Genomic DNA, 72,089 nt, shown 5'->3' with positions numbered 1-72,089 from the left:
AATATTGAGCTTATTTATTGATCTTTGTATTTTAATTATTTTAGTATTTTTTTAATTTGAGACATCTGATTTGTTTTGTTTGGTCTTCATAATGTTCCTGCAAGTTCTTATGTTTAAACTCAATTTTTACAGAAAGTGTACAAAATCTTAGCATAACTAGAACCTGTAAATTAAGATCTTTGCTTCTTTTAATTTACATCATGCCTTAGCGGGACTTAATTTCCTAATATTTAGTGCTTTTCAAATAATTTTGGGCATTAAATCTTTAATAATTATTTGATAAACTCCTAAAAATAATATTGAGCACATGGGTGTGGAGAGTCAAGAAATCCAGCAGATAGGAACCTGGGTCAATGTGTATTGTTGCCATTGGAACCAACATGTCAAGGACCAATGCCTAATAACCTCTGGAAATCAGCAAAGTTTTTTTCTTGCCCAAGTACAAGTGTTTACAAATGATTGAGCAGTATGTGCAAAAATTTAGCAATCATATCTTCATCCTTCAGGCTACAATTTTTAGCCTGAGACAGACCACCTAGAAATCTAGCTTACTCCTTTCTTTTGTGCATAAGAGTGCTGAGGTTTTGGGGAAACTGTGCAATACTCCAACAGAGCAAACATAGCCTCTCCATCCCGAGCTTTTCTATATATGTGTCTGTCAGTCTTGCAGTATCATTCGCCTTTCTTCATTTCCTTGTTCCCCCTAGTCAGATTAAGGGGGCAAGCTGTACAGAATGGGGCGCAAAGATCATTCTCATTATGAGACATGCCTACTTATAAATCTTATATTACAAATGAAATCACATGGTCGAGATTCTACTCTTTTTTAAGTGTTGAGATTTTCCAATTAGTAATGAACTGAATGATATTTCATCTTCTGGACATTTGGTCTATTTTGTCTTTAGTCTTAGTATAATAGATTAGTCCATAGTCATGGATTTAAGTCGTAAACCTCAGCATTTTGTTGTGGGTCACCAACGTGGCAAATCTCTAGTACAAAATCTAAACTTAGAAAACAGAATTTACTGAAAATCTCAGCCCGCTTTCTCCTCTAGCCATTACTTTTGTTGTTGTTGTGCTGAGCCTTTAAGTATAAAAATCAGCTCACAATCTGTATGCAAATGCTGTAGGTTCTTTCTTCATGTCTTTTGTTTTTATGTGATTTACCCTTCATGATATAGTCCCACATAAATATAAGAATACAAGTTCTAGTTTCATCACAGAAAGACTGTCAGTTTTTTCTGTAGCTTGTCCCTGGATTTGAGTTTCATCAAAAGTAGTAGTGTAGTTCAACGAAAAGATTAATTATATTCTCAAATGAAAGTTTGTTACTTGCAGGAAGAGTTAATAGTGTTGTAATATATTTTGTTAAGTTGATGATAGAATGCAATGTGAGTAGTCTCATGGTCTCACAATAAAAATAAGCTTTTCACTCACCAGGAGGTAGAGCTGAAGAAACAAGAGACAAGGACATCCTTAGCACTACAGTAAATATTAGAAAAGCCTTACTGGCTCTCAGGGAACTCCTGAAAACACCCGCACACATAGACTGCTGCTGAGACATGAAAAGAATCCACCACATTGGCATGCTTCTAAGAGTGATGCTTGAAGACCAACCACAGAAAAGTCCCCAGAAATGGTTCAGAATAAGCTCACTCACTGCTACTGTTGGGGTGACAACTCTGTGTGGCGGCTTCCAAATGCCTTCCATGTGCATGAGGCTTGTATGTGGAAAACTGTGATGATGCTGGACCCCAGTAGTGTAAGCAGCGGCTAATAAGGGATTTTGTGCCCTTCTTTAATAAAAACTTCTAAAAAGTAAAGTTAGAAAAATGTTGGCAGTCTAAACATACAAAGGAAGAAGTTTGTTTAGAATATTTTCATAAAGTGTGTTTTAAACCAATTATTATTTTAAGAATCAAAATTTGAAAATAAGCTAAAAGTTAACATGAGATAATGTCAATATGCATTTAAATAGAATGAGAATCAGTTCAATCTAAAGAAAAAGTATTGCCTTATTGTACAGAAGCCTGGACATAGACCTCAAAGCTAGAGAATTTCCTTAGTCTGCACAAAGACCCAGCGTTCAATCCATAGCACTGCAAATATAGAGACAGAGACCCACATTGGAGCACTGAACTGAGCTCCCAAGGTCCAAATGAGGAGCAGAAGGAGAGAGAATAAGAACAAGAAAGTCAGGACAGCTAGGGGTGCGCCCACCTACTGAGATGGTGGGGCAGATCTAATGAGAACTCACCAGAGCCAGCTAGACTGGGACCGATGGAGCATTTGATCAAACCGGACTCTCTGAACGTGGCTGACCTGGAGGGCTGACTGAGAAGCCAAGGACAATGGCACTGGGTTTTGATTCTACTGCATGTACTGGCTTTGTGAGAACCTAGTCTATTTGGATGCTCACTTCCCTAGAACTGGATGGAAGAGGGGAGGACCTTGGACTTCTCACAGGGCAGGGTACCCTGACTGCTCTTTGGACTGGAGAGGGGGAGGGGGAGTAAGGGAAGGGGGAGGGAAATGGGAGGAGGGGAGGAGGTGAAAATTTTTAATAATAAAAAAAGAAAAAAAGATTAAAAAATATAAAAACTAAAATAATGCTTAAATAGATTTGGTGTCCAGTGTTTCTGATATGTACAAAAAGTTTTGACCTTTGTATTCACTCATACTCACTCACTTAATGGAGAAAATTCCAGCACTGTAAGACCAATTCATCATAATAATTTGTACTATCGTGCACTTTTGAGCTTTTAATTATACATTTAAAGTACTTTTTTGGTTTAAACGTATTTAGATAGGACACACATACGAATAATTGAATCTGGTTTCCTAAAGTTTTCAATACAGTAAAATGTACAGTTCTCTTCCCAGGAGAAAGAATTAGGCTTACCCTATAACTTCACTATATTGAAGGCTAATTTCTTCTATTAGTGTAAGAGCACCCAGGATGCTCACACAATGTTAGACACAGTTGCCTAACATTGCTTCTCTTAGCGCAGATGCCTGTCTTTAAGCATGAATGACCTTATTTATGCTTCTTGGGTTTTATGTGCCTATTTAGTCTATTATCCTTCTCTTAGTAACTATTCAAGTATTATACAGAGTATAATAAAATAAATTAGATGATAAAATTCAGCTTAACAAATATTAATATTCAGAATTAGTTCCTGAATGACAAGTATAATTTTAAGCTTGGCAATTTATATTTGTGTTCACGTCTTAAAGGGCTGCCAAAGTCTGTCTTTCATCATGGAAAATTACCTACGAAATTACTGACAACATAGAGAAAGTTGATAAATAACTTGCTAACTCACGAAAATCTGATTGGAAGTTTTCCCTTTTATGTCAGTGGTTGTTTTAGTTCATCATGACAATTCCATCAACACAGTGATGACGGCTGTGTAAGCTGCGATTCCCAAGGCCCCGCTCCTCTCAGTTGTCTTCATTGATCTTCACATTCCTTCATCAGCTGGACACTTTGTGCTTGTCATTTTATGTTCTTCCTGATAAACATGTACATAAAAATTTATCTAAAAGGCAAAACACAGCAACATAGTGTGAACATGTGGCTAGAATTGTACTGAATGTTTCAAGCATTTTGGAAATGACGAATCTTGAGTTTTCACCATGGATATGAGAGGAGTTTTGGTTCTTGTGAAAGCAACAATGTCAGTTCGTAGATGCACTTGGTCTAGAGAGTCCAAACAGGAAGAAACAATAGGACGGAACAGTCTGGACTACATGTCAGCTAAAATGAGCTCTGAGCAGACAATGATACCTTGTCTCCCCAAAACTAGAATTTAAAAAACCTGAAATCAATCATGCAATGGTAAACTAAGTTACTACAAGGAAAATTTAAGTTTTTCCTACATCAAGGGCTTCTATAATTCAGAAAGATAACCTTATTTTTCATAATGTTTTATTGTTTGTAGAGAAGCAAAGGATGAATCTTATAAAACAATATCTTCCAGACAGTCATAATTCTGAGTCTCACTCTAGAAATACTTAGTATGTAATTTTATAGCATAATTTAAGCAGAATCTTATAGCCATGATTACGTGTATATTCATCCGAGGAACTCGGTATGGGTTGTATTGTATTTGAGATAAAGATTTAACATTGATAACAACATATTACTTATGATTGCAAAATTTAAGAGCTTTCTTCAAGAATATAGTACTTAGAATTAACACCCTTTTAAACGATACCATGAAACATCCTTAAAAATATAAATTTACAGCTAGCCCTGTTGCCCTGCTGAGCAGTTCTTCCCAGAGAGGTGAGTGGGTGCTAGCCTGGGCAGCCTGCCTGCCTCTCCGGGAAGGGAGGACAGCCCTTCCCCCCTCAGCTTCTGCGGCAGGGTCTTCGGTGTTCCAAGGGACCCCTCCCCTCCCCCCACTGCTGCGGGCCCTTTGTCGCCTGAGTCCTGGGAAGACCAGCTAGCCCTGTTGCCCTGCTGAGCAGTTCTTCCCAGAGAGGGCTGAGGAGCTCTATCCAGAGAGTGCTGTGAAGTCCTACCCAGAGAGTGCTGAGGAGTTCTATACAGAAAGTGCTGAGGAGTTTCATCCAGAGTGGGGGAGATGGGCAGGCGCCAATGCAAGAATTCCTCCAACAACCTGAAAGGCAACATGACATCGCCAGAATCCAGAGAGCTCGAAACTAGAAGAATTGAACACCCTACTCCAGAAGAAATAGAAGAAATCGACTCTAAGCGCTTCTTTATGAAAATAATAGAGGAACTTAAACAGGAGGTGAAAATCTGCCGTAAAGAAATGGAAGATAAGTATAACAAAAAAATTGAGGAAATGAGTAAAGAAATGGAAGAGAAATATACCAAAAAGTTTGAAGAAATGAGTAAATCCGTAAATGAAATTCTGGGAAACCAAGAAAAAACAATCAAACAGGTAATAGAAACAGTTCAAGATTTGAAAACTGAAATGGAGTCAATGAAGAAATCACAAACCGAGGGCTGGCTGGCTATGGAAAATCTGGGTAAACGAACAGAGACTTCAGAAACAAGCTTAACCAATAGAATACAAGAGATAGAAGAGAGAATCTCAGACTCTGAGGACACCATAGAGAAATTAAACACTCTGTCCAAAGAAAACAGCAAATCCAACAAATTCTCATCACAAAACATTCAGGAACTGTGGGACACAATAAAAAAACCAAATCTAAGAATAATAGGAGTAGAAGAAGGAGAAGAATTGCATTTCAAAGATCCAGAAAATATACTCAACAAAATTATAGAAGAAAACTTTCCCATCCTAAAGAACGATATTCCTATGAAGGTTCAAGAAGCATACAGAACACCGAATAGACTGGATCAGAAAAAAAATCCCCTCGTCATATAATAATCAAAACACAAAGCATTCAGACTAAAGAAAGGATATTGAGAGCTGCAAAGGAAAAAGGTCAAGTAACTTATAAAGGTAAACCTATCAGACTTACACCAGACTTCTCGATGGAAACCATGAAAGCCAGAAGGTCCTGGATAGAGGTACTGCAGAAACTAAGAGACAATGGATGCAAACCCAGACTACTTTACCCAGCCAAGCTATTGTTCACTATCAACGGAGAACACAAAATATTCCAGGATAAAAACAAATTTAAACAATACGTAGCTACTAATCCAGCCTTACAGAGAATACTAGAAGGAAAATCACAACCCAAGGAATCCAACATTCCCAACACTGCCTACATTAACTCAGACATCTAGCGACCCTTCACAAGCACAACTCAAAGAACGAAAACACATACACGCTACTACCCAAAAAAATGACCGGAGTCATCGATCACTGGTCATTAATATCACTTAATATCAATGGTCTCAACTCACCTATAAAGAGGCACAGACTTAGAGATTGGATACGAAAACAGGATCCAACATTCTGCTGTCTACAAGAAACACACCTCAACCACAAAGACAGACACCTACTCAGAGTAAAGGGTTGGGAAAAGGTTTTCCAAGCAAATGGACCTAAGAAACAAGCGGGTGTGGCCATTCTAATATCTAACAAAATCGACTTCAAACTAAAATCAATCAGAAGAGATGGAGATGGACATTTCATACTCATAACAGGAACAATTCATCAGGAAGAAGTCTCAATCTTGAATATCTATGCCCCTAATATAAAGGCACCCACATATGTAAAAGAAACTCTTCTAGAACTCAAGGCAGTCATCAAACCACACACACTAATAGTAGGAGACTTCAACACTCCTCTCTCACCAATTGACAGGTCAAACAGACAGAAACCTAACAGAGAAATAAGAGATTTACTGGAGGTACTGAATCAAATGGACTTAACAGACATCTATAGAACTCTCCACCCAAATAGGAAAGAGTATACCTTCTTCTCTGCAGCTCATGGAACCTTCTCGAAAATTGACCACATACTTGGTAACAAAGCAAACTTCCACATATACAAAAAAATATTAGTGACCACCTGTGTCTTGTCAGATCACCATGGATTAAAATTAGAATTCAACAACAATGGTACCCCCAGGAAGCCATCAAACTCATGGAAGTTGAACAGTCAACTACTGAATCACCCCTGGGTCAAGGAAGAAATAAAGAAAGAAATTAAAGTCTTCCTTGAATATAATGAAAACAAAGACACAACGTATTCAAACCTGTGGGACACAATGAAAGCAGTGCTAAGAGGAAAGTTCATAGCACTAAGTGCCCACCTAAAGAAAACAGAGAAAGCACACATTGGAGACTTAACAACACACTTGAAAGCTCTAGAAAAAAAAGAAGCTGATTTACCCAGGAGGAGTAGAAGACTGGAAATAATCAAACTGAGGGCTGAAATCAACAAAATAGAAACACAGAAAACAATTCAAAGAATCAATGAAGCAAAAAGCTGGTTCTTGGAGAAAATTAACAAGATTGACAAACCCCTATCCAAACTAATCAAACGGCAGAGAGAGAACTTGCAAATTAATAGGATCAGAAATGAAAAGGGGGACATAACCACAGACACAGAGGAAATTCAGAGAATCATTAGATCTTACTACGAAAGTTTATATGCCACAAAGTTGGAAAATGTAAAAGAAATGGACATTTTTTTAGATAAGTACCATATACCAAAGTTGAACCAAGACCAGGTGAACAATCTAAATAGACCTGTTAGTCGTGAAGAACTAGAAGCTGTTATCAAAAATCTTCCTACCAAAAAAAGCCCAGGACCAGATGGTTTCAATGCAGAATTCTACCAGAACTTCCAGGAAGAGCTAATACCTATACTCCTTAATGTATTCCACAATATAGAAAAAGAAAAGTCACTGCCAAACTCCTTTTATGAAGCTACAGTTACCCTAATACCAAAACCACACAAAGACACAACCAAGAAAGAGAATTACAGGCCAATCTCACTCATGAACATCGATGCGAAAATTCTCAATAAAATACTGGCAAACCGAATCCAAGAACACATTAGAAAAATTATCCATTATGATCAAGTAGGCTTCATCCCAGAGATGCAGGGATGGTTCAACATACGTAAATCTATCAATGTAATCCATCATATAAATAAACTGAAAGAAAAAAATCATATGATCATTTCATTGGATGCTGAAAAAGCGTTTGACAAAATTCAACACCCATTTATGATAAAGGTGTTGGAGAGACTGGGGATACAAGGATCATACCTAAATATAATAAAAGCAATATACAGCAAGCCAACAGCTAACATCAAATTGAATGGAGAGAAACTCAAAGCCTTTCCACTAAAATCAGGAACACGGCAAGGCTGTCCACTCTCTCCATACCTCTTCAATATAGTGCTTGAAGTTCTAGCAATAGCAATAAGACAACATAAGGGGATCAAGGGGATTCGAATTGGAAAGGATGAAGTTAAACTTTCGTTATTTGCTGACGATATGATAGTGTACATAAGCGACCCCAAAAACTCTACCAAAGAACTCCTACAGCTGATAAACACCTTTAGTAACGTGGCAGGATACAAGATCAACTCCAAAAAATCAGTGGCACTCCTATACACAAAGGATAAAGAAATGGAGAGGGAAATCAGAGAAACATCACCTTTCACGATAGCCACAAACACCATAAAATATCTTGGGGTTACTCTAACCAAGGATATGAAAGACCTATTTGACAAGAACTTTAAGCCTTTGAAAAGAGAAATTGAGGAGGATACCAGAAAATGGAAAGACCTCCCCTGCTCTTGGATTGGGAGAATCAACATAGTAAAAATGGCAATTCTACCAAAAGCAATCTATAGATTCAATGCAATCCCCATCAAAATCCCATCAAACTTCTTCACAGACCTTGAGAGAGCAATAATCAAGTTTATATGGCAAAACAAAAAACCCAGGATAGCCAAAACAATCTTATACAATAAAGGAACTTCTGGAGGCATTACTATCCCTGACTTCAAACTCTATTACAGAGCTACAGTATTGAAAACAGCTTGGTATTGGCATAAGAACAGAGAAGTCGACCTATGGAATCGAATAGAAGACCCAGATACTAACCCTCAAACCTATGAACACCTAATTTTTGACAAGGGAGCTAAAGGTATACAATGGAAGAAGGAAAGCGTCTTCAACAAATGGTGCTGGCATAACTGGATGTCAACCTGTAGAAGAATGAAAATAGATCCATATCTATCACCATGCACAAAACTCAAGTCCAAATGGATTAAAGACATCAACATCAATCTGTCCACTTTGAACCTGATAGAAGAGAAAGTGGGAAGTAGTCTACAAGATATAGGCACAGGAGTCCACTTCCTAAGTAGGACCCCAGTAGCACAGACAATAAGAGAAACAATGAATAAATGGGACCTGCTGAAACTGAGAAGCTTCTGTAAAGCAAAGGACACTGTCAGTAAGACAAAAAGGCTGCCTTCTGACTGGGAGAAGATCTTCACCAACCCCTTATCAGACAAAGGTCTGATCTCCAGAATATACAAAGAACTCAAGAAACTAGACACTAAAACTCTAATTAACCCAATTAAAAAATGGGGTACTGATCTGAACAGAGAATTCACAACAGATGAACTTCGAATGGCCAGAAGACACTTAAGGTCATGCTCAACCTCCTTAGCGATCAGGGAAATGCAAATCAAAACCACTTTGAGATACCATCTTACACCTGTCAGAATAGCTAAAGTTAAAAACACCAATGATAGCCTATGCTGGAGAGGATGTGGAATGAGGGGAACACTCATCCATTGTTGGTGGGAATGCAAACTTGTGCAGCCACTTTGGAAATCAGTGTGGCGGTTTCTCAGGAAACTGGGAGTCAACCTCCCTCAGGACCCAGCAATTCCTCTCTTGGGAATATACCCTAGAGATGCCCAAACATACTACAAAAGCATTTGTTCAACTATGTTCATAGCAGCACTATTTGTAATAGCCAGAACCTGGAAACAGCCTAGGTGCCCCTCAATAGAAGAATGGTTAAAAAAGGTGTGGAACATATACACATTAGAGTTTTACTCAGCGGTAAAAAATAATGACATCTTGAATTTTGCATGCAAATGGATGGACATAGAAAACGCTTTACTGAGTGAGGTAAGCCAGACCCAAAAAGAGGGACACGGTATGTATTCACTCATAAGTGGATTCTAACCATAGTTAAAGGTCTTTGAGCCTATTATTCGTGATCCTAGAGAAGCTAAATAAGAAGACGAACCTGATGAAGATTTTTTAGCTATCCGCCAGGAGGTAGGAAATAGTCAAGAGTCCCAGGTAACCTTGGGTGCATGGGGGGGGTGGGAGGGTTGTTGGAAGGGGAGAGGGTTAGAGAGAAGGGAGTAGGGGAGGAATGGAGAAAGCTCTGTTGACCGGGATGGGGGGAAGGGATGAAGGATGAATGTGGGATCAGGGAGGAATATATTTCAACTAAGGGAGTCATATTAGAGTTTACAGGAAACTTGATTATATATGGGATCCCAGGTCCAAGGAGAGATCCCCAGATTGTTCTCTGGACAGAGGAGGGGGTGCCTGAACCGGCCTTGGCCCGTGACCATACTGATGAATATTTTGCTTATCACCATAGATCCCTCATCTGGCGTTGGATGACGATACAGATGGAGGCCCGCGTTGGAGCACGGAACTGAGCCCCCCAAGATCCAAATGGAAGGAAGAAAATGACGAAGGACTGCGAGGGATACTATCACCCACTGATACAAGGGGTCGGATCTAATGAGAGTTTACCAAGGCCAGATGGACCGTGACTGAACGAGCATGTGATCCAACCAGATTCTCTGAATGTGGCCGGATTTTCTGAATGTAGCTGGCCTGCAGTCTTACTGAGAAGCCATTGACAATGACACTGGGACTGGTTTCCTCTGCATATACTGGATTTTTGGGATCCAATCTGTTTGGATGCTCACCTTCCTGGTCCTGGAGGGAGGGGGGAGGAACTTGGACTTCCCACAGGGCAGGAGACCCTGACTGCCCTTGGGGACAAAGAGGGAGGAGAAGAGGGAGGGGGGGAGTGGGAGGGCGTTGGGAGGAGGGGCGTAAATGGAAACTCTTTATAATTTAATAAAATTACTTTCAAAAAAAATAAATAAATAAATTTACTTATTAGATAATAATCTTTCTGTGGTAGAGTTTTAAAAAAAATGTATTTTGTGTATGAATCAAGCTAGACTTCATTCAAATGAATAAATAATTGTACAGAGAGTAAAATAAAGTAAGTGAAACTCAGCCAAAAAAAATGGTAGCAAATATTTGCCAATTATAAATCACATAAGAATTTATATCCAAAATATATGAAGAAATTTCCCAGCTTTGAAATTAAAATTGTCTTATTAAGGGTGCATAAAGAATATGGGTTCACAATGATTTTATTTGAAAAATTAACAAATGACCTAAACACACATGGCAAAGACACGTAAAATCATGGGTAATTATTAAATGAGAATTAAGATTATGGGAAAGTGCTTTATACATACTAAAATGGATGGGTTTTTACTTTATGCAGAGAAGAGGAGGTGAGATGTGTGAGCAAGCAAGCTGATGCCGGTCTCAGCTCCTCCGATCCACCTGAGCGTTGAAAGACAGACCAAGTCCATGAAGTTGTCCTCCAACCTCCACACCCGTGACACAGCACAGGAGAACACGTACTCTCTAACACAAACAACAGTAATAAGTAAAATTATTTTTAAAACTGAGACAATAACCAATGATGAAAAAGACATGAAACACTTCGAAGCTTCAGGTGTTACTGGTCATGACAGAACGTGATGTTGCTCAGAAAGCAGTTTCGCGATGCTTCACGTGCTGACCACACGTACACCACATGACTACCAATTCCATAGCTAGGTCTGTACCTGAAAGAAATGGAAACAAATGTCTCTGTGAAAATCTACACATGAACGTTCAGGCCACCATTGTTTACAACAGTCTGGAGCGAGGATAAACATCGTGTGGCATATTTATACAACTGAATATTCAATAACAATGCACAGTCATATCTACACGATACGTAAATCATGTAAAATTTCTCCTAAAGAACTGAAGACATTCATATTTAAAAACACATATGTGTTTTTCATTTCTTGTGAAATAATTCAAATCGCCAAATCTAGGATTTAATATTTGCCAAGAGGTGGAGTGCAAGGAAAGGTAAACAGGAAAAGAAGAACAAGAATTGAGAGCTGGTCCTACTGTGGGTGCTCCATCCAGAGCCGGTCCTACTGTGGGTGCTCCAGCCATGCTGATAGAAGCTTCTATGTGTGGGATTAGTTGTGTTCCTCTGTGAAGATAAAATAAAGCCAGAACTGTACTCTCTCGAAGAGGAAATGTGATGATTCCTGAAGTCTGCATTATTACAACTGTGAAAAAGAAAAAAAGAAAATCAGATCTTCCTTCTTCCTTAGTCTGTAAGACACTTGGCAAGAATAAAGCTAAAGCTTCTTTGTTTTGATATTGGTGAAATAACTCATTAGTAAAATACTATTTTAACTCTAATGGAACAGAAATCTCAGACAAGTCCCTATCAAACTTGATTAACCTTCCCATTTACTCTGTTTCCTTTTTATGTTTATATTACTTTAAGTTGATTATATTCATAAGTTTGGGATGTCTTTTGCATTTAGTCTTTGTTTTATTTTTTATAGAATAACTAGTGGCGCAAGTCTTTAATCCTAGCACTCGGGAGACAGAGGCAGGCGGATCATAGTGAGTTCAAGGCCAGCCTGGTCTAAAACAAAAACAACAACAACAAATAAGAGTAACTAGACTTTGTGACCAATCCACAGTAATTTTTAAGAACAAATCATTATTACTATTTGTTTATAAAGAAATTTAATAATGGATTTTGCAATGAAACTTTCTGCTCATAAAATATAGAATACAGAAATGTTTTGAAAATAAAACAAGAATTGGAAGCAGTTCTTTACACTAACAAGCTTAGCAAGAAGGTAAATTGTGAGTAGAAGGAAGCTTTTCCATCATGTTTTCTCAACCACACCTTGATTGACAGTAATGTGTCAGGCAAGATGGTCTGATGTGGCCTTTTCTGTGTGGTCTTCTTATATGCAAAGTCATAAATTGTTCACAAGCACTTAGACACTTTTATAAATGATTAGTGCTATGTTTTAGCATCTTTTTCAGCATTAAATCATAAATATAAATATTTTCATAACATAATAACTAGAATATTTATGGATACTCTTGATTTTTTTCTTCTTTGAAAGAGACAGTAGAAGATCTAATGGTGAAATATATACAGGGAAAAGGTCTAGAAAGATGGCTCAACAGAAAAAATTGCACTGCCGAGCCAGACAAGCTCCATGCAGTTTCCAAAACCCAGCTTTGGGAGTGAGAGAACCAACTTCTACAAGTTTTCTTTGGACCGGACACACATATGCATGGGCACACATATGCATGTGCACACATATACACATGTGTGTGCACAAACACACAAAGAAGCACACATGAATGAACTCAAACACATGCATACATTGATTAAAGTATATAAGCTAAAATACTCTTTAAAGAATTTGTAAAAGTTGTGCTTATGAACTTTTTCAATATAGCTTTAAAAAATAAGAACCAAGTCATCATAGTTCAGATAAATTTAGACAAGATTACAAAAGCTTTTTAAGATAATAAAATATCATATATGTATATATGAAGAATTAAATTTTCCATGAATATAAATGTTAAAATATAAAAGATTTATTACTGTGGATGGAAATCCACATACTAATCTTGCAATTTAAACACTAATAATATATTTTCAATCATTTTAAAAAGACATTTAAAAGAAAACTGCAGTTTCTTCAGTTAATCTGACAGAAAGCTTTCATTTAGTTACTTTTTCTTCAGTGTCCCAAGTCTTACAATATCATCAATAATTCATATTTCATTTATTGGTGATCACCTTTCCGCAGTCATATAGGCCTGGAAATAATAGACTTTAATTCTCAATGTTATCAGATATTTCTATGTACCAGAGCAGCAGTGGTTTCCAACTTTGAACTTAGATGCTGTAACATCTATCTATCTATCTATCTATCTATCTATCTATCTATCTATCTATCTATCTATCTATCTTTAATTTTAGATATTTTTACTGCTACATTTTGAGAATATTATATTACGTGTTTGAATATTAATTATTTTCTATGAAAATCATACTACTTACTGTTTAATATTCATGTCATTTTGTCTCTGGGGACAATTTTACAACCCACTCTGCAGTTTTTCTGTAGGCTCCTGCTAAACGACACCCATAGAGACAAAGTTGAAAAATTCATGCCATACTCTTGGTAATCTTATACTGCATCCCTTAAAGCAATCCTGACTCACTGGAGACTATCATAATTTGATAATTACTTGTACTAACTTTCACACACTTATGTGTAAAAATAATAGCCTGTCAAACTTTTGCTTGAATCTAAAATAGTTCCAAAGACTCATGTTTTAATACCTTGGACCCACACCAGTGGACTCTATTGTGCTATGCTGACCATTTAATGAGGGGAACAATTTTAGTGTTCAAGTCATTTGACCATGCCCAAGTATGATGACATTCTTTTGAGATCTTTCGCAGTGTTGCTTTTTCACCTCAATGAGGATAAGAGTTTTGTTCCACCACATTCTGCAATTGGTTTTGGCTAGCTCTTCCCAGGCTCAAAGAAAAGAGATCAGTTAGTCCTGACCTATAACGTCAATGTCTGGCTCCACTCGTGAGGGACGGGGCCTTCCCCCATTGATTAGTAAGCAAAACAGAAGAGAAGAATGTGTACACAGACTTGCCTATGGGAAAATCTAATGGGGACATTTTCTCAATGGAGATCCCTCTTTCCAGATGACCTAAATTTCTGACACTTGTACAAATACTAATCAGTACAGGTACTCAGGCTGATTTATAACAGTACTTTCTAGTTTCATCTTCTTAAAATGTTCATGGTAGGATAAAGGATGGTTGTGAATCATTCTTCTTAATGCTCCTTTTGTTTGAATTTTCATTGTCATCTACTATGCATGAAGTACTGGTGACATAGTCTTGAAACTTGTTCTTTCAATGTGCTCAAAGTGTTCAAGAACTTTCTTACTCTACCCTTTCTTCACCTTTTCCAGCAGCAATGAATCTGAGATTCACTGAACACACATACTGCTGCAAAAAACGAGAGAAGAGCTGCATGATTTGATGTTGTTCTTACAGTAGCCTTTGTATCGTTACAAGCACAAAAATTTCAACCATTGCTGACCAGACTGCTATGAGAATCTGGGTTCAAAATTCAACTTTTTAAATAAGTAGAATTAAAAATCACATTTTAACCTAGATTAAAAAATCTGTTTGAAAATTTCATACATTCCTATGTACTTTAATGAAATTTACTACCCATTCACCTCCTTCCAATTCATCTTTTATCTCTACCAACACTATTCTCTCTCAAATTCATGTGTTTACTATTTAAGACCCATGAAACCATAGTGCTGGCAGAATGTAAATGAGAGTAAGATTATCAGCTGGAGCATGGGTAGCTTCTAAGAGGCCAAAGAAAATTGATTCCTTCACTTTCTTTCCCAGTATCCATTCACTGCCAACAAATCATCAGTTTAGAAGTGGGACTTCCTGACCCCTGACCCTCACCCCTTCAGGGATTTTAGCTGGTTTGATCTCTCTTAGGTCTTGTATATGCAGTCATAGATGCTGTGAGTTAACTTGTGCATGTTGCTAAATTTTTTTCCCTTGGTGAGAGATGTAAATAATATTTATCCATTTCTAAGGTCCTTCAGATAATACAAGGTTCCTTTCCACTAGAGTTCACCTGGGGGTTTCAATGAGTTCATGAGGCTTACTTACAGAATAATAGGTGGAGGATTATTGGAAGAGGCATAGGTGACTTTAAAATAGTCACACTGGAAAGTTAGCATCCAGTAGGATTCTGGCTGCCTTCTCCACAGCTTTGTAGATGGAGCCCTCTCGATTCATTCTTTCACACTTCTATACTCTAGGCCCTCCCCAAGACTACATGTAGTTAGAGTACAATAGCAAACAACGGGTTGTGATGATTGCTTGATAGATGAAGGGTGCATGAGTCTTTCCCTCTTCTTCCAAGAGACAAAGTCAGCAATCAACAGCCCAGCTTTGATGTTTGGAAAGCAGGCCAAGCTGGACTAGATGGTGGCAGTTGGACTGGGAGGATGGTCCCTTATTGTAATGCAATTGCTGTAATTGTTCTTCTGTAATCTTTCACTATGGCCAGATCTTATACCCATTCCATCCTCTTTCCACTGTAATTCTTAAGCCCTGGGAAAAGGGTATATGATATAGGTGCACTATTTAGGGCTAAGCACTTGGCAGTGTCTTATTCTCTTCATGATGACCAGTGTGAGTCTCAGTGTTAGTCCTCATCTACTACACAGAGGAATTTTCTTTAATGAACTTTGAGAGATACATTGATCTAAGTATAATAATTCATTAGGAGTAGTACAGCTGGATAATTTGGTAGATCTCTCTATGACCATTTTTTGTGGAACTCTACCCTCATTTCAATAGTGACTTCACTAGTTTACAGTCACACTAACACTGAATAATTATTCAATTTTCCTCATCCATGCCAGCATTTGTTATTATATTTTATCCTAGTCATTTTGACTGAGATAGCATGAAACTTCAAAGTCGCTATAATTTGCATTGCCCTCATGTCTAAGGTTATTGGACATTTGAAAAATATTTCTCAATTATTTGTATTTCACTTTTGTAGAACTTTCTATTTGATCCAAATCTCTTTTTTTTCCCTCTGTGTAGCAGCACTGACTGTTCTTGAACTCATTTGTAGAGCAGTCAAACCTTGAACTCACAGAGATCCACTAGCCTCTTCCTCTTGAGTGCTGTGATTAAAGTCATATACCACGACTACCTGAGTCAATCCTTATTTTTGTTGGGAGTATTTGTTTTCTTGGTTCGGTTTTGTGTGTGTTTGTGTATATTCTACACAGAAAGCTCTGTCATTTGTAAAGACAGTTAAAAGAAAACTCCCACCATATTCTCCTTCATTTGATTCACGATGCCCTTTGTTGTAAAGAAGCTTCTCAGTTTACAAAGTTCTACTTGTCAGTTGTCTTTAATTCGAATTAAAATTCAGAATAGAGTTTATTGTGCCTATATTATCAAAGATATTCCCTAATTTTTCTCATAACTCATAGGGGCTATCAGGTCTTATGGCAGATCCTTGATCCGTTGAGAGCTGAGTTTTGTGCAGGAAAAGAGATAAAGGTTCAGTTTCATTCTTCTACACACAGCTAGTTAGAGGTTTCTTCAGAACTGTAACTCTATTAAGTTACATTTTATATCTTGCATTGTTTTGTTTCTTTCAATTGTTTGTGTTCTGTGGTTTTTATTCTGGCATTTTTTATATCCTCTTTTGGTTCTTTGAACATATTTATAATTGCTATGTGGAGTTCGTTGTCCTGAACATCACCTAGGTTGCTTTTCTCACAATCATCCCTATGAGGGTACTCGTTTGTGAAGATGGCCCATTGTCTTCATTATTCATGATTGTTTCTGTATGAGACCTAGGCATGTGCTGTTGGGTTGTGAGTAGGTGTAAGAGTCTGCGTTTCTCAATGGATACCCACGCCCGACCCAGGCTGCACGCTTCCTGAACTCGGGCCCATGAGAAGGGACGATTGTCCTGAGGGTTGAAAAAGAGACACAGACAAAAAAGAGACCTGGCTCATCTACAAGAGTAAATGGCCACTTTATTAAACTCAAGACAGGTATTTATATCAGTGGGCAAGAAGTATCGAAAATGCAAGGCCTCCTCCCATCCAGAAGCAGGGGAAGAAGATTAAAGCTTCCCGGCCCCTCGGGCAGGGTCAGCTAGGGGAGGCAGGCTATCGGCCCACTGCTAAGACTTTGAATACAAGTGGAACCACCATAACAAAGAGAACCAGGTTCTTGCTAAGTTATCCCCTCAAGCCAGAGCTAGTGCAGTCTCCAGGAAGTCGAAGGTCACACGGCCCTGCGAATCTCCAGGAGAGAAGGGAAGAAACTTTGGTAGCCACAAGTAGGTAGTTTCTGTCATTGATATCTATCCTACCTTTGTTCAGTGGGTACTTGGAGCTCTCTGCTCTTAAACTTGTCAGGTTTTGGGTCAGGTCAACATAGCTTGGTATTCAGTTCTGGGCCAAGTCAGTGTTGATAACACAGTGAGTTTGAGAAGAGAAGTGGTCCCGACTCTCTTAGTTATGGCTAGGTACATTTCTGAGCACAAAAATAGTCTTTCTATAAAGTTAGCAGGGTGTCACTATACATTCTTAGAAACTGGGAAATCTCACAATCTTCTGTGCCAGGGGTGGAATTTGCTGAGAAAGGTACACAGCGTTCTGAGGGAGGTCCTTAGGTGGCAGGGCTGTGGTTTAAGTAGGCTATAAAATTACTTGTTAAAGGAGTACTGGAAATTCTGTTCAGCAAGTGTAAAGCTCTGGATTCAATCTCTAATATTTTAAGAAAGGTAATTTAAAAGGAAATATTTTATTATTTAATTCCAAAATAAGTTTTAAAATATTTGTTTATTTGTTGACCAAAATTAAGATATGCAAGTTTTATAAGAATCAATATATTTGTTTATTTGTTGACCAAAATTAAGATATATAAATTTTTTAAGAATCAATATATTCAATCAATTCATTTGCATATTTATTTTTATATAATCTGGGGTCACTTTTGTTTAATTTCCAATATTGTTTCAAAATATATTATTTAAAGAATGGACTATAGCAATGTCTCAACAAAATTTCTGTAACTTGACAAAAACAAATACAGAAGCTATTTTAAAATATCAACGTCTATATGCAAATCATTACTTAATGCTATAAACTATACTTATAAAAAAGTGGTTCCGATCATTTCTATTGTAAAGAGGCCCTATGAAAATTATAAAACCAGTTGTGTCTTTTTCATTTTAGATCATTTTTCTAAACCAATGCATGTTTTAAATTATTTGATGATTTCCAAATTTGACATGAGGTAAGTCAAATATGCATATATTTTCTATATATAATATATAGTAATGCATATAATATATCATATATAATTCAAACTCATAATAAGCTAGTTTATATAAAATGGGTATATATTTGTATATTTACATAACTATATATTTGTGAGTTTATGTACAAAATATGTATAATTTTATGCATGAATATATACATTATATGTATATATACATATAATTTAAAAAATACACCCTAGTCTATATGGATGCACAGCTTTCTAGACCTGAATGAAGCTCGGAGGGCCTTGGACTTCCCACTGGGCAGGATTCCCAACTCTCTCTCAAGCAGGACCAGAGAGGAAGGAGGGGGTGTGGGGGAGCGGGAGGGGATTGGGAAGAGAGAAGGAACTGTAAATAATTGAATAGGAAAATAAAAATTAAAAAAGGAAATATCAACAAATAGAATGAATATAAATGCTTTCAAAGAGTAAAAAAATACATACACAAATTTCATGTACATATGTACATACATATTTACAAAATATGATACTTATACATATAATTGTATGTTATTTGTACTATAGTATATAGCCAAGCTAGAGTATTAAAATTTTGCTGCTGAAGACAAATAAATATAAAACCATTATTGAAATAATGGACTGAAAAATGCATATCATTCTAGGAACTAATGTAAGATTTTAAAAAGCATGATCTCTTCTTTGATGATGGCTCTCTAACATCACTACAGGTCAAACACAATCATAGATGAGATGAAACAATTTGACAATTAAATCATAAACATGACACAATATCAAAGAAATTAAACAGAATTTGAAAGCATCATTTAAAGATAACTTAAATGTACTATTTTAAATCTATGTCCTATACACACAAAAGCAAGAACTACAGTATGAATAAAAGGTATCAGCAGGGTCCCAAAGCAAAAGACACAGAATGTACTACAGCATTCACAGACAACACCAAACAAAGCGTAGTCCATCAGTTTTGATGAGATGATGAAATGAGAGAAAATTGACAAAACCGCTCAGGACTTCATCAGTTAAATGTTTGGCTTTTAGCAAATTTCAACTTTAACATCCACTTATCTCTGAAAATGTTGCAATTTAGAAAAAAAAAAAATAGAAGCAATTTCCTGAAGGAACATTGTTCCTTGACCGAAACACAGAATCACCAGGCTTTTACTTCAGGACACATTTTAAACGCTGATGAAGTCTAGCAAACATACGGCTTTTGTTCAGCTCTGAATAGGTTCTATTCTTCATAATAGAAAACAAAACTTAGATAAACTAAAACACATGGGCTGAGGCAGGAGAACAGACTGGAGAACGAGGTTCTGAAAAAAGGGGCACTTAAAAACTTATAAATTAGCATATGAATAAAAGACGCTGGCAAAATGGAAGGGTGGGAACAAACTACCAGAAACCAACTGAAGCAGGCTGCTGTTATTGGCAGATGCAGTTGCATCCCCCAGGGTCACAAGGAAGCTCATGGCTGGTTTGACATAGTACTAATGTCTGCACATATAAGTGGAAATTTTAGATGCTAACAAGACATAGGCTATATGAAACTCCATGCAACTGCTGGGGTATGTTCAGCAAAGCCTGCACTATGCAAATGATCAAGAAACCAGTAACTCTTTAAAGAACCACTCAGATACTGAATTTTTCCCTCCAATCTTCCCCATCCTTGGAGAGTACTATTCTTGGTTGCCAGAGAAGAAAAAATTCAATGAAGCTTAATTTCTATTCCAGCTTACTTTTATCTCTGTGATATGAACAAAAGCATCTTGAAGAGGAAAGGGTTTATTTATCTTAAACATCCATATCACAGTACAACGTTGAGTTAATTCAGGACAAAAATTCAGGAATAGTCAGGGAACACAGAAAAAAAAAAGCTGTTCATTGGTTTGCTTTTCAAGGCTTGTTCAGTTTCCTTGTTGTTTTTTTTTTGTTGTTGTTGTTGTTTTTTGTGTGTGTGCAATCCAGAATCTTAGCCCAGGGTTGGTTGGCATTACCCACAGTGGGATGGACTCTCCCACATGAGTTATTAGTCAAGAAAATATCCCACAGATATTTCCCCTTCTCAGATTACTCTACCCTATGTTAAGTTGACAAAAAAAAAAAAGATTGGTTCTTAGGTTCTTAATCTCAATAATAAAATAATTATAAAAAAAACTCAAGCAGGTATTTCAGAACAATTTTAACTATAATTCGAGAACAAAGCAACAGGGGAAGCCCTTGTAAATCTTGGAAGAGTGGAAGTTGTGTCCTTGATTAGGCAGGTACACAGCAGACAATTGGACACTTTTGAGAAAGTAGGGAGGGCTTCAGAGAAAAAGCAAGGAGGCACAATGTCAGGGAAACTATGCTTAGAAAAGCAAAAGGAAGAAAAGGGAAAGAAGCTACAGTTTTCTCAGTTGGAAGATGGTAAATTGAGTCTCTCTTCAGAGCTACATGAAGGTAACTCTAGAAATAACAGATGTTGGGGACTCTGGGGAGAAGAAATCTTAATACAGGAATAATTATTTCTGTCTCCCTAGAGTGCCTTCAGGCAAATCATCTTTCCTATGGGGTGATCTCTTTGTTAGGTGATTGCAGGTCCAACTGGCTTAAAGATAGGCAACAGAACACAATTTTCTAATCTTGGGAGCCAATCAGAATGTCATGTCTCCATTCGGGGTCAAAGATAGGTGTCATGGGGGAGGATGCTCATCCTCAATGTCTTTTAAAGCTTCTGAAGCATTACCTACTGAGGCCAGTTCTGGCTATTTTTATGTCAAATTGTTGCAAACTGTCTGAGAGGAAAGAAATCAATAGAGAAAATGCCTCTGTCCTATCATGCTGTAGGCAGGCCTTTAGAGCATTTTTTAACTCAATGATTGATGTGGGAGGACTCATTCCATGGTATGTGATGTCACCCCAAGCAAGTGGTGCTGAGTTCTATATGTAAGCAAGCAGAGCAAGCCATGAGGAGCAAGCCACTAAGCAGCACCGTCCATGGCCTCTGCTTGAGTTCCTGCCTTCAAGTTCCTGCCGCCAGGTTCCTGCTCTGCTGGAGTTCTTGCCCTGACTTCCTGTGATGATGAACTGTGACATGGAAGCATAAGCCAAATAAAAGCAAACCCATTACTTTCCAACTCGTTTTTGATCATTGTGTTGTTTTAACAAGCAATAGTGATCCTTACTAAGCCAGACCTTAAAACCAGTTACGAATGGTCTGAAATTTGATAGTATGAAATCAATTTCTCCCGTAAAAATCCAGCCATAGAGTTGCAATTCTTTTTACCATCTGGTACTAGCATTCAGTCTGACTCTAAGGTTTCACCTCAAATAAACCCTCCAAACACAGAGAAACATTTAGGAAAAGAAAAAACCAAGGACTAGGAAGCAGAAGTCTTCTTCTGTTATTCATGGACCCCAACATGGATGTTCTAAAAGCATCTGTTTTCAGAATTTCTACCATAAACAGACCAAAGAGTTTCTATCTATTGTTCTCCTCATTTTAAGAATTTTCTTTGCTTCTTCAGTGATCCTGCTGATTTCTTTGTATGGTGATATGAGAACTCGGAAGCTCTCCACAGGGTCCCCTACTGCCCTGATAGCAGCTAATATGGAGACTATAAGACCTTCCAAGAATGTTCCTCAGTACTACTTTGGAAGTGGGCCAAATCAAGAGTTCAGTGAGCAGTTCCAGTTGTCCTCTGAGCATCCTCTACAACGACAGAGTGACAAGAGAAGAAAACTGTTTATAGATGGTGCAAGTTTAAGTAGGATAAAGAAAAAAAATGACCAAAGATTTAAAAGCTCTTCAATATGTTGGAACCAGTGAGCTAAGGGTGAGATGGAAATCAATTGTGAGAAAATATCAAGGGGTTTGAGAATAATTACTATGAAAATGTACGCAATAGGAATATATAAGTTGAGGGGGGTGTTGACAAAACTGATTTCAATTTTATCAGCCTTGGGGCTAAGAGAATAACAACTCTAGAGAAAAATAATATTTTAACAACCTGAGAACTTTATTCTGAGTTAAGGATACGAAATGTAAGGGTAATGGCTCCTGACAGATTTCATTTGAAAGCTGTAGAATGATTCCAAGAATTACTGGGTGGCTTCAGCACTTAGAGGTTTCAAAATGTGTCTCAAGAAATAACTGATTTTTCATTAAGAAAAGGCTTTCCGAGTTCCTAATAATTCAAGATGTGGCAATAGCTTTGACCCTGCCAGAATGCGAAGTTAGAAGCAGTTGAATCAGCCACTCTGCAAGAAGATTAGTCACCCGGCTTTGTCAATTCTCTTCCCAAATTGTTTTTCAAACCTAGGCATCTGTAGCATTTCTAACCTTCCTTCAGTTTCTTTATTAGTGCTTTCAACTGAGTGTTCTTTGCATTTTGTCCATACCACCCTGAGTATGCCCGATCTAGTCTGATGGCGAGAGCTCACCAGGGTGAGGCCTGGTAAGTCCTTCAGTGAGGGACAAGCAAAAAGTAAAACCTTCAAAGGGAAGCTGTATCCTCAGATTCCTCTGGCATTTCTATTAGCACCTTCCTAACTGAAGGCCATTGTCTCTATCCCAGACAGAGCATCAGCTCTACCCTCCATCCTTATCTTCTTGCTTCCAAAATCTTCCTATTAAGCAAGAAGCTGTTTTATCTCCCACCTGCCCCTAGGTTTAAGCATCTTTAATAGCCTATTTGGATTCTCAAAGAAAATGTCTTAAGATGAGTACCCGTGCCCCCAAGTTAACTCTCACCAATGTCTGTAAGCTCATCCAGTGCACCGTTTTCCTATGCCCAGTTTCACTTGAGTCTTTGACTTTTCCCCTGAGTTACAGTTTTCCCTCAGTGGACCTTCCCTGAGGGTTTTTTTTCCCCTGGTAAAAAAACCGATATTTTACCAGGAATATCGGTTCACACAAAACACGTACGTGTTTAACTAGTTCACAAAAGACAAATATGTGTTTAACTATTATTTTCTCTAGAGGTTATGTCTGACTTCTTAAAATTAAATATGGCTCTTTGAAAAATAATTTTTACATGTACTTCTAAAACTCAATTAACTTTATTTATTTTAATTTTGTGTGCATACATGTGGTGTGGGGGAGAGGGAATTTCTTTTCTGTGGAGGTCAGAGGACAGTTTTGGAATTGATTCTTTACCCTGTGGATATCAGGAATCCAACTTTAGTACACGGGTTTTGTGGTAGGAGCAGTTACGCTGAGCCATCTCACAGGCCTGAAAGTAGCTCTCTCGTTCTTCCCAAACTCTTTTAACCCTTGTCAGTTGATATCAACTGTTTTGAAAATTCTCTTTATATTTGATATTCATGAATGAACTATGCAGTATATATTTAACTTTAAGTTTTATGATACATTCTGTCTAGTTTATGAGTGCATTGCTTTGTCAAACACGTGCTGGACATGTTAAGAGCCCATGACAGACAAACATCAAACTGTTTCCTTAAAACACACACAGTGTGGTGGTTTGAAAGAAAATGGCTATAAAGAGAGTGACACTATTAGAAGGTGTGGTCCTGTTGGAGAAGTTGCAATTTTTTTTGGGAGGAAGTGTGTCACTGCAGAAGCAGACTTTGAGATCCCATATATGCTTAAGCCATGCCCAGTGAGTCAGTTCATTTTCTGTTGCCTGCAAGTCAAGGTGTAAGACACGGGGCTACCTCTCCAGCGCCATATCTGTCTGCACACCACCATGTTAAACCAGAACAGTACTGTGCTAAACTTCTGAAAATGTAAGCCACTCCAGTTAAATAAGAGTTACTGTGGTCTTGGAATCTCTTCCCAGCAATAGAAACCCTAACTAAGACACATAGATTGCCTGTTTGCTCCTGGTGGAGGTCTATTCTGGGGTTCAGTCATCCCCTCTTCTGCATTGAATTCTCTCCCTCGATTCCATGCTGCCTCTCAGCTTTTATTGATTATCTGATGTGATACATCATGAATTCCAACACTTGCAACACATGAGTGTAAAGAACTTAGATATTAGTACACTGCCTTTCCAAAAGTGACTTCATTCATAATTAATTAGGATAGCGTAGAAAGTATTCTTTCAAGTTAAAGGACATTTTGTCTCAGGATTTAAAAATATTCTGAATAGTCGTCAAGCTTTCAGTGGTGTCTGTTCTGCTTGGTTAAGTTTATACACATTCTTTACTGTATTGGTTTCCTCTCTCAAAGTGTTTAGGTTTTTAATTTCCTCATACTGTTTTGAAGTTCATAGATATATATCTTCATGTTTATTTCTCTCTGTGTGTGTATGTGAAGTTATATATAATAATTTTCCCATATTCAGTTTTTTTACATAATTTTTCTGTCTTTTAAATTTTCCATCTTCTCTGTCTTTTTTTGATTTTCTAGGAAATAATTACATGTCAATTTGTAAACTTTCTCTTAAATTTGAAAAAAAATTATTCCATAAAACTTCAGCTTCAATGAGCTCTGTCTTCTATGATCCCTTAATCCACAGCTTCTCATTGGGACAATATGGAAAACTTTCTCTAAGTCTCTTAGGAAAAATGTAGCTCACGTCCCTCCTTGGCTTGGTTTGTTACAGTACGTTCTACTGTGTGTGTCTACTGCATTTTCTACCTTTCATTTTTATGAGTAGTTCAGTTCTTAATTAGAAGTATTTCAAAGAAAAAATAGAATATTGTGAGAATCATTCTGTGTGAGTCTTTGGAGAGTCTTTGGAAGTAAGCAATGTAGATATTTGTGGGTTGCCCCTCTTTGTTCTTCTCAGATTCCTAAAGAAGAACAACCTAATGTTCTTTCTTATCTTTTGCACCCACTACTCCCAGAGCTAGATGTGCCAGCTGGGAAAGGACGGGGATGTCACCACCCAGGGTTCAAGACTGTCATTTATTTTTCTATAGTCTTTCTTCCGTAGCTGGCATCTACAAATCTAGAGTCCAATTTCTCCTACAGTCTCCATCTTCAACTACAATAGCAGTGTATAATCACCTAGTGAGGTGAGGCAAAGAGACTCCATTTGTCTGTTTTGTTCCTTATTTATGTAATCTATAAAACACAGTATCTCAACACCTAAGAAGCAAATAACATCTCTAGGAGAAAAAACATGAAGATAGAGTGTGAATTCAAAAGTTCCCAACACCTCTAAGTTCTTGAGGGTTTTTGAGGTTGTGTAGGATAATTCTACCTGTTTCTGGCACTTTATGGCAGCTCAAGTCACTTGTAGGCATAGATTTTCACATCTAGTAACTTACAGCACAAGATTCCACTTAGTTATTGCCTTGGTATAGGTCCCTTTAAGTGCATGGGAAAATAGAGATTTTGTCTTTTTCACTAGTAATTTATGAATGGAGTTGGAATGTTCAGTACCTATCAGGCACCCAATGGCTGTTTGCTTAATGGACTCAGGGTCTTGATACAGGGTTTGATACAAGGTCACTTTGATTAACACAGCTATGGTTCTTCATTGACTAGAGGTAAGCTGTCACTCTGTAATCTGTTCTGGAAAATTCCAATCTTCTCTCAATACAAGTCCACTTTCTACTCCCTCTTGGTACGAGCTGAGAACTCCCTACTGCCCTCAAGCTGCACTTCAGAGCATTTCTCCCACCCATTTCTTTCTGTATTGTCTTTGCTCTCTATCTACGTATGGTCACCTACTTGAGTTCCTAAAATAGGGATCACATGTAACCATGATCTTCAAGAGTCTTATGGCTCCTTAGCTGGAAATGGTCCCTCTCTACTTATGTCTTTTGGAGTTTTACTACTTAAGTGCAACAAAAGAGTAATATTGAGCATCGCCTGAATTTGTGTGTCAAGAATAAAATCCTGGGACCTGTTATAGATTTTCTACCTCAGAATTTTCATTTTCAAAGACTCTCGTGTGCTTTGTGTACTAGACACTGAGAAGTATGCTTCACAGCACTATATAGTAGGTGGCTATTTGCTTCCACAATAAACACCTCTAAAGGAACCTTTGAGTTTCTTGAATGCTTTTACTGATTCAGATATCCTTAAGTAATAGCATTACTTTTTTACATATGGTAGTAAACATTTCTGGAAGACAGAAAGAAAAAGAAAAAGAGGAACATAATACAACTGGATGTTAGGAAGGACCCCCTCTTGCACTCAGATTCTCAAGGCTGTCTTGAGTCTACAGTTGGTCTATATAGAAATTAGTCAGACAATTACAAACCAAGGATGCCAAATATGGTGAACTGCACACTACATCCTGGCAAGACAGAAGAAAGCATTGTTCCCGGGTGCCTGAAGCAGCATAGCCCTACTGACATCTCAGCTTCAGACAGGGAGCCTTCAGAGCCGTGAGAAAAATCCACTTCTGATCATTTAAATCTTAAGTTTGTGGTCCTTCATTAGATGGCTATTGGATACAGACACAACCTCTCAGACCAAATTCCCTCTTAATTTCATGGCTATGAGAGGTAATAAACCTCTCATTTCTTTTACTTTTCTAAGAACTTCTTCCACTCCAGGACTTTGTCATAAATAGCTGAATCTGTTAAATAATTCGTTAAATGTTTTGCCCAACAAAACTTTTGGTATTTGGAGGCATTTTAAGTATGAACAATAGAGATGTTGTCTCATACGCAATATTCCCTATTATTTCACATTTTATTTGAGAAATCTTCTTCCACTCATTGTTTAACTAATAATATTTTGTTAGAACTCAGGTTTTGTATGACCAGAATTCTGAAGCATAAAAATAAAAATTGAAACAGCCAACCAAAAAATAAATAGAAACACCAAACCATCTTCTGCGGCCTGCTGTGAAGTCTTGAAATATCTTATTCTGTCAGTGTGATTTCATAGCAGGATGAAAAATGTCAAAAGTGAGGATGACAAATCAGTCTAGTGAGGAAAAATGACTCTCGGACAAGAGATGTCATTTGTCATGATTGCCATTTGACTGCACTTTCTTCTCTCTTCTCTTTCATATGAATGCAATTTTGTCATTAGTTTTAAATTATCTTTACTGCAGAATGGTTTGATCATGGAAATTATATTTCCATTCTAAGAGTTTTGTAAAATAGCAAGTTTCAAAATGTAATCATATTATCTTTGTACATTGCAGTGTATTAAAAAAAATCATTAATGTTTAATTTGTCAAATATTACTATTTTTAAAAAAAGTAGCTGTTTTTCCTAGACATAGGTAACACCGTGGCTTAAATTTTTTTTTCAGAACTGACACAGCTGAGCACAGCTCTCTGAGCCACTGCATAATATGGGTGGTAATTAAGCCACAGCTTCAAGGTTGCATGAGCACAAGACAATTCAGTCTAATGAAGTATCGATCGGCTGCAGTTGAGGTAAAACAAGTTGACATTCATTTAGAGGTAGCAATGTGAATATACCACAATGCCACCAAAGAAATAAAGGGAACAAACAATGAGGCTGAATTTTAATCTTGCAAACACAATTAAGAATCTTATTTATAGCACGCTGCTATCACTTAAACTAAAGCTAATTGCGTACTTACTGCCCTGACACAAGATACCTAAATCAGCAGAAATTATATGTCCTTAGCATAATGGGTGAAAAGTAAAAGAAACACCATGCAGAAGTTTACTGCTTCAATTAGACACAACACTACTGTCTTAGAAAACTACCCTGATGAAAATATCTGAAATTGAATTTTCCACCGAGTTGTTTTGCACAATTAAGCTCATCTTTAGGGGCTCTGAAGAGTAACCCAGAAAAGCAGAACTCAAAACACATTAAATAAACCTTTAGCTCAGAGTAGGTTTGCTATGTCATAATGATTAACACCTGTATTCAAGGGAACATGATTTACTAAACCCGTATTGAAATGACCTTATTTTTCCAGAATCAAATTTAGTGGTTATTACATTAGCCATCTCATTGAGGAAGAGCAGAATTTCTCAAAATGAAGTTTCTCTTGCAGAAACATATGGAACTTAAACCCAACATACTACCCAATGTTTGGTCATCACAATTATGGAAATACTGTTTTTAAAACACTATATAAGAAAGCTAAAGTTGTCCAGTATTCTCTGTGACATTAATCACAAAACTCGTGTCTGGAAAGTTTGTGTTTGATAAAGTGTGACTTAACTATTTGGAAAGTTTATTACTTCAGAGAAGGAGCCAGCTTTTGTTCTTCAAAATGGATATGAAAATGTATTTATCACAAATGCTGCCAAATGAAAGTGTTCAGTGGTAGTTAAGGGTGAAACTTTGCTTATGTTTTTCAATAGATTCAGTTTTACTGGCATTATACAACATCCAGGAGACAAATTTCTCATGAAAAATATCCCCAGATAAGAGAGTGCTAATGATTTTAATTACATCATAGACCTTGAGCAGATGGACATTTTGTTTAAAATAGTAATAACAGCTGCGATATTCACAGGAACTGCCCTATTTATGGTAAGGAGAAAGGCATTATCTTTACTTATTATTTTAATTTGATAATGAATTGATAAGGCCCCAGTTAAGTGATTTAGAAGCTTCAGTTTATCACTTCCCATTTTAATTTTGTTTTTCTTTGGAGTTATCTTCAAATCAATAAACTTGTTGATCATAATGTACTTTCTCTGATAGCTATAATTAATACACTTTATTGATATTTGAATATAAAACTAAAAACGCTGTCATCTCTATAATGATGTTGAACAAACTACTGCGCATAGATACCAGAAACTGCAATTTCACAATTAAACCATTATCTGTTAACTTATTTCCTATTGTGAGGGAACATTAATGAAAGAGTAAGAAACATGCAATTGAAGAAATTACATACCACACACTGATTTATAAAGACACAGAGACTCCAGAATACACTTCTCAATTCATTGTTTTAATTTTATTTTTAAAAAATTTCAGAAGAGTTAATCTTATGTATATTTCTCAATTTCTTTCAGGAATAATTTCCCATGCATACATGGGTGCAAATTTCTAATGACAGCTTGTTACTGTTAGGGAATTAAAATCTTACAAAATAATGTAATAAGCACTCATAAGTAAATAATAAGAGGTAACAAAATGTACTTAATGATATACAGCTTTTTTTCTAGAATTAGCAAAGCAAAACTGTGCTGAAATTTTGTTGTGTAAATGATGCAGCTCACAAACATGGCTTATCAGTCTTAATTTTTAAAATTTCACAAATATTCATTTCTGATTTTTTTCTTTTTTTTCTTGATTTTTTATTGAACTCTACATTTTTCTCTGCTTTCATCCCTGCCTCTCCCCTTCCCTTCAACCCTCTCCCAAGGTCCCTATGCTCCCAATTTACTCAAGAGATATTGTCTTTTTCTCCTTCCCATGTAGATTAGATCTATATATGTCTCTCTTAGGGTGCTCATTGTTGGCTAGGTTCTCTGGGATTGTGATTTGTGGGTTGGTGTTCTTTGCTTTATGTTTAAAAGCCACTTATGAGTGAGTACATGTGATAACTGTCTTTCTGGGTCTGGGTTACCTCACTCAAAATGATGTTTACTAACTCCATCCATTTGCCTGCAAAATTTAAGATGTCATTATTTTTTCTGCTGTATAGTACTCCATTGTGTAAATGTACCCAGATATTAATCCACAACCTTCGAACAACTCATTTTTGACAAAGAAGCAAAAAATATAAAATGAAAACATATTTAACAAATGATGCTGGCATAACTGGATATCAAGATATAGAAGAATGAAAATACACCCATACCTATCACCCTGTGCTTTGGAATTTTTATCAATTATATGTGTATTTTCATAGGCTAATATTTCTTGCCCTTTTTAATGTGGGTTAGGAGAAAAAGAATGCTCATAAAAATTTTCCTTGTTCATGAGTTAACACTTAAAGAAGTCATAGCTGTACAGAAGAGATTTATATCATCTTCCTGCCATCTAAGACTAAGTGAATGCCACAGAAGAGGGGACAGAAAGAACGTAAGAGCCTGAAGATGCGGAGACCTGAGAAATGTTAATTTCTACATGTGCCATGGATGCTGCATGCATTAATTTACAATAGCCAAGGTTATGTGAACAAGATCTGTACAAGACCAAGACAGCCCATATTCCAGTATGGATGTTAGAGGGACCACAACACCTCATCTCTGCTAGAGGAAATTCACTGTTGCCTAGAGAATTATTCTCCTTTTGAGATGTGATTATGGGTAGATTACTCATATCTTTGTAGACAACTACACACTCATGTACATCTGAATTATACTCAGAAGGTTAATAACAATATAAATGTGAATTCATTATCTTCTTCTAGCTGTGATAAAACACTATTAGCAAGGTATCTTTTTTTAAAAAGTAAAAGTGTTTCATTGGGCTTACTGCTCCAGAGGGTTAGAGTCTGTGATGGTAGATCTGCAGGAACAGTTCAGAGTTCAAATCCCAGACAGTAAGCAGGAGGCAGAGTACACACTCCAGGAATCAGTTTAGTCTTTTGAAATCTCCTCCAACATGGCAATATCTTCTAATCCTATCCAAAATGTTCCACCAGCTGAGACCAAGTATTTAAACATGAGTTTATGGGGAAAGAAGATGTTGTCAGAGGCCCTTCATTGGTTCCTGGCAGCCCAGACCCAAAATAATCTCACAGAAACTGTATTATTTTCAATACTGTTTGGCCAATAGCTTAAGAGTATTTCTAGCTAGCTCTTATATCCTAAACTAACCCATCTCCATTAAACTATGCATCACCAGGAGGTTGTGGCCTATCAGCAAAGTTGCAGCAGGCTCCAAAGAAGTGAGGGGCTTTGTCTTCTGCAGTGGCTACGTGTGTCTCACTGACTCCACCTACTTTCTCCCAGCATTCAGTTTAATTTTCCCACCTAGCTATATTCTGCCCTATCACACGTCAAAGCAGGTTCTTTATTCATTAACCAATAAAAGAAACACAAATACAGAAGGACTTCCCACATGAAGGGTACATTCTCATTAAAATCACAGAGGACACAGAGCTTGATAGTGGTGAATGAGACTGTCAATGTACTTCATATCAATGTACTAGTCTTTAAAAGAATAAAAGATTATTAAAAATTTCAATATAATTTTCACTATATAAAGAAGAAATCCTTAACATCAAAGATCATATAATATCAGTGAGAAAGCAAAACAATAGAGAGATATTAAAATTTGTAATATCATGTAAATATTGATGGTCATTTTTTTGTGTCTATTGAAAGGTAAAGACATAAATGTGTTGAGACTTTAAGAAAAGATATGTAATTTTATAACCAGGATCATTTAGATAATCTTACTGATATTTTATTAAACACTTAACAACTACTGGAGGATACAGAAGATAATCTAATTTTATTACAGAGAAAACTGTATGTGGTAAAAAAATTAAAAGAACCATTTCTATTTATTATTTTGTATTTTTTCCTCCCATCTCATATTGGTAACTATTCAGCAATTTTGTTTTCTATATATTTCCAGATATTTTTCATGCAGAGAAACACAAATCACCTCCTATAATTTTTCCCACACAAATAAAAATATGATTTTCTTTTATTATATCTTCCTTTTGTTTCATGTAACAATGCCATAATTCATCCAAGCTGAAACACCATCTGTTGAAAGATATGCTTTTATTTTACAATCTGCCAAGAATAAAAACACTACCAGTTAAACTATAATACAATACTCTTTATCATTTAGTGTTTATTTTAAATATAACAGATGTGTCCTTTTAGTTTAAATTGATTGTTTTATAAAGTAGCCATTCTCTGCACATTCATTAAAAAGGAAATTTCAAGTAAATATACGTTAATATAAACTATAATTTCACATTCAAAAACCAAATTCTCATAAGTACATTTCAAGCTGGAGTGTCTGTGGCCGTCATCTCCTTCCCAGTGCATTGCTGTTTTCTCTATCAAATGCTTAAGTGGTTTAGTTATTCTTAAAGGAAGACTTAAAAAAAATATGGAAAACCATTGACCCATTTCCTGCATCTTCCAAGACATACCAAATTCACCAGCTGACCCTAAGAGACCAAGGCACACTCTTCTAAGCCCACAAAACCACATGGTTTTCCCAGTGGTTTTTCCGCAAGGCAGATGATGACAATACCACATGACTGAGACAGTGTCTTGTTGTGTAGGCAACAAAATGACATCATAGCCAACTTAATCATCTAGATGTCTGATACAAGAATAACTTTAAATTGCTTTTTAAAAGTGAATTAAATAGTCCAGCTAGGATATCTGCCCATTTACACAAACATATTTTGTTTCTACCATTTATGAATGTGGAATTATAGTATATTTCGTATTATCTACTTGATCAGATAGCAGGCCTCCACTACAAAATTTCTAGTTTCCAGCAATTTTTTTTAAAGATTTACTTTATTTACTCTGTTTACAGTGTGCTGTCTTTTTCTTTGCCTCTTGCCAGAAGTGAATATCCCATCTCATTACAGATGGTTGGAGCCACCATACAGTTGCTGGGACCTCTGCAAGAACAGCCTGTGCTCTTAACCTCTGAGCTGTCTGTCTGGTCTCCATCAATTTGCCTTTTAAACTACCTTTAGTTTTTGAGATTATAAAATCATTGCTTTTCCTTCCTTCCCTCCCTCCTCTTTCTCTCTTTAGAATCCATTACCTTATTTTTTTTTAAAAAAAAAGTTTGTGTGTGTGTGTGTGTGTTTGTATGTGTGTCTTTGTGTCATAAATATATATATTAAAAAAGTTTGTGTGTATGTTTGTGTCTTTGTGTCCTAAATGTATAAAATACAAGTTGTTCTAATTCTTCTATGTCTTTTCCCCATGCTACACACTCAAATTGCTTTGCTTGAACAATACTGGAGAAATGGTGTGCATGCTTCTGTGTATGCTTACCAGCATATCTACATATATACACATTTAAATTTGATATAATTTTATATGATTTCCTCTCTTCAGGACTTGCATTCTCTGCATTAGAATTACATTCCCTATCATCACTAATATGTATTTTCAACTTTAAAAACGAACAATCTGAAGGCTGCTTCTATGTCCTTAGGGCTGTCTAGTTCTGTATTCCTTAGTCAAATTTATTTATGTTTTCCATTTATATGACAAGATCTGTATCTTACATAAAAAAAGATTTCCACTGTCTCATATTATTCTAAAATTTCTACACATTTTAGTGTTCATCTTTTGGAGATTTTCCTTCTTTCAGTATAGGATAATAGAAGAGGGTAAGTAGGTAGAAGACATGATAGAGAGCTAGACAGACAGACAGATAGATGACAGATAGGTAGGTGATATAGACAGAGTGAGAGAGACAGAGAGAGACAGCTCAAGTTTGCTAGCTGCAATGACATGTAAACAACCTGTGTAAGCATGCATTTTCCTGCCATCTTATAGACAGATGGTACTTTAGGTTTAGCACAAGCCTGGGATGCATCTACATTGATCTCGCTTTTAGTTTGTTTATGGAAAACATAGACCAAGTAAAGATAAATGTTTTCCTCTGTGTCACTGTATTGCAGACTAGGGATTTGATACTAATATTGATATTCTGTGTTTAAAAGTTTATTTCACAAATCATTAATACTCAAAGTACCATTTGACCAAAAGACATTTGAGTAAGAACTTCAGAAAGATCATAGTTAAAATGTGTACAGTTGTTCCTAATGGGAGACTAAAACAATAATACTTTGTAATGTGGGACTGGTTATTTTTATCAAGTTTTCAGTTAGCAACGGAGAAACCTAGATACAATGGTAAAATGTATTGTGCCATTTAAACCAGAGATTAGCAAATTAATAATACACAAACACTTTCTTCTTTTTAAATATGTTACTTGATTCACAACTAAAAATTATCAAGTCACATTCTTAAATCTCATTTATTTTTATATTTACAATCTTAGTGCATATAAAATATACTTTTGTATCATAGTAACAACAGCAGTTTATGAGATTATTTATAGTATATGTGTGAATAACACAAAGCTAAGTGGAAGTGAGACGCACCAGGTCCAATGGATGATTATTTCCATAACGGATGCTTCAGCAGCCTTTTGTTTCAATTCTGTTTATGTCACCAATATACTGACTGATAGCTTGATCTTGAAACAACACTTTTCTAAATACCCAACACAAAGATCAAATTTTAGTTAAACTATCAATCTTTTCTTGTTTGAGGCTATTTTGGGAAATTCTCTGGTATCCCCTAAAGTTTGGTGACCAGGAATAATATACTGTATTTGAAAACTGCTTCATTCTGGGACTGAAGAGCTGAATCAGCGATTAAGAGCATTGACTGCTGATCCAGAGGACCCAGGTTCAATTCCCAGCACCCACACGGAAGTTGATATTCATCCATACCTACAATCCCAGGGGTTCTAACACCCTCCTCTGGCCTCTGAGAATATTGCATGTACAAGGTACACTGGCATACATGTAAGCAAAACACCCACACAAATAAAATAAAGTAAGAATTTAAAAAAAAAAACAACAGGTACATTCTAAAAATTGAAAACCTAATCCAAATAAGTAAATTTATCTGAAAAGATACATGCTACAGAGTATTAAAATTGATACACTTTAATTAGGCCAATTACAGAATAGTAGCTTTCAGCAGTCTTAAAACACCAGCATATGCTACTGTGGTTAAGTCATATCTACGATCCAACCTAGTATTGCTATATTCTATCACTATTCTTCATTCATTTTACAGGATCTTCCTGCCTAATTGACAATAATATAATCTTTCTATTTGTAGAAAAATAACTAGACACATTTCCTTTATTTAGAATATCCCAATTCCTTTGCCTGCTTCCTGAACCACTCCTTATTGTTTCCCTACATATTTAACTCAAGCCAAGTTCTCAAATACTCAGCGGCAAATGAAAAATTATTCCCAGAGAAGAAAAAAATATACTAAAAGACTGTCAATATTTTATGACAAAAATACACATTTAGATGGACACATGAGGGAGGTTGATAAACTACCTGTCTTACAAACTTGAAAACCTTAGTTTTCCCGTGGAACCCACCTAAAAATCCATATGTGAGAGCATGATTATTATCCCAGTGCTGGGGATCCAGTGATAAGCGGATCCCAGAACTCAATGACCATCCAACTCCATCTAAGTGAACTCCTGGGCGGTGAAAGAAACTATCTCAAAATGAAAATGTGAATGGTGCAGGCAGAACAAAATCCATGCTTAACTTCTGAATCTTTTTTTTTATTATTATTAAATTATAAAAGTTTCCATTTCAGCCCCTCCTCCCACCACCCTCCCACTCCCCCCACTCCCTCTCCCCCTCCCTCTCCATCCCCCAGAGCAGTCAGGGTTTCCTGCCCTGTGGGAAGCCCGAGTTCCTCCCCCCTCCCTCCAGGTCCAGGGAAGGTGAGAGTCCAAACAGACTGGAGCGCCAAAATCCAGTACATGCAGAGGAAGCAAGTCCCAGTGTCATTGTCAACGGCTTTTCAAAAAGGCTCCGGGCCAGCCACATTCAGAGAATCTGGCTGGATCATGTCCTCGTTCAGTCCCAGTCCAACAGGCCTTGGTGAACTCCCATTATATCAGTCCCCTTGTATCAGTGGGTGCTCGCATCCCTCGCAGTCCTGATTACTTTTTTTTATTTTCTTCATCATTCTGTTCCTCATTTGGACTGTGGAGTGCTCAGTTCGGTGTTCCAATATGGGTCTCCATCTGTATCGCCATCCAACGTCGGATGAAGGTTTCCTGTGCCCTTGCCTTCATTGCTCACGATCTCTTTCCTTCTGCCTCTCATTTGGACCTAGGGAGCTAGGTCCAGTGTTCCAACGTGGTTCTCCGCCTCCATCTCCATCCATCGCCAGATGAGGGTTCTATGGTGACATGCAAAATATTCATCAGTATGGTTGTGGGCCAAGGCCGGTTCAGGCACCCTCTCCTCTGTCCAGAGAACAATCTGGGGATCTCTCCTTGGACCTGGGATCCCATATATAATCAAGTTTCCTATAAACCCTAAGATGAATCCCTTAGTTGAAATATATTCTTCCCTGATCCCTTATTCATCCTTCCTCCCTTCCCCCCATCCCGGTCAACCGAGCTTTCTCCATTCCTCCCCTACTCCCTTCTCTCTAACCCTCTCCCCTTCCAACAACCCTCCCTCCCCCCCCCATGCACCCAAGGTTACCTGGGACTCTTGACTATTTCCTACCTCCTGGCGGATAGCTAAATAATCTTCATCAGGATCGTCTTCTTATTTAGCTTCTCTAGGATCACGAAAAATAGGCTCAAATACCTTTAAATTATGGTTAGAATCCACTTATGAGTGAATACATACCGTGTTCCTCTTTTTGGGACTGGCTTACCTCACTCAGTAAAGCGTTTTCTATTTCCATCCATTTGCATGCAAAATTCAAGATGTCATTATTTTTTACCGCTGAGTAAAACTCTAACGTGTATATGTTCCACACCTTTTTTAACCATTCTTCTATTGAGGGGCACCTAGGCTGTTTCCAGGTTCTGGCTATTACAAATAGTGCTGCTATGAACATAGTTGAACAAATGCTTTTGTTGTATGCTAGGGAATCTCTAGGGTAAATTCCCAAGAGTGGAATTGCTGGGTCCTGAGGGAGGTTGACTCCCAGTTTCCTGAGAAACCGCCACACTGATTTCCACAGTGGCTGCACAAGTTTGCATTCCCACCAACAATGAATGAGTGTTCCCCTCACCCCACATCCTCTCCAGCATAGGCTATCATTGGTGTTTTTGACTTTAGCTATTCTGACAGGTGTAAGATGGTATCTCAAAGTGGTTTTAATTTGCATTTCCCTGATCACTAAGGAGGTTGAGCATGACCTTAAGTGTCTTCTGGCCATTCGAAGTTCATCTGTTGTGAATTCTCTGTTCAGTTCAGTACCCCATTTTTTAATTGGGTTATTTAGAGATTTAGTGCCTAGTTTCTTGAGTTCTTTGTATATTTTGGAGATCAGACCTTTGTCTGATGAGGGGTTGGTGAAGATCTTCTCCCAGTCAGAAGGCAGCCTTTTTGTCTTACTGACAGTGTCCTTTGCTTTACAGAAGCTTCTCAGTTTCAGTAGATCCCATTTATTCATTGTTTCTCTTATTGTCTGTGCTGCTGGGGTCCTACTTAGGAAGAGGCCTCCTGTGCCTATATCTTGTAGACTACTTCCCACTTTCTCTTCTATCAGGTTCAAAGTGGATGGATTAATGTTGATGTCTTTAATCCATTTGGACCTGAGTTTTGTGCATGGTGATAGGTATGGATCTACTTTCATCCTTCTACAGGTTGACATCCAGTTATGCCATTTGTTAAAGATGCTTTCCTTCTTCCATTGTATACCTTTAGCTCCCTTGTCAAAAATTAGGTGCTCATAGGTTTGTGGGTTAATATCCGGGTCTTCTATTCGATTCCATAGGTCGACTTCTCTGTTCTTATGCCAATACCAAGCTGTTTTCAATACTGTAGCTCTGTGATAGAGTTTGTAGTCAGGGATGGTAATGCCTCCTGAAGTTCCTTTATTGTATAAGATTGTTTTGGCTATCCTGGGTTTTTTGTTTTTCCAAATAAACTTGATTATTGTTTTCTCAAGGTCTGTGAAGAAGTTTGATGGGATTTTGATGGGGATTGCATTGAATCTATAGATTGCTTTTGGTAGAATTGCCATTTTTACTATGTTGATCCTCCCAATCCAAGAACAAGGGAGATCTTTCCATTTTCTGGTATCCTCCTCAATTTCTTTCTTCAAAGGCTTAAAGTTCTTGTCAAATAGGTCTTTCACTTCCTTGGTTAGAGTAACCCCAAGATATTTTATGCTATTTGTGGCTATCGTGAAAGGTGATGTTTCTCTGATTTCCCTCTCAGCTTCTTTATCCTTCGTGTATAGGAGGGCCACTGATTTTTTGGAGTTGATCTTGTATCCTGCCACGTTACTAAAGGTGTTTATCAGCTGTAGGAGTTCTTTGGTAGAGTTTTTGGGGTCGCTTATGTACACTATCATATCGTCAGCAAATAACGAAAGTTTAACTTCATCCTTTCCAATTCGAATCCCCTTGATCTCCTTATGTTGTCTTATTGCTATTGCTAGAACTTCAAGCACTATATTGAAGAGGTATGGAGAGAGTGGACAGCCTTGTCGTGTTCCTGATTTTAGTGGAAAGGCTTTGAGTTTCTCTCCATTCAATTTGATGTTAGCTGTCGGCTTGCTGTATATTGCTTTTATTATATTTAGGTATGATCCTTGTATCCCCAGTCTCTCCAACACCTTTATCATAAATGGGTGTTGAATTTTGTCAAATGCTTTTTCAGCATCCAATGAAATGATCATATGATTTTTTTCTTTCAGTTTATTTATATGATGGATTACATTGATAGATTTGCGTATATTGAACCATCCCTGCATCTCTGGGATGAAGCCTACTTGATCATAATGGATAATTTTTCTAATGTGTTCCTGGATTCGGTTTGCCAGGATTTTATTGAGAATTTTTGCGTCGATGTTCATGAGTGAGATTGGCCTGTAATTCTCTTTCTTGGTTGTGTCTTTGTGTGGTTTTGGTATTAAGGTAACTGTAGCTTCATAAAAGGAGTTTGGCAATAACTCTTCTGTTTCTATATTATGGAATACGTTAAGGAGTATAGGAATTAGCTCTTCCTGGAAATTCTGGTAGAATTCTGCATTGAAACCATCTGGTCCTGGACTTTTTTTGGTAGGGAGATTTCTGATAACAGCTTCTAGTTCTTCACGACTAACAGGTCTATTTAGATTGTTCACCTGTTCTTGGTTCAACTTTGGTATATGGTACTTATCTAAAAAAATGTCCATTTCTTTTACATTTTCCAACTTTGTGGCATATAAACTTTCGTAGTAAGATCTAATGATTCTCTGAATTTCCTCTGAGTCTGTGGTTATATCCCCCTTTTCATTTCTGATCCTATTAATTTGCATGTGCTCTCCCTGCCGTTTGATTAGTTTGGCTAGGGGTTTGTCAATCTTGTTGATTTTCTCCAAGAACCAGCTTTTTGATTCATTGATTCTTTGGATTGTTTTCTCTGTTTCTATTTTGTTGATTTCAGCCCTCAGTTTGATTATTTCCAGTCTTCTACTCCTCCTTGGTGAATCAGCTTCTTTTTTTTCTAGAGCTTTCAATTGTGCTGTTAGGTCTCCAATGTGTGCTTTCTCCGTTTTCTTTATTTGGGCACCTATTGCTATGAACTTTCCTCTTAGCACTGCTTTCATAGTGTCCCATAGGTTTGAGTATGTTGTGTCTTTGTTTTCATTAAATTCAAGGAAGACTTTAATTTCTTTCTTAATTTCGTCCTTGACCCAGGGGTGATTTAGTAGTTGACTGTTCAACTTCCATGAGTTTGTTGACTTCCTGGGGGTAGCATTGTTGTTGGATTCTAATTTTAATCCATGGTGATCTGACAAGACACAGGTGGTTACTAATATTTTTTTGTATCTGTGAGAGTTTGCTTTGTTGCCGAGTATGTGGTCAATCTTCGAGAAGGTCCATGAACTGCAGAGAAGAAGGTATATTCTTTCCTATTTGGGTGGAGTGTTCTATAGATGTCTGATAAGTCCATTTGATTCAATACCTCCAATAAATCTCTTAATTCTCTGTTTGGTTTCTGTCTGATTGACCTGTCCATTGGTGAGAGAGGAGTGTTGAAGTCTCCTACTATTAGCGTGTGTGGTTTGATGACTGCCTTGAGTTCTAGAAGAGTTTCTTTTACATATGTGGGTGCCTTTACATTAGGGGCATAGATATTCAGGATTGAGACTTCTTCCTGATGAGTTGTTCCTGTTATGAGTATGAAATGTCCATCTCCATCTCTTCTGATTGATTTTAGTTTGAAGTCGATTTTGTTAGATATTAGAATGGCCACACCCGCTTGTTTCTTATGTCCATTTGCTTGGAAGACCTTTTCCCAACCCTTTACTCTGAGTAGGTGTCTGTCTTTGTGGTTGAGGTGTGTTTCTTGTAAACAGCAGAATGTTGGATCCTGTTTTCGTATCCAATCTCTAAGTCTGTGCCTCTTTATAGGTGAATTGAGTCCATTGATATTAAGAGATATTAATGACCATTGGTTGTTGACTCCAGTCATTTTTTTGGTGGTAATAGAGTGTATGTGTTTTCCTTCTTTGAATTGTGCTAGTGAAGGGTCGCTAGATGTCTGAATTATTGTAGTTAGTGTTGGCAGTGTTGGATTCCTTGGGATGTAATTTTCCTTCTAGTATTCTCTGTAAGGCTGGATTAGTAGTTACATATTGTTTAAATTTGTTTTTATCCTGGAATATTTTGTTTTCTCCGTTGATAGTGAACGAAAGCTTGGCTGGGTAAAGTAGTCTGGGCTTGCATCCATGGTCCCTTAATTTCTGCAGTACCTCTATCCAGGACCTTCTGGCTTTCATGGTTTCTATAGAGAAGTCTGGTGTAAGTCTGATAGGTTTACCTTTATAGGTTACTTGACCTTTTTCCTTTGCAGCTCTTAATATCCTTTCTTTAATCTGACTGCTTTGTGTTTTGATTATTATATGGCGAGGGGACGTTTTTTTCTGATCCAGTCTATTCGGTGTTCTGTATGCTTCTTGCACCTTCATAGGAATATCCCTCTTTAGGTTGGGAAAGTTTTCTTCTTTAATTTTGTTGAATATATCTTCTGGACCTTTGATCTGCAATTCTTCTCCTTCTTCTACTCCTATTATTCTTAGATTTGGTTTTTTTATTATGTCCCATATTTCCTGAATGTTTTGTGATGAGAATTTGTTGGATTTGCTGTTTTCTTTGGTCAGGGCGTTTATTTTCTCTATGGTGTCTTCATAATCTGAGATTCGTTCTTCTATCTCTTGTATTCTATTGGCTAAGCTTGATTCTGTAGTCTCCGTTCGTTTACCTAGATTTTCCATATCCAGCCGGCCCTCGGATTGTGTTTTCTTCACTGCCTCCATTTCAGTTTTCAATTCTTGCACTGATTCCATTACCTGTTTGATTACTTTTTCTTGGTTTCCCAGGGTATCATTTACAAATTTACTCATTTCTTCAAACTTTTTGTTATATTTGTCTTCCATTTCTTTACTCATTTCTATTATTTTTTTGTTATATTTCTCTTCTATTTCTTTAAGTGAGTTATTCATACCCTGTTTTAGAGACTCTATTGCTTTCATAATGACACTGTTTTCCACTTCTTCCGGAATAGGGCGTTCGAGTCCTTCTGTCGTAAGATCGCTGGGATCTGGTGATTTCATGTTGTTTTTCAGATTGTTGGAGGAATTCTTGCCTTGGCGCCTGCCCATCTCTTCCTTCAGATGCTCTCCAATGGCTCTTCCCTCCGCTGGGTCTTCTTCTACTGGATTAGTGACCCTTGCTATCCAGGAATCACTTTGCCTGCAGTCTTAGCTAGCTGCAGGCAGGCTATTAGAACAAAGGTACTTCCTTCCCTTTGCACTCACCACCTATCCAGCCCCGTGGTGCCCACCCTGGCTGAGATAGAGGAATTTAAGCCCTGAAAAAGGGAGAGGGGAGGGGAGGGGTTCGAGGCCAAAAGCTGGGATGGCGTAGGAGGAGAGAGGGATTAGCTGGGGGAAGCTGCCCCTTTGGAGTAGCCAGGGAGATAAGGATGGCGGGAATATTGTGTGTCCCCTCACCGGTCCACACACTTACCCCTGCGCAGGATCAGAGCCCCTCGCTGGTCAGAAGAGTCCCTGCCTGCGGTCTTAGCTGCTGCAGGCCAGCTATCAGAACAAAGGGACTCCCGCCCCTTTGCTCTCACCGCCTGCCCCGGCCTGCGGTGCCCGCCCCGGCTGAGATGGAGGCTTAACTTCTGAATCTTACACACATGCATACACATATGCACCTGCACTCACCCACATACATGCGCACACCTGCACATACACAAATAAATGAACATGCACACATATATACACACACACGAATGTGCACACATGAACAAACATGACGTTTGTATGTGTGTGTGCACGTGTGTGTATGAATTGTATAATAGAAGTTATAAGATATAAATTGAATCAAGTGAAAGAGAAACAAAATTTTAGGCAAAACTGAAATTCTCAAAATGGATTATTTATGTGAAAATCATAACTATTATAATAGGATCTTTGAAATTGTCCTTACTGTAAGTTTGAAGGCTGAATGGTATGTAAACAATAGTGAGTTCCACGGGATAAGTTTGAACTTTTGGAAATCCCTTATTAAAACTACTAAAAAGGAAATAAGTGACATGAAAAATATTAATTAATAATTGTTTATTTTCCCACTTCCCCTCTAATTACATTCCTAAAAATATAAAAGACACCAAGATATTAGAAAACACATAGTTAGAAAGACCTCCAATATTCCTTACAGTTGCCATCGGTCCTTTCTTCTGGTGTTAGGCAGTGGATAAAGGATGGGATGACTCATGCGGTCACTACACTGGGCTTTCAGGTTTCAGAGTGACAATGGGGTGCTGCAATGGCAGAACACAGCTTTATCTTTCTGAGGCAAGTGATAAGTAGAGGTATCTCAAGATAGAGAGCAAATTCTAAGAGCTAGTAACAACAACAGCTATGCAGTTATTAAACTATAAGACAGGCAGTACAGCACAATTTAAAAAGTAAGAATAAATCTAGACCTGCTAAATTAAGAGTTATCTTGAATTATGTCATTTGGATTTATTTGCTTCCAAACCTGAGTCACTTTAGAAACAATGGACAGTTGAAAAAAAAGGGAAAGAAACAAGCTCTTAAAAAAACAACCATTACCTGCCCAGGGACCTGCTGTAAACATGTACAAAGTAACTCCCAGTCATTATCAAGGAAGGCATAATTGAAGAAATGAAAAGACTTTTGAATGTGTTGCTAATTATTGAACATTAGTTCTGCTTCACATTAAACCCTGTGTGCTGAATAACCATGAACGCAACTAGTTCACGTAAAGGTTTGTAACTATAAGATCTAACAAATTTGCCTTGAGTCTATGAGTAAGTATGTGAACGCATTACAGATTAACAGATCTAAATAGAGAACTATACTAAGTGTATATGATAGCTTCAGTGACCCCCTCCCCCACTTCTATAGTCTGATGAGAAGGCCAGACAAAATAGCTTCTAAAAGTAAAAATTAAATAAAAAGTCTATCTCCAAAATAATCATAGCATTAACAAGACACACCAAAAAAGTTTTAAAAATTACCCGTTCAGGTACTTTTTTTTCATATGTTTGAACAGTGAAAGAAAAAAAAAACTGTTCTTGAACAACAATAGAATGTTTTCAAAATTTTATCAGTGATAACTTCATGATTGGTGTGTGTGTATGTGTGTGCGCATATAAAATACATATGAGTCTTAGCAAAAATGTCTAGAGTTCAAAAATATCCACAATGTAATACTTATTTACCCACAAATAACTATAATATCCTATAGCTCAGATACATAAATGTTACTTCATCTTCTTTACAAGAATATATTTACAAACAATAGAAAAAGAAGAAACACTGCAAGCTAAGAAAAAAAGGATAACTTATCATTATATTTTGATAACTCCCAGTAGAAGACCAGTTTCAGAGTACCGGAATCAAAGACACTCTGGCCTTTCGTACTGTTTACAATCCGTTCATATTCACAATAGCTGCTTCTTAGTAAACTAATAGACAATGTCATGGGTGACTCCTCACAAACACAGAGCTCACAGATATCTGGCTCCAAGAGAGCTCAAGGAAGAAATCTTCAGCAGAATTATGATAAGAAAGCACACAAGGAATGCTGTGGAATTTCTTCTAATCCAATCATGTTCAGTTTACAGCTTAAGTAATGTTTTAAGGAAGGTCCTCTAGGGTTTGATAAATGCCACCTCAACTAAGGTAGGAAATGACAGATGATTAGGAAGGACTTTGCTAGAATAAAGGAAAACAGACAAGAATTAGGAAAGGCTACATCTTACATTGTCTGCCCTTGAGTTAAAGGAAAGTCAAAGAGGAGATCCACTTCTGAGGATGGATAACTAACTTTTCACAAATAATATCAGTAATAATAAATAAAATAAAAGTTGAAAATTGTAAGAATAATCAATATTGGGTAGAGTAAGGGTTTGCAAAACCGGAAGTCCAAAGTGATAATACTTTTGACATACATTTCCCATTATTGTAATTTTCTTCCCCACAAAGCAAATACACATCATTGCTGACTGATTCCTGCACAAGATCTTCCTGTCCACCAAAGGCATTACTAATCCCAGGCTGAGGTGCTGGGGCAGCCCATCATATGGATTGCACCCTATGCTTTCTCCCATGATCATCCAACAGATGTGGACCACAGGGTCATGGCCAGTTTTACTGAGTTCTATATCACTTTCCTGGACTTTGTCAACATCTGCCTCTACCAGTAACTCGATTTTCACTACCCACCCAAGATTGAAAGTCAAGCTCAGCCAGAGACAAAGATCAACGAGGACACAAATGTATTGTACTCTGAGAGCTCTCCTGAGAAACTGGCATCACTCAGTGCCAGCCTGGCCAGAGTGGTGGTGCCTACTATAGAGGAGGCTTTGGCCGGTGAGGTTCCTACTGATGGGGTGATTTCAGCACAGAGGAAGGTCTCAGGAAAGAGCTAGAGGCACAGAAAAAACACAAGAAAGTCTTCAAAGACCTGAAGTTCTTCCTGAACCAGGAGGTGTCCTGTGAAACATTGGCCTTCATCAGCAGTTTTCCCAGGGATGTATCCTGCGGCAAGTTTTTGTGCCTTGATGCCACCTATGACATCAGACTCCTCCATTACTCACCAGATTGATGACCAGCTATGACAACAAACCTTCATCATTGGCAGGTACTATGTACAGCCCCAGTGGGTGTTTGCTTCTATAAATACCTAACTCCTACTCCCTGTGGAAGAGAACTTCCCTGGGGTGCAACTGCCACCACACCCTTCACCCTTCTATCTGAGAAGGAAAAAAATTACATTCTCTCTGAGGAGATGAAGCTACTGGCTCTGCAGTGGGGAGAAGACCTAGGAGACTTGAAAGAGGAAGAGGAGGAGGAAGATGAGGATGAGGACGATGAAGATGATGACAATGAAGGTGATAGTGACCGTAGAGGGGGGAAATGAGGAGGAGGAAGATGTGGAAGTTGATACAGAAGAGGAGTCCAACCTGTTGGTCTTGGAGCAGCAGAAGGGAAGAAGCCCCCGGTGGCAGCCGGCACTGTGAAACTGGAAAACAAGCAGCAGCTGGCTCAGGAGGAAGAAAGTGAGGTCAAAGGCCTGGCCACCACGACGATGAAAAAGCGGGAGAAGTTCCTTTACCAAAAGATCATGGCTGGCAGGTGGCACAAAATCTGAGAGGGAAGCAAATTGGCAGACAAAAGGAAAGTCCATGATGACGCTGTGAGGTCTGAGAAACCAGTCTAGAGGACAAGGACTTTATGAGCGCCAGCCATCTATCAATGAGAGTTGGGCATGCCAGAAGCAAGCTATTGGAACATACACACACACACTCGAGCTCCAGCCTGACACCTCATACTTTTGGTGGTGTGTGGGCAGCCATTGCCTCCCATGAAGTTCATGCCAGTGTCTGGACAAAGAGGCCTCTGCCTAATCTTGCTCCAGGAGTCTGACCAACATCCTCACTTTGCTAGACTTTCCACAGTGTCCTACACAGCTGTGCCCATAATTCTCAGGATGCTGTTGTGGAGGAAGGGAAGGAAGCTCTTATTATCAAATGGGTGGATGTTTGCAGCCAATCGGACAAAAACAAACAAACAACAAAAAAAAATTACCCAATGTATACCCATAGAAACATCTCACAATAATTCATTAATATATCTTCATTTTCTAAGAAAAATTTGTATAAGGTCTCAGTATATTACACTAGTTGACCTAAAACTTACTATGTTGATAAGAACAGCCTCAAACTCAGAGATTTGCCTGCCTCTGTCTCATCAGTGTTGAATTAAAGACCTGCACAACTAGATCCTGCCTGTAAAATTTTTACAAATCCACTTAAAGGAAAAAATTACTTAAATTTTAAAGAAAAATAGTAAAAACTATGAAAATTGTAACAACTTGACCTTTTAGAATTATGCTTCTAAATAGTACCTAGATCAATGAAAAAGTCATTATAGAATGTATATGAAATACTTTAATTCAAATAATAATAGAAATAGCAATATATTGAAACTTTGTGAGTTTCAACTAAACACTTAGGAAGAATGCTGGAATTCTAGGTGCATGTGAATGCTAGAATACCAAGTACGTATGAACAGTGGAGTAGCAAGAGCATGTATGAGAAAAAACTAAATAATAAGGATATCTTCTTAAGATATGAATAAAGGCTAAGCACATTGAACAAAAATAATACGGAAAAAGAAAGTACAAATAAGCCAGAACTAATGAAGCAGAAAAGGGATTAATAATAAAGATAAACAAAAAACAAATCAGACCCACCCAGGAAAGATTTATAAATTATCAATATCAAGAATTGTTAAAGAAACTTTGCTGCATATTTCCATCTTTCATAAAAGTATTTATAATTAAGTTAAATTAAATAGTTTTAAAATGTTAATTTTTTAAACCTATAAAAGAAAATATAGGCAAAAATTATTTTGCCAAATAAAACTCCCAATGCTCCTAAGGGAAATCATAACAGTAGTGTGATATGTGGTTGTCAAGGATTAGAAAGTGAGGATTTTCCAACTTAGTTGATGACATCACCATGATCTTGACACAAAACATAAAAAAGACATTATAAAAAAATCTGCAAGACATAATCACCACATTCAGAAAAAACAATTTTTATTGCCTAGCAATATAAACATAAGTGGGATAATCTATAATTGTGATAATCATAATTCATCATGATTATACTTTATATAAAATTGAGGCCATAAATTTGATTGAACATTTTACAAAAACATCATCTTAAAAAAAAAAGAAAAGAAATCCAGTATTTATAATGCACTGGGAAATGATTGCTAAGTTCTACATCATTCAGGTTAGGATTGATGGCTAGCCATTAAAGGCTAGGCTCACAACCAAAAATATAAGGATTTTAAAGAAAATTAAAGAGCTATTTCTTTAGTGTAATAAAAGAATAATAATAAAATTCTGACATCATATTCATGCTTAATGGTAAAATATTGAGAATTTTCATTTGGGTCTGGGAAAGAAATAGGAAATGTCACTTTTCATTATTGCTTCTCAACAGGATAGTAGAAGGTCTAAATAGTAAAATAAGACAATTAGAAAATAAAAGGACTGTGGACTAGAAAAAAATTAAATTGTCATCTTCTGAAAAATGATAAGCGAAGGCCAAAAAATCCAAGTAAAGTAACAAATAAACCTTGTAGGTTTAGATACAAAGTCAACATGCAATAGTCAAATAAAATTCCATACCATCAAGAGTTAGGAAACAGGACTGACAAAGTGCCTGGGAAGCTTAGGGCGTGGACCAGAAGAAAACTACCCTCACAATATGGTTTCATATAATGGAGAGAGATGCTTATGCCACATTGAGCAAAGTATATTCTCCTGAATATTGAAAACTGATATGGTTCGATTGGAGTGATTCAACATTTACAGAATCATAAAGATACTTCATATCAAACTAAGATGAAAGTAAACAATGAGTTTGATAATGAATTTGAAAACAGTACTTTTGATAGCATCTTAGGGAAATTTTCCATGGCAGAGAGGGCTTGCTAGGCCAGGAATATCTAGGCTCTTTTTTTCTGCACAGCATCGTGACAGGAAATGTAAGTCTGTCCTACGACTACAACTTCTAACCTTACTTGAATTTTTAATAATATTGGGTGAAAGGTATGCGATTTGCATCACTTCTAGGCCATAATGTTTAACATGGTGCATCTTTTCTCACCTTTCTTTATGTGCTGGTTGGCATCATTTCTGGAAGACTGAAAATTTAAATACTGATGGAGCCCTCAGCAGCCGGGACTTAGCTCTGACTTTGGGTAACAAAACACACCCTACTTTCTCTTGCAAATGAAGCATGCTCATATTGGATAGTTATTTGTATAAATTAAATATATGCTAATGCATTAAGTTACAAACTTAGGGCTTAATTATCCAAGATGGTTATTGGTGATTAACTATGTTAGTGCCACAGAACTTTTGTTTATATCTAAGATTCCTGTCTGCTTTGTGATTTTGCTTGGTTGTAAACATGCTTTTTTATTTCTTCCTTACATCACAGTTTTCTGTTCTCTCTCAGAGACACTTTAGGATAACAGTTCTTATCTAGAAAGAACCATGTATCTTAGATGTAATCCAACATTTTTATTTGTCTTACATATTTCCCTTCAGTTGACCAGTTTTTCAAAATTTTTTCATGCACTTTTCCCTGTTGTTGTCATAAGCTAATTTTCAGAATATGAAATGCAGTTTTTTTATCTTCTATTCATGCTCAACCTCCTGCTCTGTTGTAGTCTACTGTTGTATGACTCAATGACCTGTTTCTTAACTAGAGAAACAGAAGAGAACACCTTTACTATGCCTTTACTACTGACGTGAAGTGAGTAATGTGTTTGCTCACATTTCCTCCCAGAACTTTCAAGAAATATTTGCACTTCTGACTTCCTTATTCTCAGAACCCATGGAGCAAATACTTTTTCCTCATTTACACATGCATTCATATTTTACCAGAAATATCAAAATAATATTTTATTAAAGATGACAAACTTCACAGGTGTGGTTGGACAATACTTTATATTTCATTGGAACTGTGAGGCCTGTTTCTTTCAGGGCTATAATTTACTTACTTACTAACTTACTTAAGATATACAATTAATGGTAAAATATTGAGAATTTTCATTTGTGTCTGGGAAAGAAATAGGAAATGTCACTTTTCATTATTGTAAATATATATACTTAATTAGTTAAATATAATATAACTGGATATCTTGATGATTTATTAAATATCCTTGGTAGTATTTCTCTCTCCCCACCCTCATTCCCTGCCTCCTTTCTTATTGATCTTATTCTTTGGTCATCCCCAACTAGTGCCTCCTTCTTGTTTAACCCATTTCACTTTAGCAAACTTCCGCTCCTCTGATTCTTAAACCCTTTTTACTCTCTCTTCCACAGTGAACCTGGTGTGCAGCAATTGTGTTCTAGATGTATTCTTTTGGACTATGAACCACAAGGTTTCTTGATTTTACATTTTATTGGTTACAATTTTTTTCTAATGGTCTATCTGTTACAAGGAAGCTTCTTTGATGAGGTGGGAAAGCTATACTTATCTGAAGATATAAGCATGAATAAGTAGAATGTAGTAAGGAATTATGTTGGTTTACTAAGTGGTAGTTATAGATTATCTTCCAAGATTAGTGACTTACTAGCTCTGTGTAGTTGACAGTTTTCCAGCACCAGGCCCAGTTTTCCCCTGGGTAAGCAGGCATTAAGTCCAATTAGTAAGTTACTGGTTACTGTCAAAGTACACAAGTCACTATTTCCCCATTAAGGTTATCATGTCATGTTGGAATTGCATCCATAGACGCAATAGAGTGTGGGTTGCTTCTTGCTCTTGGAAACTGCCTTATACTTTCTGGAACCAAGAAAGTCCTCAAGAAGAAGGGATTCAGTTTAGGTTTAGCGCAGGTTTGATGGGCCTTGTATCCAAAGTACATGGTTTCTGCAGCAAAACGTTCTTAACCTCTAACTCTGGGAAAAACTAAGGGCAAAATAAATAGTCCATAATATTTTGGATATATCTTAAACAACCCTGACCAACAAATCAAAGGAAGTTTCTCATGCCTGACATTGGGGGTTTTGTTAATCTATGATCCTTGGGAAAGCATTGTCAAGCCCACATGGGAGAATTTCATTAAAACTATATGCATACAGGTAACATTATACGGACTGAACAGTTTACACTTATGTAATTAGGAGTACGTATGCACATGTGTATGTGTATTTGTGTGTATGCACTTGTTTGTGTGATTATGACAACAATTAAAGAAATCATAAATTTGAAAGAGAGCTAGGAGGTACATAGCGTTGGAGGGAAGGAAGAAAAAGGGAAAATGCAATTATAATTTCAAAAATATTATAAAAATGCCTACAAGGAGGTTAAGCATCTTAAAATTAAGTTTCCTCTTTTTGGGTCTGGGTTACCTCACTCAGTAAAGCGTTTTCTATTTCCATCCATTTGCATGAAAAATTCAAGATGTCATTGTTTTTTACCGCTGAGTAAAACTCTAATGTATATATGTTCCACACCTTCTTTAACCATTCTTCTATTGAGGGGCACCTAGGTTGTTTCCAGGTCCTGGCTATTACAAATAATGCTGCTATTAACATAGATGAACAAATGCTTTTGTGGTATGATAGGGCATCTCTTGGGTATATTCCCAAGAGTGGAATTGCTGGGTCCTGAGGGAGGTTGGCTCCCAGTTTCCTGAGAAACCGCCACACTGATTTCCACAGTGGCTACACAAGTTTGCATTCCCACCAACGGCATTTCAATTGTATTTTAATAGATAAAAACTGCCTGAAGATCTGAGAGTAAAACAGTCCCACTGGTCAACAATACAGACCACATTATGGTAACATGCACCTTTAATCCCAGTAGCCACAATGACATGGATGAATGTTCCCCTCACTCCACATCCTCTCCAGCATAGGCTATCGTTGGTGTTTTTGACTTTAGCTAACCTGACCGGTGTAAAATTGTATCTCATACAATTTGTTTTGATTTGCATTTCCCTGATCGCTAAGGATGTTGAGCATGACCTTAAGTGTCTTTTGGCCATTCGAAGTTCTTCTGTTGTGAATTCTCTATTCAGATCAGTACCCCATTTTTTAATTGGGTTAATTAGAGTTTTAGTGTCTAGTTTCTTGAGTTCTTTGTAAATTTTGGAGATCAGACCTTTGTCTGATGAGGGGTTGGTGAAGATCTTCTCCCAGTCGGGAGGTAGCCTTTTTGTCTTACTGATGGTGTCCTTTGCTTTACAGAAGCTTCTCAGTTTCAGGAGGTCCCATTTATTCATTGATTCTCTTATTGTCTGTGCTACTGGGGTTCTACCTAGGAAGTGGTCTCCTGTGCCTATGTCTTGTAGACATGTTCCACTTTCTCTTCTATCAGGTTCAAAGTGGTCAGGTTAATGTTGAGGTCTTTAATCCATTTGGACTCCTAGGTCCAAATGAGAAGCAGAAGGAGGGAGAACGTGAGCAAGGAAGGCAGGATCAGAGGGAACCTTCATCCGACGATGGATGGAGATTGAGACAGAGACCCACATTGGAGCACTGGACTTAGCCCCCAAGGTCCAAATGAGGAGCAGAAGGAGGGAGAACATGAACAAGGAAGGCAGAACTGTGAGGAGTGCATTCACCCACTGATACAAGGGGACTGATCTAATGAGAGTTCAGCAAGGCCACCTGGACAGGGACTGAACGAGCACGTGATCCAACCAGATTCTCTGAATGTGGTCAGATTCTCTGAATGTGGCTGGCACGGGGACTGTCTGAGAAGCCATTGATAATGGCACTGGGATTTGTTTCCTCTGCATGTTCTGGATTTTTGGGATCCTAGTCAGTTTGGATGTTCACCTTCCTAGACCTGGAGGGAGTGGGGAGGAACTTGAACTTCCCACAGGGCAGGAAACACTGACTGCTCTTAGGGCTGGAGAGGGAGCAGGAGAGGGAGTGGGGGGAGTGGGAGAGTATTGGGAGGAGGTACAGAAGTGGAAACTTTTATAAATTAATAAAAAAAATTTAAAAAATTAAGTTTCCTCTTTGAAATTGTTCTTACAATATGTGGGCAGCTGTGATTTCACCAGGAGGAGCACCCAGCATAACTTAACCCTGCTTCCTCCAAGTCCCGAGTATTTATTTATGCTCTCTACTAGAAAGAAAACTAAACTCTATAAACTACCAAAAAAAAAGACATGAATTTGTGACTCTACAACTTTTAAGTCAAATATTGTTCTAGCTACAAATAACCTTAAAAGCAAACCTCTTCCTCTTCTCTTCACAGATATATAAATTATTTTAAAACAAAATTTAAAAAGGGAGTTGATTTAGTTTCAGTTGTAGTCCTTAGCATGCAAATCATCCAAACTAGTTTTTGTCCAAATGAAATGACATTGGATGATCTCAGGACAGACTCTGAGAATTTTGAACAATAAAGTTTGAACATATTTATCCTTCCTCAAAGTCCTGCATGATCCATAGCCCCTTTCCTGCCTACACAGCTGTGCTTCAGTTTTTAACCAATTAATTATAATATAATTTCTACTGTCCATAAACTCTTGGATGCATTGCCTTCACAGAAGTATAGTTAACTAACCAACAGTCATGCCTAAAAAAAAAGCAAAAACAAAAACAAAAAATAAACAAAACAAAACTGTTTCTACCTCTGCAAATACTTATCAATTGCTAAAACTCTATAGTTACAGGCAAGATTTTGTGTGATTGTTCCTTGATGTGGGATTCCTGTCTTTATGCTGTGAATGCCAATGGTTAATAAATAAGCAGATTTGGGCCTATTGAAGTGCAGAATAGGGCAAAGCAGGAGTTCCAAGCAGAGGAGGAGAGAGTAGGCAGGGTCAGAGAGAAGCCATGAAGCCACCATAGAAGACAGACATCAGATATCGGGTGGAACCTTATTGGTAAGTCACAAGCACGTAGCAACACACAGATTAGTAGAAATAGGTTAATTTCAGATATAAGAGATAGCCCATAAGAAGCATGAGCTAATAGACTAAGGAGTATTGTAATAATATAGCTTCTGTGTGATTATTTCTGGCGTGGGTTGCCAGAAATGAACAAGCAGCCTCTGCCAACACTCCGTTCTCCTGCTGCAATTTTATCTGGCTTGGGTCTTCACAGATGTGCCTGCATTCACAACTGCTTCAAAATTCATATACACAGCTGCTCTGTCATGTCAGAAAAACACTGTTTCCTTATTTTATCTACCACCTATGGCTCACATGACCTTTCTGTCCCCTTTTCTCCAACCATATCAGAGCCTTGGAAGGAGGGATAGGTTACAGATGTCCTATTAAAGGTTAAATATTTCCCAAGCTCACATTTGCTACTCCTTGACAAGTTGTAAGTATATGTGGTAATTAACATCTACTTCAAAGTAAAGTTTTCTGATAGAGTTGGCTGATTAAATAAGGAATGTATATAAAAACACATCAATTTGAAGTTGGTGGAATATGTAGTTAGCAGTAGCAGTAGCAGGGCCTATGACTAGTCTAGCCATAAGCTGTTGGGCCTGAAAATGATGGCAGATATGGGTTTCAACTGGTGTAGATTTGTGGAATTATCTTAGTTGTAGTTCTGTTATTGTGAAGAGATACCATCACCAAGGCAACTTATAAAATAATAACACATAATTGGAGGCTCACTTAAAGTTTCAGATGGTTAGTCCATGGTAGTCACTGTAGGGAGCATGGTGGGCAGGCAGGCATATGTGGCACTGAAACACAAGTTGAGAGCTTACAAATAGGTATGAACAAAAGAACATGGGACTGGGACTTACATGGGCTTTTAAAATCTCAATGTCCACCCTCGATAATACATGTCTTCCAACAAGACCACACCACTAATCCTTCCTAAACAGTCCACCAATTAGAACGCAAATTTCAAGTGTATGGAACAATTCTTATTCAAACCATGACATGGGTAGAATTTAAGTCATTGGTTATTCCTATGTCACCAGTCTTTCATATGTGTGCATGTACTGCCAGGTCAGACCTTGCTATAGCTCATTGCCAACATCTGGGTAAGAACGATGATCACCTTCTCCTTTGGTACCATACATAGCAACTTCCAGCACTGTCCCGCACTACTGTCTCGCCAGCAAGAACGACGCAGGGCACGTAGGATCCTTCTGCAGAACAGCTTTTAATGCTTCTTGAGAGCGAGAGCATAAGCCAACATGGCGGAGACCCAGAGCGAGGCGAGCCCAGCCCTTATATAGGAAACAGTCCCCGCCTCGGACGTGTCACTGTCAGATTGGTCAGCTGCCCATCATCCCAGATGACGCCTCGGGAGAGGCAGGGACTACAGCGTTGGAAATTTGCCAACACATGCGCAAATTTCCTGTTCACCGGGCGGGGGAACCGGATGTCAGCGCCATCTTGCAATGGCGAATGTGGTTGCGGTCCTCTACATCTCCCCCTTTTTTTACTTCTTTGCAGAAAGGCAACTCCCTCAGAAGGCAGAGATAGAGGTCGCACTTCCCAAAGTGGAAACATTATAATGGGCTTGCACGGAATCTGCCCCTAGGTTCATGACACCTGGAACTTATCCGGCCTGCCCTCTGCCATTTTTCTGGGAAAGGGAATATACGGCAGGAAACCCTTATGCAGGACGACATATCTCTCAGAGAGGGCCATTCTCTGTGCGATGCTCTTTAGCTCGACAACCTTCAGGGCTAGCTAAGCCAAGCACTCCACCCTGTGCAATGGACAGAGGTGTCCTAGGGGTGCAGGAGCTGGTTGGCATAAACCTTACTGCTTCAGCATAGATAACCACATCAGTAGAGGTTCCCTGTTCCAGGGCAGCCAGCGCTTGTGCAATAACCACACTTTGTCCCTATGACTTTGGGATTTGAGTCAGCAGACTATCCAGAGGAGAAACACTGATCCTCAGCATAGGGCTGTTCCAAACATTCCCACCCCCACCCAATAAGCTTATAAATAGAAGGTAGGGGAGCCCCAGAGTCTTATTGGTTGTAAAATAAAAATAAAAAAAAAAAACGAGGAAACACTGCCACTCTATGGCTGACTGGTGTCGGCTTCAGGAAGGCTGAGAGTATCCCCCATTGCTGCTCCTCCGTAACCGTTGTCATCCATCCGCAAAATGGTAGGAGGAACAGAAGCCAAATCTTCAGGCGAGTCCGCGTGTTGTGGGTCACCCCTCACCGTTCGGGTCAGTCTTTCTGGCACCCAGAATGGATTTTCCTGGTCCTGTGGGAACACACAAACAGCTCCCCTGGATCTCAATAGGATGGGATCCGGGCCTTTCCATTCATTGGAAAACACATCTTTCCATATAACCAAATCCTTAGGCCGCTGCGGATCCGAACTATGTCGTGTTGCAGCATTCTGGCCATTATCGTCCAGATTTAAAAAATTTATAGTGAACAGAGCCATGGCAATGGCTACTCTTGGTGTCGGGGGTAATTCCTTCAATATTCCCCCTTTTTGTTTAAGTAGATAAGATTTGAGTGTGCGATGTGCTCGCTCTACAATACCTTGCCCCTGGGGGTTATAAGGCAGGCCTGTAATGTGTGTGACTTGCATCTGTGCACAAAATTGTTTAAACTTTTGAGAAGTATAGGCAGGCCCATTATCCGTCTTTAAAGATGTGGGCTTGCCCCAAGCACTCCATGCCTCAAGACAATGTTGAATGACATAAGAGGTTTTTTCTCCTGTAAGTGGTGTGGCATGAATAACGCCAGAGCATGTGTCAATTGACACATGCACATACTGAAGTTTTCCAAAGGCAGTGATATGAGTCACATCCATCTGCCATATTTGCAAAGGCGCAATCCCTCTGGGGTTTACGCCAGTGTGTCTGACAGGGAGAAACTGGCAACAATTGTGACATTGGGTCACAATATCACGAGCCTCCTTTCTGGTAAGAGAAAAACGTTTACGCAGGGTTTCAGCTGTAACATGAAAATTATCATGAAAGGTTTTAGCGGTCTGTAACGGGGAGGCAAGAGCTACCGCAGCAAGCTGCGTAGCACGATCAGCCAGATCATTACCTAAACTCATGGGGCCCGGGAGCCCCGAATGTGCTCTTATGTGTGTGATAAAAAATGGAGCTCTCCTATTTAGTAAACAGTCCTGTATCCTCTGAAAAAGAGCTGCCACTGTACTAGTAGGTTTTATAATTCCAGCGGTCTCTAATAATTTAACAGCATTAACCACATAGGCAGAATCAGAAACAATATTAAGAGGACAATGAAATTTTTGAAGAACCTCTAAAACCACCATACATTCCACCACCTGGGGTGAGGTGGCAGAAAAGTTCTTTGTATATATTTTAGAATCCACAACATAGGCTCCCACACCATTTTTGGAGCCATCTGTATACACCATCACTCCGTCTTTTAGCGGGGCAGAAGATGTAACTCGGGGAAACACAATGGGATGATATGCAGCAAACTGCAGCAGAGGGTGTTTGGGATAATGATTATCAATTTTTCCTGAAAAGGTGGTAACCAAAATTGCCCAATCGTCAGAGGTGGCGGCCAAAGTTTGTATCTGAAAGGAGGTATAGGGAACTATCATAACCGCTGGATGCTTACCAAAATGACTAACAGACATTTTAAGGCCTTTAAGGGCAATTTGAGCTATAGCAGCTGGATACCAATCAATACTTTTGTTAGGAGAAGCATGCGGATGGATCCACAGTAACGGTCCATCCTGCCATAACACAGCAGTGGGTAGCTTTCTTGTTTTAAACACACATAGAACAAATGGTTGAGTTTCATCAATACGGCACAGCTGTGCCTCCTTAATGGATTCCTCCACTAGTAATAAGGCTGCTTCTGCTGCCGGCGTCAAGGCCCAAGGGGAGGTAATATGAGTATCCCCTTCCAAGATATCAAACAATGGCTTCAAATCAGCAGAGGGGATTTTTAAAAACGGTCGCAGCCAATTAATATCTCCTAACAACTTTTGGAAATCATTTAATGTTCGCAAATCGTCCCTATAAATTTTTATTTTTTGTGGTAGAATCTTTTCAGGAAGAATAACAGAACCTAAGAATTGGCCAGTGTCTGTAATCTGGACCTTCTCAGCGACTATTTGAAGACCCCATAGCTGTAAACTCTTAATGAGCAATGGGTAGGCTTCCCTTAGGACCTGTAAGTCCTCATGACACATGAGTACATCATCCATGTAATGAATCACAAGCAAACGTGGGAAACGTTCACGAAGCGGTTCAAGAGCCTCCTGCACAAACATCTGACAAATTGTTGGACTATTGGCCATACCCTGAGGCAAAACTCTCCATTGAAAGCGTTTATCAGGCTCTATATGATTAATTGAAGGAACAGTAAAAGCAAAGCGAGGCCTATCAGCAGGATGCAATGGAATAGAAAAAAAACAATCCTTAATATCTATTATTACCAGACTCCAATTTTTGGGTAAAGCTGAAAGCACTGGGAGTCCTTGCTGCACAGGCCCAAAAAGATGCATTTGTTCATTAATGGCTCTCAAGTCATGCAACAAGCGCCATCTTCCTGATTTTTTTTAATGACAAAAATGGGTGTATTCCATGGAGAGGTGGATGGTTCTATGTGCCCCAAAACGAATTGCTCATTAACTAGCTGATTCACTGCTTCCAGTTTTTCAGAGGTAAGTGTGGCCACTGAGGAACCCATACTGGGGTCTCTGTTTTCCATGGTATGGGCCGTGCTGCCCCAGTGGCGCCTAGGAAAAACCCAGACCCTGTTTATTGATATTAGGTTTAGGATTTACTGACTCCCGTATTCCTTGCTCGGAGTGACCCAAGCCCTTTCCTGGCCTATGGCCCATTCTTAACATTATATCGTGGGCCTGAGATGAATATGCATTAGATAAGGTCAATCCCATACCCTGCATTACATCTCTTCCCCATAAGTTGACTGGCAAGGGAAGGACATATGGTGTAAAATATCCTGACTGCCCTTCGTCTGTTTCCCAGGTTAATCTGGTGGAGCTAATGGTGGGGTTTGCACTATAGCCCAAGCCCTGTAGGGCATGAGACGACTCAGTAACAGGCCAGGACTGTGGCCACCAGCGCGATGAGATAATACTTTTGTCCGCGCCAGTGTCCAAAATGCCTTCGAAGCATTTACCATTCACCCAAAGGGGCAGTTTGGGTCGATCTTGAAGGCTAACAACCAGGTAGGCCGAATCCTGTCCTGTTGACCCCATTAATTTACTCCCCGGCCTCTGGTGGGTGTCTGCCAGAAGAAACAGTAACTGAGCTATCCTGTCTCCTTTACTGATGGAAAAAACTCCACTAGGACAAGAGCACAGGGCTTGTATCTCAGCAGTGTGCTGACTATCAACAAGACCTGGGTGGACAATCAGTCCCTGCAGGGTAAGCGAGCCACGCCCTAAAAGCAGGCCCACGCTTCCAGGGGGTAGAGGCTCAGGCAGCTGCACAGGGACAGGCTGCACCCCCATTTGGGGCATCAATAGGAAGTCGGTGGAGGCACACAAGTCCATTCTTGTTCTGCCTCCGAGGGTTCCTTGGTCGTTGCCCTGACGAACTTGTTCCCATATTTCTGAGGACCCTGGGACCGAGGGCCCATCACCCCCGTTTTTTGGATCAGTCTGTGGGTTTCCTAATGGTGGGAGGATCTTGCCATGGACATCCCTAACGGAGCGGCAGAGCTCAGCCCTATGATAACCTTTGCCACAGCGTGAGCAGAGGGTAGGAGGTGCTCTCTCCTTTTCTGATGACCTACAATCCTTTTTTAAATGTCCTGGCTTCCCACATTTAAAGCAAACTCTTCTGTCTGGCCCTTTAAAAGGGTGTTTTTGTGACTGCATGATGGCTGCAGCCAAACCCGCATTCGTCAGGGGTCCTCCTAGTTCTCTACAGACCCTGAGCCAGTCCTGTAATCCTTTATTTTTCCTGGGGGCTATGGCCGCACGGCACTCCTGTGTAGCTTGCTCAAAAATGAGCTGCTCTATGAGTGGCGTGGCCATATCAGTGTCGCCAAAAATGCGTCCTGCTGCCTCAGTCATTCTAGCCACAAAATCTGAAAAAGGCTCCTGAGTCCCTTGTATAATCTTGGTGAGCGGGGTGCTTCCTTCTCCCTTTTTAGACAAAGCTTTCCATGCTCTTATAGCTGTATTGGCTATCTGGCGGTAGGCGTCATAAGGGTAGTCTATCTGGGCAGCGGTGAAGCGCCCTTGCCCAGTCAGGAGGTCAAAAGTCCATTGTTGTTGTTCTGGAGTTAAGGCTTGAGCGTTAGCTCTGGCCTGTTCCTGGGCCGCCTCATGCCACAGAGCTTTCCACTCCAAATATTGACCCATGCTGACAAGCGACACTTTTGCAACTGTCTCCCAGTCTGCCGGAGTCATGGCACTCAAGGCTAATCTGTCCAATTGGGCTAATGTGAAATTAGCGGTCACTCCATATTTTCTAACTGACTCTGCTAATTCTTTTATTTGGTTGTACTCCACAGGCGCATACACCCGTCCATTTTCCCCTTCGTAAACGGGGAAGGCCAGGTGCAGCTTTCTCTTGACCTTGTCAGGGATAAATGAAAAAGTCTGTGGCCCAAGGTGTTCCTCATAAGGAGGCGCCGAAGGGGCAGTCGGGCGAGGGCGCAGCTCGTAAGGAGGCGGATGGGCCCTTTGGGATGACCTCATGGCCCTACCGCTGGTTAATTCTGCCTCCTCCTCTGTACCTAGTTCTTCTGCCTCTTCTCCTGAGCCAGAACTTCCATGCTCACTTTCATGGTCACTTTCAATTTGCAGAGCTTCAAGCTCCTGCAGAGGATATAAACTACTGTCCTTTCCTTTTTTCTTATTGTTGGTTCCAGAAATCTTTCGACCTTGTAAATCAGTCTTCTCCCCCATTCTTATTTTCTTAAAACCACTGGAGGGTCCTTTTTCCTTATTTGAGACTGTGCGCGCACCTAACCTCTCACTGTACTCAGTTTCTGAAATGCTATCCTGGACTTCCTCCGTTGCAGCAACCACCTGGCAGGATTCATCTTTTAAGCAGTCTTTGGCGAAAAATAAGAGGACTACTAAAAGAGGTAGCAAGGCCCCTACGAAACCTTCCCAATGCGGAAACAAGTCAAGCCCAAAACCAAAAAATCCAGGAAAAGCCATATCTCTCAGAGTATACAGACCTGCAGTTCTGAATCCTCCTTGTGTCCAAGGGGTCTCCGGCGGTGCGAGCAGTTGTCAGGGTCCCTCAGCGTCCCAAGGGATTCGGCACCAGATGTCCCGCGCTACTGTCTCGCCAGCAAGAACGACGCAGGGCACGTAGGATCCTTCTGCAGAACAGCTTTTAATGCTTCTTGAGAGCGAGAGCATAAGCCAACATGGCGGAGACCCAGAGCGAGGCGAGCCCAGCCCTTATATAGGAAACAGTCCCCGCCTCGGACGTGTCACTGTCAGATTGGTCAGCTGCCCATCATCCCAGATGACGCCTCGGGAGAGGCAGGGACTACAGCGTTGGAAATTTGCCAACACATGCGCAAATTTCCTGTTCACCGGGCGGGGGAACCGGATGTCAGCGCCATCTTGCAATGGCGAATGTGGTTGCGGTCCTCTACACAGCACTGTGAAGACTAGCCCATAGAAAAGAAACTTCCAAGTCATGAATAATTTCATTTCTCCATGCTATGTGACTCAAATATGTGGTAACTTCAGCAGTAGAGTTATACTGTCAAATTCTGGAGGGTAACAAAGAGCACTGAAAATAGCCTGTAATATTTGGGGTCTATGGGGATTCACTTGCCAACAACTCCAAAAGATGTAACCTTATCCTGACAGCTTTTTATATGTAATTCTATGGTATCTAGTAGGGACTTTTTTGCCTCATCCTAGAACAACTATATTGCACATTTTATACTATGTTAGATACTACAATATAAATATTACATTAAACATTTATATACATATATGCATATATTTGAAAAAACTATAGTCATAGAATTCCTTATGCCTTTTTAAAATGTCTTTAGTATTACTTATTCCTCCATATATTTCCTTGTTTATCCCACCTTTCTACTTCTGTCCTCACTAAACACTTCCTGTTGTTATTCCTTTTTAGCCTTTTATACCACTTTCTTCTTTCTCTTCTGCCTTAGCCCTCATTCTGTAGACTCTTATTAACTCCCTTACCTTTATGTGGATTTCAAATGGAAGACCCATATCTCACGTACTTGAAGATTCAAAGTTAAGGCTGAGAAATGAAAAAACAACCCATTTGTCTTTCTGTGTGGGTTATCTCACTGAGGTTTGTCTCTAGTTCTATCCATTTTGATGTAACTTTGACAAATTCATACTTACTAACAGTTGATTGGTATCCTATTATGTAAGTGTAACACATTTGCCCAATCATCAGTTGATGGACATAGGCTGTTTCCATTTCCTAACTCTTGTGAACAGAGAATCAATGAACATGGATGGGCAGATATTTCTGGAGTAAGGTGTGGAGTTCTTTAATCACCCAAGGATAAACTAGCTAGATCAAGTCAGTGATCTATTTCTATCTAACAACGTTGATTTACATAGTGACTGCCCCAATTTTCACTCCCAGTCGCAGTGAATAAATGTTCCTTTTTCTTTCATCTGTACCAGCATGTGTTCTTATTTGTATTTTTAGATTTGTATTGTATTACTAGTACTTTAGCCTGGAATATAATAATACTTTTCGCAGTAGTTTCGATTTCTCGGAATTTTAAACATTTTCGAAAATGTTTCTCAGTGATTTATACTCCAGCTTTTGTAAATTCTGTTTAGTTTCATGGAGTCTTAGTCACTGTTCTATTTCTACAAAGAGATGTCATGACCAAAAGCAACTCTTACCAGAAAAAAAACTAACTGAGGGCTGCTTACAGAGGTTTAGTCCATTATCATCATGGAGGGAAACATGGTCGCAAGCAATGCAGAAATCGTGCTGGAGAAATAATTGAGAGCTGAATATTAATCCAAAGACAGAGATAGAAAGAAAAAGACCTGTCATGGGCTTTAAAAACTTCAAAGCACACGTTGAATGATACATTTCCTTCAAAAGGACCACACCTCCTAATCCTTCTAACCATGTGAAAGAGTTCCACACTCTGTTGATTAAGTATTCAAATATATGAGTCTGTGGGGTGTGCAGCCGTTCTTCTTCAAACCACCACATGTCTCATTTTTAAAATTGGGTTGTTAGCTAGTGGCTAGGTTTTTTTGTTGGTGGTGATAGAGGTAGTGGGTTTTTGTTAGTGTCGCTTTGTTTTGTTTTTATTTTTGTTTTATGAGTATTTTTTATTGATTTTTATTGAGATCCTCATTTTTCTCTGTTCTCCGCCTTGCCTATCCCTTCCCCTTCAGCCATCTCCCAAGGTCCTCATGCTCCGAATTTACTCAGGAGATCTTGTCTTTTTCTATTTCCCATGTACAGTAGATCCATGTGTGCCTCTCTTAGAGTCCTGATTGTTGTCTAGGTTCTCTGGGATTGTGATTTGTAGACTGGTTTTCTTTGCTTTATGCTTAAAAACCACTTATGAGGGAGTACATATGATAATTGTCTCTCTGGTTCTAGGTTACCTCACTCAAAATGATGTTTTCTAGCTCCATCCATTTGCCTGAAAATTTAAAGATGTCATTATTTTTATTTCTGCTGTGTAGTACTCCATTGTGTAAATTTACCACATTTTCCTTCACCATTCTTCAGTTGAGGGATATTTAGGTTGTTTTGAGGTTCTGACTATGACAGACAAACCATGCTGCTATGAACAAAGTTGAGGACATGTCCTTGTGGCGTGGTTGAGTATCCTTTGGGTATATACCCAAAAGTGGTATTGCTGGGTCTTGAGGAAGGTTGTTTCTAATTTTCTGAGAAATTGCCACACTGATATCCTGAGTTGGCTGAGCAATCTCCAGGAACATAGAGTGACCTATGGGGCATCTAGAACCATGGCACTGACTGTACCATGAGAAACAACTATCTAAGTCTTGGATCCACTGGATCCCACAAGATTGATCACCAGGGTCACAGACAGTCCTAGCCACACAAATTAGAGGAGAAGATGAATAGACAAGGTAAGAACACATGTAACACCACAAAGAGCAACACACCAGTAAAATCTAGAAACCCTACAACACCAAGACTTGAACAACCAAATACAGATGAAACAGAAGAAAATTACCTAAAAAGTAACTTCAGGAAAATGTTTGAGACACTTAAAAAGGAAATGAGAAATTTCCTTAAAGAAATGGAGGAAAAGACAAACAAAAAAATTGGAAGACATCAGCAAATCCCTTAAAGAAAACTAAGAAAAAGCAATCAAACATATGAAGGAAACTATCAAGACTTGAAAACAGAAATAGAGACAATAAAAAAAACACAAGCTGAGAGAATTACAGAAACAAAAATCATGAGAAAATGACCAGAAACCACAAATGCAAGCATAAACAGCAGAACACAAGAGCTGGAAGAGAGAATCTCAAGCACGGAAGATACAATAGAGGAAATAGACTCATCAGTCAAGGAAAACATTAAATCTAACAAAAGCTTAACACAAAATATCCAGGAAATATGGGACACCATGAAAAGATCAAATCTAAGAATAATAGGGATAGAAGAAGGGAAAGAAGTTTAACTCAAAAGCACAGAAAATACACTTAACAAAATTATAGAAAAAAATTTTCCCAACCTAAAGAAAGATATGCCCATGGAGATACAAGAATTGTACAAAATACCAAATAGACTGGATCAAAAAAATGTCCCCTCACCACCTAATAATTAAAACACTAAACATACAGAATAAAGGAAGAATATTAAGAGCCACAAGAAAAAGGCCAACTAACATATAAAAGCAGACCTATCAGAATTATACCTGACTTTTCATTGGAGACAATGAAAGCCAGAAGGTCATGGTCAAGCATTATGCAGACATTAAGAGACCACAGATGCCAGCCCAGACTACTATACCCAGAAAATCCCTACAATCACCACAGAAGGACAAACCAATATATCCCATGACAAAACCAGATTTAACCAATACCTAACCACAAACCAAGCCCTACACAAAGTACTAGAAGAAAAACTCCAACCCAAGGAAGTTTGCTACATCAACAAGAACACAACTGATGATCTCACAGCAGCAAATCCCAAAGAAGGGAAAGACACAAATTTTTTTGAGTATTTTGTATATTCTATATATTAACTGTCTGTCAGACAGATGTATAGCTGATAAAGACTGTCCTATCCTGTATGGCTTCTCTTCATTTGAATGATGGTGCTGTATCCTGTACAGAATCTCTTCAGTCTCATGAGATCCCAATTAGTAATTAATTGTCTAAATACCTGTACTATCAGGGTCCTGTTCAGAAGGTCCTTTATTGCATCAAATTCAAGTGCATTTCCACAGGAATAAAGGATCTTCTGAACAGGATCCTAATAGTACAGATATTAAGTGATAATATGAGCAAAGAGGTCAAAACCATGATGGGGATACCCACAGAAACAGATGACCAGGACAGTGAGAGCTTACTGATTCTGGATTGACAGTGAGGGAACCTGTATAGGATCAATCTAAGCCTTCCGAATGTGGGTGACAGTTGTGTGATTTGGGCAGTCTGTGGTGTCACTGGCATCAATACCAGGGTTTATCCATAGTGTAAGGACTGCATTTTTGGAGCTCATTCTCTATGGAGGGATACCTTGCTCAGCTTAGATACGGGGTGGGGGAGGAGACTTGATTGTCCTTCCTTATATTAATATCCCAGACTTGGTTGACTCCTCATGGTAAGCCTCAGGAGTGGATGGGTGGTGGGGTGAGGGAAGCTGGGGAAGCAGGAGGAGAGGAGGTAGTGGGAACTGGGATTGGTATGTAAAAATGAGAAAAGATTGCTTTAAAAAAATCAAAAAAAAAAAATAAATAAGCTAGTTTCATTCTTTTAGATGCATCTGCCCAGCTGTTTAGTTTGGTCAGGATCATTTGTTGAAGTTGTTGTACTGTTTTTATTTTCTTTTTTCTATTTTGGAGGTTTCATAAAAAATAATTATTATGGAACATGATATTATGATGAGGGATGAAATCTCTATTTGTTGGGGCAATTGAACAGTGGCTGAAGTAACAATTTCCTGTCTAAAATCATTCATATTAATAATGAAAAATCATAAGAATCAAAAATCATCACTCTATACCTCATAAAATTATTGAATAAAACAAAATATTGGTAATGTTGTAAAAAAAAAAAACTGCTTGATGCAGTTTTAATACAAAATGACCCTCAAGGCTTCTGTTTGAGCATTTGGTTCCCAGATAGTGGGGATTTATATTTTTAATGTATAAACATACTTTGCTTGTAAGCTTGTATGTATACAATATGCATGCCTGGGACCTGTGAAGGCTAGAAGAGGGTATCAGATTCCCTGGAACTGGAGCTACAGATTGCGGTGAGGTCATAGGCTTCTTCTCTTCTTCCTTGAGTTATCTGTCAAGCCCCATGAAGGCATAAGTTGGAAAGATTTTTGTCTTTTAGGAAGAATTGACTTTCTGGAGAGAGTATGTTATTAGAGGCCATCTAAGAGCATATATAACTGGTGCTATTTGTTGCTAATGTGGGAGTCTCTGCAAGTAAACCAGAGCTGGCAGAATAAGGATCCACATGAGACTAGAAGGAAGTCCATTTCAATATGTCTCAGTAGCTAATATTGCTTTAAAATTTGAATCTGCCTTGAGAAGTTTATTTTAGGAATATTTAAGTACAGTACAATTTAGAAAACTCCTGTTATAATAAAATCCCACGTGCACAGTGAGACATAGTTGCATGGAAACTCAAAGCACCTGTCACATCTTACAGAGATGGGATCTTTAGATAGACTACATGTGTTATCTTAAGGACTTATAGAAGGATCTCAGTCATACAGATAGCCCAGAGGTGACTCGGGCTATCAACCACCTCTTGTCCTGTTTGTGGGAGTCTGGAGAAGACCCTGGCCATAGAGATAGCACAGAGGGCATCTCGACTATTAGCCACCTCCATTTCTGGCGTTCTGATTGGAAAACAAGTTGTGCATCTTTTCCTTTGAAGTGATAGCCACACAAGTTTCACATTAATTGTTTCCCTAGTACTTATCTGTGATTGCAAGGATTTCTGTGCACCCAGCACCCTGTCTTCTCTTGCTTGAGTACAGAAGAAAATTGATCAATCTGTTCCTGCTACCATGACACTCCCATGGCCATTCTGTTCTCTGTCACGGTGTTCTCCATCCCTCAAGCACTGTAAGCTGAAAAAAGCTCTTTATACTGTAAGGGTGATTTTAGGAGGGTGGTTTAATCACACCATCAGAAGAGTAATGCATATTCTTCTTCAATCTGCAAGGGGAAAGAGGAAAAGGTTAGCATAGTGAGAGGATGAGAGCACACTGCACTGGTTACCGCTACTGACGTCACTGTGAAGGCTACCACTTTGGCTCTGGTGGTGGCTGGTGAGAATATAAAATACTAGTTTAGTCCTAAAATTGTGTGGTGTGTTATGGCTAAAGGACAAGATTCTTTCTCTTATCTATTCTTTTCCTCACCTATGTCAAGTCTGTGTCTCCATTTAGAGTTTACAGAAGGACATGTTTGTTAGAAAAGAGTAGGAAAAAAGGTTTTTAGTCCAGGTTAACTTATTTACTTTTGTTTTCTTCTGGTAAGTCTAGGAAGTCTCTTGAGAAGACATTAGTACAAAGATGCCCTCATTGCTGACCTTCTACTATCATGAAGGATGAACTACATATATGATTAACCACAAGGACTGCATTCTTGTTTGGTAAAACACATCACCTCTTTCAGGTCATAGACATCATGTTAGTGATTTCCATTTCAGTCATAGCCTCCATTGAGATCTCTTCTTCAAAGTATCAAGTTGACAAAACTAATCATCACAGAGTTCTTCATTAATTTCTTGGTGTTTTTGTTTATCCCTAGTAGAATCTTCATTATTCCTTAGCTATAAATCTATTCTTGCATGTAGCTCTTTCACTTTAGTTACTGAAATGCTTACAACCACGTTTCTTAAGAGATCTGGAAAGACAGTACAATCATCATAAATTCTTGTTTAGCTTGGACCCACTGACCCAAAGTCTTACTAAAGAAAGTTTCTTTTCTGTCATTGGTATCTAATTTACATGTTTGCAATGCTTTTTTTCTTCCTTGACTTCTATGAGAAATGTGGTATTCCAAAAGCCTAAATGGATATGCTCTCTTCATCTGTCAGCATTCTTTACACAAATGAGTGACTTCACATGAACTAGGGCAGTAAGTCTCCATCTGCTCTCTCCCAGAAGTTTGTAAAGAACTGGGATTATGCAAGCATTTTTAAACTAGAATCCATTATGACACAAGATCTCTGGCGTACGGATTCGTATTAGCTAGAACTGCTCTCTCTGACATTATCCTTTTCTGAGATGCTGCCCTTGCCTTAAACACTCCAAACCTATGATTTTGCATACAAAGAAAAAATTGTAAATCAAGTTTCCTATGTTCCTTTCATCTCTGAAATATCAACTGTGATCATTTTTACATTGTAAAAAAAATGTGATGAATATCAAAATTGTTTCAACAAAGAAAATTAGGTTTGAATTTTTAAGTAATATGCAATGATTTTACTGCTTTGTCTTTAAATTTTAGCATGATTATAGCTAAACATAATTTTCCTGTGTACATCTTTGACTCTCAAACTGGTTGATACCTGCCAAGCCTTTCTCTTTAATTTATAGAAGTAAACACATGCACATGTTACAATACATAGAAGTGCATGAAATTCTATATTTCTTAGTTTGTAAACTTTCTTGTGTCAGGGTGGAGAAAACACAGAATTCTATTAAATGCAAAATGTTCTTCATGCTCTTTAATCTTGGTCATATAATTCTAAATGCACAGAGGCTCATCTGTTTGCCAAGATCACACTTGAGTTTAACAATTCTGTAGATTGACTCTCAGAACTCAGCAAAGGTCTTTTTCTCCAAAAGAATTCTCTATAGCGAGTAGAAAACCATAAAAAAAAGAAAAGAAAAAAAAGAACTAGAAAAAGACATAGGTTAGAAGATCCAGGATCTTCCAATTTTTGTCTCCAGGAAATTTCGTGTGGTTGAGCCACTATGACCTCATGTGAGCTAAGAAAAGGATAGTACTAAGCTTCCAGGTGCCACAGTGGTCAATTAAAAACAAACAAACGAAGAAACATAACAAGGCCAAAGTTAAAGTTCTTTCATCATCTACTGTGTTAGGATAAGCATAAGGGGGCAAGTGTGGAAGCATAAGATTTAAACTATATACTATAAATATGTATACATGCATACATATATACATACATAAACACAAACACACACACACATATATATATTTTTATATATAAACTATACTCATATATCATCAAACTATAAACTGTATCAACTGTGTTACAGGTTTATTTTCCTCTTCTTGCAAAAGGATGGCATAGGAAGAAGCTCCTGCAATGAACTTGGTAGGAATCTTCAGATCAAGTGACATAAAAATAATGCCTTAGGGCACAGAAAATGCACATGCGAAGGAACACAGCTTCCTTCTGTTGCTACAAGCAAAAGTTGGACACCAGCCTGGACTGGATTGGGTAACATTTCCACACAGAATTAGGTTAAAAATGTTTGATTGGTGTCCAACCAAGAAAACCACACACTGTATCCTATTGAAGAGAGACTCCTCACTTTCTTCTCCATACAACATGTGGTATGACAGAGTGTTACTAACCAGAAAAGCTCAGAGGAGAACCAGTACACAGAGATTTTGCCAGTCAGACAGGCATGCAAGACCCTCACCTACAGCAACTTCATTGTTTAAACTATAGCAAGTCACAAATCAGGATTAAGAAGATAGGAATCTAGATATCTCAAGATCATGCAATGCCACTCTTTGCTGTGGGATAATGTTCTTGTACAGCAAAAAAGATTTGTCATTCATATTGGTTTAATAAAACAGTGATTGGTCAATAACCAGGCAGAAATTATAGGCAAGTTAAATAGACTAGGAGAATTCTGATAAGAGAAAAGGCAGGGAGGTGGTCACCAGTCAGACACAGAGAAAGCATGATGAGAATGTCTTACAAGAAAAGGTACCAAACCATGTATCTAAATATACATAAGAATTATGGGTAAATTTAAGTTGCAATAGTTAGTTAATATTAAGCCAAGCAATAGGTGAAACAGTTTAAAATTGATATATACCTCTCTATTTCTTTGGGACTGATCGCCTGCAGTACCAGGTAGGACAGAAACTTCGATTTGCCACTCTTCGGCATATACCGAAAGGATCCCACTACAGAGAAACTTGCTAAACCGTGTTCACTACTACTCTGTTCATAATAGTCAGGACTTGAAAACAACCTAGATGTCCCTCAATAAACAACCAAAGAACGTGTGGCACATTTATAAACTGGAGTATTACTCAGGCATTAAAAAAATATAGGCATCATAAAATATGAAATAAAATGGTTAGAACTAGAAAAATTCATCCTGAAAGAAGTATCACAGTCATAGAAAGACAAGAATTGTAAGTATTCACTAACAATTGGATATTAGCTGATCAGTCAGTGTTAACCAACACTGAGAGAGGGCCTGCTTTTAATCCCGGCTGCCTGGCTAGCTTAACCCCTGAAATGACCACACAGAAATTCCATTAATTAAATTACTGCTTGGCTCATAAGCTCTAGTCTCCTATTGGCTAACTCTCACATCTTGATTTAACCCATTTCTAATGATCTGTATATCACCACAAGGTCATGGCTTATCAGAAAATATTCTAACCAGCATCTGTCTCAGGCAGAAGAATCATGGTGTCTGCCACAATTTCCTTCTTCCCAGCATTCTGTGCTGTTTATTCTGCCCACCTAAGGACTGCCCTATCAAAAGGCCAAGGCAGTTTCTTTTTTCAACCAATGAAAGCAACACCTAGACAGAATAACCTCCTACATCAACAATCCATAGAATCACATGGAGTATATATAAAGTAAGGTACTAGAGGGAGGAAAAATAGAATTGGGCAAAAAAATAGAATAAATAGATTGGATAGATAAGGCAGTGCTGGAATAGGAGAATAAAGTAAAGAGGAGGAGGAGAGAGGGTGCTGTTGAGTGAATATTGATGAATAGTATAGAAACCTAATGCAATAGAAACTTCTTATAATTATATATATGTATGTATATATATATATAGATATAATTTTATGTATGAAGGAAATATAGAGCAAATTATCAACAGAGTCTCAAATAGCAATATTTTGCCACCAAATGAGGTTGTAGTAGTGGAATTTGGCTTATATTTAATTGAAATATTGACCAGAGAAGTTCTATGAGAGCCTAAAACTACCCAGACTGTTGTCAAGACTATAGATTGCTCTCCACAAACTAACCATTACTGAAAGCAAAATCTATACAACTCACTGAACATGGAGATGTCAAACTGGTATCTATATTGAGTCTTTATCCCTATATTCTAGTATCATTCACATAGGAAGGTACTCTACATGCTACCAAATAAAAAGCATATGCATCAAGACATCTACAAACTCTTCATCAACAATGGTGTACTACCTGTGAGACATGCTAGGGCAGGGATGTCACAATGTTTGTGGATATAGTCATTTTATACCTTATTTGATTTAAGACCAATTCCACTAGAGGGAACCCATACCCTACCTTGTTTGGATGACTAAGAACCTGAGACTAGATAGCACAAGGATCTAGGGTACAATCAAATCATACTGATCTAAAAGAAGAAAAAAAATGTAATGATAAAATGAATTCTTAGAAAATTCTACTATCCTTATAGATCAATGTCTTGCTCAGTCATCATCAGAGAAGCTTTGTCCTGTAGTAGACAGTAGCAAACATAGAGACCTACATCTAGACATTACAAGAGACCTTGAAACACTCTGCTCTAAACAGGATGTTTCCATCAAATCCCTCCCCTCAGAACTCTTGGAACACAACAGAAGAGTAGTTGGAAGAGAGTAAAAGGCAAAGGAGATGGAGGATCCCTAGAAAACAGACTCACTAAATTGCTTGTTCTCAAGCTCTCGAATGCTTTGATCCTTTAATAAAATTTCCCAGGATGTGCTGCCCCAAACATAAAATTGTTATTTAATAACTGTAATTTTGTTACTGTTATAAACTGTGATATAAATAGCTGATATGCAGTGGTGTGCAAAGTCCATCTGTATATATGTTGCTTTTATTGGTTAATGAATAAAGAAAGTGCTTTGACCAGTGATAGAACAGAGTAGTCCTAGGCAGGAAAACTAAATTTAATGCTGGGAGAAAGAAGGTGAAGTCAGGGAGAAGTCATTTAGCCTCCACCAGAAACAGACTCCTCAGAACCTTACTGGTAATCCACAGCCACATGGAGCTACACAGATTGATAGAAATGATTTAATTTAAATGTAATATATAAGAGTAAGCGAGATATACACTTATGCTGTTGGCCAAACAGTATTGAAAATAATATATTTTCTGAGTTATTATTTCATGTCTGGGCAGCCAGAAATGAACAAGTGGCCTCTGCCAATAATTTGGTACACCAAAATAGGGCCCACTAAATCCACATAAATCCCGAGAAAGCTTGAAAAGGAATCCTAGATACAAAAGAACAGAGTTAAGCATGGCATTTTGATAATGGCATTTTCTTGGGTAGGCTCTGTTTGCTAGAAACAAACAGAGGCCTGTTTCTTTTAAGAGAAGGCTCTCTGACTCAGTAGTAGCAGCAAAAACTATGTGCTTCCTTTAATAAGGCTATGGCTTATTAAATGGCTCTGGCTCTTTCAGAAGGTCTGGCTATGGAGTATTTAAATGGGGTTTGTGAGCAGAGTGCTATAACTGACTTAATGACAACACAGACCTGCCGTGACCCAACCCTGGATCTGTGCAGAACCAACAGGCAGTGCCATGGAATTGGTCCTAGCCATGGCCACTTAGCATTTTTTAAAAAAAGCACTTCTGGTCAGAAAATAATTACAGTATACAATAAAGAGATATTC

The 72,089-nt window shown here is 38.3% G+C and overlaps 1 pseudogene; it reads left to right on the top strand.

Annotated features, from left to right (window-relative positions):
• Positions 1–26,669: 26,669 nt before the first annotated feature.
• On the top strand, positions 26,670–45,793 carry LOC125390881 (pescadillo homolog pseudogene; annotated as a pseudogene).
• Positions 45,794–72,089: the final 26,296 nt, after the last annotated feature.

Source organism: Myodes glareolus, chromosome 16 (genome assembly GCF_982192425.1).
Source record: "Myodes glareolus chromosome 16, mMyoGla1.1, whole genome shotgun sequence".
NCBI classification, from domain to species: Eukaryota; Metazoa; Chordata; class Mammalia; order Rodentia; family Cricetidae; genus Myodes; species Myodes glareolus.
The sequence above is the reverse complement of the archived record's forward strand: the minus strand, read 5'-3'. Positions and strand labels throughout refer to the sequence as shown.